Source organism: Haliotis rufescens, unplaced genomic scaffold (genome assembly GCF_023055435.1).
Source record: "Haliotis rufescens isolate VD_foot unplaced genomic scaffold, xgHalRufe1.0.p SCAF_2, whole genome shotgun sequence".
In the NCBI taxonomy this organism is placed as follows: domain Eukaryota; kingdom Metazoa; phylum Mollusca; class Gastropoda; order Lepetellida; family Haliotidae; genus Haliotis; species Haliotis rufescens.
In genome coordinates, this window is record NW_025963890.1 from 30,719,430 (window position 1) to 30,791,518 (window position 72,089).

The 72,089-nt window shown below is 39.5% G+C and overlaps 1 protein-coding gene across 1 annotated transcript; it reads right to left on the reverse strand.

Annotated features, from left to right (window-relative positions):
- Positions 1–1,348: 1,348 nt before the first annotated feature.
- LOC124118584 (RING finger protein 11-like) lies at positions 1,349–56,501 on the reverse strand. The gene is made up of 3 exons (XM_046480770.2): positions 56,259–56,501; positions 21,196–21,347; positions 1,349–6,347 (listed from the first exon to the last, which is right to left on the reverse strand). Exons 1-3 carry the CDS (start codon positions 56,364–56,366, stop codon positions 6,176–6,178), a joined length of 432 nt encoding a protein of 143 aa, XP_046336726.1. The 5' UTR covers positions 56,367–56,501; the 3' UTR covers positions 1,349–6,175.
- Positions 56,502–72,089: the final 15,588 nt, after the last annotated feature.

The window sequence follows — 72,089 nt, forward strand, 5'->3', positions numbered from 1 at the left end:
CATACATGCTTCCTCAGTAACATGAGTTCAAAGGCAACCATGACAAACTATTATCACAATTAGATTTTATCACAATATCATAATAAAGAAGCTGAGAGTTCTTAAACATGTTCAAAGTATTTAAACTGAAATCTGTCGGCAATAAAGATCCATCAATACATGTCTGAATAACATGGACAATATAAATGCAGTAAATGCTTAATCATAATGGGGTTATACAATAACATAGTCAGATTCTTTTCTCTGCAAAACTTTGCTATACATGTACATGGTAGAATCAAATCTTTTAAATTCTAAATATACAGTGATCCCTTGTTACAACGCCACCTTCGGGGTCCAAATAATTGATGAGCGTTATAGATGATCAGCGGTTAAACGAAGGTCTAGTCGTAGGTGGTAGATGACCAACCAAAACAGTATACATACTCTGCCTACCTAACACGATCTACGTTGCACGTTTCAGAGTTTCAAAAAAGATTAGAATAGACGTTATTTATGATTCATAGTGTAAAAAAAACATTTATCGAGTATTAATATGCGCTTCCAAAAAAACCAAAACACATTGTATCCCTTCAGGTGAATAAGCAGGTAGATCTATAACAAACTTGGTCAATAAAAGTATGAAATTTGATATAAAACATCATTTTAATATTTACCATTTAAAATGTATTTCCTGCTCTCAAAGGCATTGTTTTATATGCAGAGATTAAGATTACTGTGAGTATCTTCTCGTAAACTAAGCCGGAAATAGCAATCAGCTGTGCACACGTTCCCTCCCAATCTACAGGTGATTCAGTTAAAATGTACCCAGTGATACCACTTTAAAGAAATTTGATGCAATGGTCGGAAGAAATTGTATCTGAAATTATTATTTTCTCAGGAATAATACATTCCAATATTGTGTTATTTTAATTGCAGCTAATTATTGAATGAAATCTTGAATATAATTAAAAAAATAAATTGCAAACATTAGTCCAGATAAACAATGAACATTTTTTTTATTACCAGATATTATAATAATAGGATTGATTGGTATTTCCGGTGTTACGTGATCGTGGTGATCAGCTGATAATGTTTTCTGGGATGGGGGAAAGCATTGTGTCTTTGGAAAACTTGAGTTTATTAAAAATGTTAGTAAATTTTGGGAGCCATGCTTTACCGCGCGCTATAACCGAGTTAGCGCTATTTTGAAGGGCGCAATAACGAGGGAACACTGTATATACATATCTCTTTTCAACAGGTATGACAAAGTGATATCTCAGCTCAAATACACACAAACTCTGTGGGCTTTGACCATATGTTATGACAAAATTTATTTACTCTGCCTGGGTTGTTTTGTTGTGACGGATCTTGAATTCAAGCAGCTGCTATTAGGCCCACTGCAACAATCCTCATATTAGCTGGATTGTAGCCCCACAACTGATTTGTGATCATATAACACAAATTAATGTGTAAATGTGTGTCCCATGAGACTAGTATTTCGAGAACCTAATATTTCCACAGCAGGTGTGGGCAGTGCACACCTCTTACACCACCAGGGGCTCTGACAATGCAAGTTTCTCCACAAAAAAAACATTCTCCAATGTCATACAACATGTACCAGAGAAGCAAAAGAACTACATTTTCCCACCCAAAACACATTTTTTCCCGGACATCCAATATGTCCATAGAAAAATTCTTTTAATTTTTAAAAAAAAAATCCCACTGTGCTAGCATGGGAAGGTATAAGCACTTCCGATTTAATGACATCACTTCCCTTTGGAGAATAGACATGCCATATATGCAGTGTGACTTCAAAACAAAGTTTTATGCCTGTAGCTACATTAACAAAAAATATACTTGCACTAGCAGTTTAATAACAAGTTCCAGATTGGGAAAAAAACACATTTATAATGGAAGATAATTTCAAGACAGAACGTACCCTGCCTCCAGTTACTTCTGGTTAAGTGACCTTCAATTTCAACCACATGCTTGATTGTTTCTATTTGAAAACATGTGCTTTTGCTCTCATCCAAACACAGTTGGTTGCTTCAGGGCCCAAATGCTTTACAATTCAATACCAAATTTCATGCTTTTGCTGAAAATATCCATCATATAAATCAAATATGACATCCCTTGGTGTAATTCAAAGAACCGGTAACAATAAAAGAATTCCATATGCTACTGATCGAAATCACAGTCCTACCACTGATATCATTAGATGGTCGTCACTTGTCATACATCAGTATTTAAATGGTATAACCACTATCATAGCTATATGCCTTCTAAAAAGAATCTGCTTATACATTTTTGTATTGTTTATCATAAAAAGTGTGAAATTTTTATGTTGACATGTTAAAATCTATTATGGTTACTGAGATGACTGTGTAATAGCATTCTTGGTGTAACAGATCTGAGGGAATAACTTCTTGCAGCATCACTTAAATGACTGCTTAAAATGGCCAGTATAGTTCAAGTCAGCCAGAAATGAGACGTTAAGTATTTTTTAGGAAGTTAACAGCAGAATTCTAAAGACTGAGACCTACCATTTTGTCTTCACAAGATTTACATAATTTTGACTATCAAACATCAAATGCAAAGGTAAGTTAATATGTTTAAAAAGCTTGTATTTGATATTATTTCATGACCAATCAAAGCTTTGCTTACCAGTTCATGAAGTGACAGTTGGAATATGTTTTCTAATCAAGCAACCTCGAAAAGGGATATTCCAAATGACAGTGACTGTCTGTACAATTGATTCAGTCAAATCATTGTTTATCTCTCAGTTCTGTTGGATAAACATTTGAAACGAAAGACTTTCCATAGCATGTGGGAAGTACTGCCATACAATCTCGACGACCTTTTCCAGAATTTCAGTTTGTTCAGTTTTCAAATTTTGAATAGAGAATATTTCAAAAATGTTTTTCAAAGTGTAGTCTGGAAAAAAAGTTGCCAGTTTGAAACTAATGCGGTAAAGATTAAGAAAGCTGCTTTCTGTTTGGCTAATGTCCACTTCTTGCTAGTCATTTCATTGGTCGGTCAAGGTTTGCAAAAGGTCGTTCTAACAAGACTCCTAATGAGAGATGTTCTCTGCTTCATAGCATTTATTCATCTGAAAAGAGGTTTGTATATACTTTGAAACTTTGTTCCTGATAAAAGAGAAGTTGACACATCCATAAATTCTCTTCCTTCCATATGGGATGACCTCAGATCTTTGTTTAGAGGTAGTGAAAATTAAGATCTGATTTTACTTTATGTTATTCACTCCTTAGCATCATTCTTCTGTCACATGTCCTAAATTTGCAGGTGATAAGAAAAAAAAGGTAGGTGTTCAGACATAATCACATTCATTGGGCTATGTATACATATTCCACTTCATACGAGTACACTGTCCTTGGCAAAAGTTGGCAATGTTGCACAGTGAAGATAAGTTAAAATGGCATTACTGCAAAGTCCTATGATTCCAAACAGTGTGAAGATTATTGCACTTCTATAGCAAAGTGTGTACATGTGTTTGTACTAGTCCAGAGTACAGTTTTACAGTGTTTCCCCATTGATATGCCATGGTCACAGTTTAACATGGATATCCCACTCAGACATAGTATACTGACTTCCAAAATGACCAGGCCTTGTCTTATCTCATTTATCTTTTTGGTATGACGTGGGCAGGGTTTGAACCACTGACTTTCAGCTCTCCCTGGAAGACTAGACGACGGAGGCACTCCAAACAGTGTGGAGTAGTTCTATCCATATTCCAATAAACTACTGATGGTAAGCTGAACAATGCTATAAGAAACTTATAATCATTGTCATCTATATGCTTTCAGCTTCATCACTTTTTTATCCTTAAAAGTTTGATTTATCTTTCTGGACCTTGTGGTTTCTCTTTCAAGTATCTTACAAAACAATTGAACAAAGGATCGTTTCTTACTAACTGGCATATGCAAATCCAGTTGTCTTGCTTCTTATATTAATCAGCTTCCTTGACCTAAAGATTTCTTTGTAAAAGATTCTATTTCTAAAGATTTTGTAAGAAATCTTGTATTTTTTTCAGTTTTGTAAAAAATAAGAAGGTAATTATTAACAAATCCTGAATGGTACTGCATGAATCCCTAAAGCTGCTGGCTCATTTGTTCAGGCTGTTTCGAGAAGAAGAAAAAAGTAAACAGATTGAAATGACAGATGACAGAAAATTCATCATGCCATAAACTCATTTGGACCCTCAGTTCTGTTGAGAAAACAATCCCAGCATCTTTCATTTCGAGTTAAAAGTAGCTGCCCACCCATATCCAGCCTCTTAACAAGTCTAGTGACACATTTCCAGCAGAGCTGTTAGGACATTAATTTAAGTGTTAAAAGAAAATATTACACATATTGTATATTAGTATACTAACTTCTGACCTTAAGTTAGTTATTCAATTCACTGGTTTCACTAACATGTTTACTATAAGTTGGATTAAACAACAAAAGCTGATAAATTCATAGATAATAACCTTCTTAGTTTCATTATTAGTAAAGGTTTCGAATCATGAAGTCAAAATTTGCATTAATGAGACTATATATTTGGTTTATGGATTACCAAACATTGACAGTAGTTTTAACTTCTGCTAAATAACTCATTATATCATGCAATGTTTAGGTGCCTTAGCAGGATAAAGCCAACAGATAAAACAGGATCCGTTGGGTCATTTACAAATAAATGTGCAAAAACAAACAGTCGGTGTTTACAAACAAATATTACTCCTCCCTTTTCTATTAGCGATCGAGTCAGAATTGACCTTTGGGAATACAGACAAATTACTGGGATAATTGTAATCAGTTAAGATGCTAAGGGCGTAACTGGAAAAAATAACAAACTCTGAAGCAATGTGTGAGAGGATGCTAGCAGACACAGTTTCCATAATCAGTGCTTGTAGACAGACCTCTATGGCATGGGTTCTTTTCCAGAATTTGAAACAGTTGGACTTGGACAAACAAATTTGTATCTGGCTATATTTTGTTGCTGTCTGACATTATTTCATAATGAAATGACAGGCTAGGCAGACTCGAACTCATAGAAGAGAGTAGCTTCCCTTTTTTCTATCAGGCCGACCTGGATTGCAGCGAAAGGCGATCACTGACCATAAAAACTTATAGGCAATTGTCTCTTTGCCTCTATGGTAGTTAGGGACCAACTATTTGATATTCTGGAGGAGGACTGGGATTTTGTATCGAGATGAGAATTTTTTTCAGCTACAGCTACAAAACCAGATTTTTATTACTTCAAACTATGAGCCTGATTTTTAAAAAAAAGAAAAACACCATGCAACATATAAGTTTTGTGGCAGGCAATTTCCTTTTATCAATGGTCTGAAGCATAAATTTTTTTTCAAGAATTTTTGGGGACAATTTATATTTTTCGATAAATCCAAGGCTCCCTACTCCCAGAATATCAAATGGGCGGTCAAATTACACCACTGTTTACTTTTAGACAAGTTTCAGCTCGAACTATATTGACTGTAACTGTCCGATTGGCTTAACATTGACCTTGTGGGATAATATATATTAATGCGCATTATCCAGGAGAACTTTCTATGTTGAGTTATGGTATATGTGGTAATACCATATATCAATACAATGTTTATTCCTAAAACAGGATGTGTACCATTTCTAAATATGTCTTATGCCAGGAACCTGTTTTTAAGCCCAGTGAGGGGAATCCCCCTAGATATTGGAGGGATGATTTCACCTGTCATTTTTTATCATCTGTTTTATGCTATTTCCGTTTTACAAATATAACTTTGGTCAAGCATGTGTGATTAAGTATGACCTAAAGTATTAAAATCTGAAAAGTTTCTATGATGAGTTTACTTGCACTTTAGCATGTGTGGATGTATAGCTAAAACATGTTGAATATAAATTAGATCAAGGATTACATCTGTTACCTTAACTTTAAGTGGATATGTGGATAAGAAACATGCACTGTGTACAGTATGATGACATATATATACAGACTCCCAGGCAGAAGGAGGGATCTCCAGTACAACTGTGTGCCCAACTCTTCCACTGGGTCAAGTGCTGGCACTTCAGTCTCCTTAACACCATCACACACTTCTGATTGGAGAAGCCAGAGTTAGCCACAGAAATTGTGTTGTAGGTAAGCTTGCTAATCTTAGCACCGACCATCTGGCTCAGTATTCCTACAACTACCAGTCAATCAACTTGTCTCGTATGTGGTAAGAAGCGCAGCATCTACAGGCTCCATACAGGAAGGACATGTAAATGACCGCATTAACCAGTCATCAATACAATCTTTGTGATATGTGTGCATACATGGCAAAAATCGCAACATATCTCCCAGTAGAAAATCTCCCATGCATATCACACATCTGAAAAAAGAAAAGAAAAATCAAATGAAGTAAGGAACTCGCCATTAAATGGTTTTCACAACATCCAGCATGTCCAGTGAACAATTTATGTTTTTGTGCAGTATTGTGAAAATATAAAGTCCTGAATGACATCCTCAGAGGAATTGACAACAATGGAGCAACATATCTTGTTTTGCTGGAGCTCTCGGCTGCTTTTGACACGATCGACCACTCTGCTCTACAATCTACACTCACAAATAGATTCCATGTCAAAGATGTGGCTTTGAAGTGGTTCAAGTCATATTTCAGACAGGAAGCAGTCGGTGGTCATTCAGGGTCAAATATTACAGTCAAGGAAAGGTGATGTTGTGGGTTCCCTAAGAATCAGTACTTGGCCTGCTGATATATTAAGGTCTTCCAACTTGAGTATGCACTTGTACGCACATAATACCCAGATTTAATTTCATTTAAGCCACTGGACTATACTTCAGCAGAAACCATGTTTTCATCAGTCCAAGAGTGTGTTAACAGTATTAAAAACTGGATGTCTTCAAATTGTGTAAAGCTCAATGATGATAAAATCAAACTTATTGTCTTTTGTCCTCTTGCCCTTTAGAAAACACTTTCACCTCACAAAATCTGTATTGGACAAAGTGAAATCACTGCTAATGCACCAGTTTGCAACCTCAGTGCAGTGTTTTATTCAATTCCTCCCTTAGTATGGAACCACACATCAACAGCTTCTGCCAGAGAGCGTATTTCCATCTTCATAACATCAGCATGATCTGCAGATACATGGGTTGAAAACAACATCTGCACTAGTTCAGGGTTACGTAACATCTCGCCTAAAATTACTGCAATCGCCTACTCACTGGCCTCCCAAATCATCTTTTGTACAAATGAGAAAAAGTCCAGAATGCAGCTAGATTGATCACCAAAACCAAAAAGATTGAACACATCACTCCTGCCATGAAAACTCTTCATTGGCTTGCCATCAAATTCAGAATCCAGGACAAAACCCTTCTCCTTGTTTTCAAGAGTGTGAAAGGACAAGCCCCAAAACAACTGTCTCAACTTCCAAATCTTTTGCCTGTGTGTGTTTTTATACTCATAAACTAGCTTCAAACTTGGGATTAGAGCAGATTTTTATAATATATCATTTCAAGAACTTTAAAAAGTTGATGCGATTACAGAAAGGTCAGTTGTAATAATGTTACAATTCAAATAATTCATTCACAAGCATTTTCGGTTTCACAGATCACTTACACATGACATTAATATGATAAACCATAACAAGTTTTCTTGATTCCAGTTCCCGGCCCTACCTACATTTATAATCCTGACCAAAAGTCTAGGTACCATTACTTTAAACAATTCTAGGCTACCATTGATCCATATAATCTTCACATCAGTCCTAATCATATGTTTTAGATCATAAAAAAAATGCCAATAAGAAACATGCACCAAATAACATTAAATAAAACTATGAGTGAGTGAGTGGTTTTACACCACTTTTCGCAATATCACGGCTTGGGGACACCAGAAATCAAACAATAGTTATCACTGTGTTTAATTCTAAGAATAATACCACATTAGCCATAATGTCTGCTTTGGCTGCAATCACACTATAAAATCTGTAGATTTTTCAACAGACAACCTTTTCACTGCCATTCATATCTAACAGACGTGAGGGAAACCCTATCCTCTGCAAGATGCAACAGTGGGAAATTGTCACTTCTTTCAACCAAAAACCCTCATCATCTAGATGCAGATATAATGAGGAGATGAGTGGGACTAGTTCTTGATGTAATATAGGTAGTATTCTTAATTCCTATGACTTTCTCACCAATATTACATCATTAGAAGGTATACACCAGAGGGACCGGTGGGATTTGGCATCTAGTATCCCCAGATAGTTGCCAGCAGTTAAATGGGAATATATATAACAGGAATACAGAGGTAAACTGTGATATTCTCTTCTAGAGCCTCTAGTTTGGGCATATTAAGACCTCACTTCCAATTCTATGGCATCAGTTGTCTTGCCTTTGTATGGTATTTGACATACTTCTGTTGTCACCTAATAGTATCCATTACAACTTCTAGGGCTCATAAATATGTTGTCATTTCCAACTGAAGATGTCACCATTGTGTCCTGTCGGTGATCTTGACATATTTATTTGAAACATTACATATTCGGTACTGATGTCTAATATGACATGATTTCCTGGTGGCTTGTACAGTGTTACATCCAAAACTATTTCCCTTCACCTGAGTAGAGGTGGTGAAGTGGTGGGTGTAATATGAGACGTTGAATCCACCAATGTCATTGAGCTGGTGGGGGTTCAGTTAGGTCATGCAAATTCTAGTCCTCTGGGTTTCTTTATCCAGGCTTGTAAGGGACATAACTGCAGCCTCCCTCTGTAAGTTAGAGATGTTAATGTACCTAGATGTAACATCCACCAACCATGCGACCTAGGTGTGCACTTCAGATTATATCTCTTGCTCTTGAGTAGCTTTCAAGAGTTCCTTTGATAAGCTGTAACCTTGACCCTACATAGACAATGTATTGGATTTGTTCAAACTCTGACTTGTCTTGTTGAAGTGAACCAGCAAACACAGCTATGAGAGTAGCTAAATGTGAAAGACTGCATTTTGTTTGTTTTGCAACTTGTCCTGATCAGCTGATAGGGAGTCATTGATGTATCAGTGCAGTCTTAATAGCCTTAGATGAGCAAACCCGATGACAGGTTTGATAATCTAGGTAAACAGTAAACCTGCGAATCGTAAATAAGGTTGACAACTGGGATGAATGGGGATGAAATGATGTGACCTATCATCCAGTCTTCATGTCCGGGGGAGCTCTTTAGCTTTTGGATTGATTCAATTTGAGATTTGGGAGATCATTATCAGGGAGATAATCCCTGTTGAGTACTTTCATGTCGATTATCAAGTGCATGTCCGATGCATTTTTCTTCACAAACAGAAAGACTGGCAAGGGAGGAGAATCCCTTGGTGGCGTCTAACCCTTGAATACCCTGATTGCACCTTGACTACAAGTACCGTATTCGACGTAATAAGCGCCCCGCTCTAATTAGCGCCCATGGCGATATTTGCTAATATATTGGCAAGTGAACAATCCCAAATTAGCATCCCTTCCGATTGATCAATGTACACAAGACTTATTTATTCGTGTATAATACGCACTCGTGTGTTATATGCCCCCTTAATTAATCTCGAAAAATATATCTGTCGTATATAAACAGTTCAGACCGTCAGCATAAACCACGAAATTTATCTTTCAACTCTGTTTTTTTCCACCAAAATAATATTTTAATAAGAGCCCCCTATTTCTAATTTTGAGAGCGCCCTGGGCGCTTATTACGTCGAATACGGTATATGTATGGCCAAGTTTGAGGCAGCCAGATGGAATTAGCACCCTATGGGATGGACCACAAGTCTAGGATGTTGTAGAATCAATCAGATGAACCCCAATTGGTCCCGTGCTTGGCATTGTGTTGAATACCAGTAGTCTGCAATCAATGTCCGTCAGACAGGCCAAGTTGACAGGATTAGGAGAAATATATTGAACTGGAGAGCCACACAACAGGGATCGCTTCTTGGAGTGTCTCTGCCTTTGCCTTTGTCACACTCTGTAAAGGTCTGTTAACTCTTGGTGGAGTTGGCCTTGAGACATGCTTGTCTGTCTTGTTGGGATGGGTCATGAAAGAATCCCGCCCTGATGTCCCATGTCCTCTCTTGGGAGGAGTTCACTGAACATGATTATCGGCTGGATGTTTCTACATTCTGGAAGTCAGGCTGATGGTAGAATTCTGGACTTGTGATGGGTCGACTGGACAATCTCTTCCTTGATGGAATGACGTCTGTGGTTGAAGAACTGTGGTAAAGGTGATGGGCTGTGACAGCATGCTTCTCTGCAGCAGCTCTCGGATGTTCTGACATATCTGCTGTAAGAGGTGGTAGCACTATGTAGATAAAACTGTGCCAACGTCCATACTTGAGCTGACTGGAGATCCTCTTGCATCTTGAGGAAATGGTCTTGATAACGAAGCTGGGAACGAAACTCAACTGTTCCAGGCTCACGTCAACTCTGTCGTCCAAGGATTTATCTGCAACCTGATTGATTGAGGGAATGACATATTTGATACTGGCAGCAAACGATTGCTGTTGATGTACTGATGTTGAACATCTGCTTGTTGACAGTGTTGAGATCCTTCAATCTAGTCATTTCAACTAGCAGCTGGGTGGACAGAAATTTTACTTGCTCCCTTGCATTACCCAAATGTCTCTCAGTGGGGGAATGCTTCCCATGAAGAGACATGTTTCCCTTTATCCTATTCTTAGTAGTGAGTCTGGTAGAGTTTTTGCTGGAAATCTAGTGCTCTTTCTTGATGGTTTAGGTTTACGATATTTTCTTGAGTATAGTGCGCACTTTTTAAAAAAAAAAAACAGCTGTGTAGAAGGGGGTGCGCGTTATACACGCAATAATGAGTTTTGATGTCCCCCCCCCCCAACGGAAAGACATTACCGTGAGCACGTAACACCGGAAATAACATGTCAACAAATCCATACTGAAGTATGCAAATTAATGATGTAATTACAGAGTCTAGCTATCCATTTAATATTGTTTTAATTAATTTCAGCGAAATCGTGTGTGAAGCGATCGGAAGATCGCACAACTCACCGTTATTAACAGCAACCACAGTCAGATTACCGCTATTGATGCCTTGAAACAAACTGTAGCTGACAGAGAATGGATTCATATACAGTGTTCCCTCGTTATTGCGCCAGTCAATGTAGTGCTAACTCGGTTAGAGCGTGGTAAAGCATAGCTCCCAAAATTTACTAACATTTTCAATAAACTCAAGTTTTCCAATGACGCGATGTTTTCCCCCATCTCAGAAAACATTATCAGCTGACCACTGCGATCACGTTACACAGGAAATACCAGTCAACAAATCTGAACTTAAGTACGCAATTTCATCCTATTATCATAATATCTGGTAATAAAAAAAATGTTCATTGTTTATCTGGACTTATGTTAGCAATATATTACTTTAATTATATTCAAAATTTCATTCAATAATTATAATAGTGTTTACAAATATAGCTGCAAAACAGCAATTACGGGCTCCAAGTAACACTGTGCACAAACGTCCCTGTTCGAAACCTCAAATCCGTCAAATGTAGGCAGCACTTGCAGGGTATTGCCGCTACAAAATTGTCATGTGCAGGGGTGTTCTAAACCCATTTCCGACCGTGAACATGTTCGAATCCTCAAAGGGTTTGCTTGTACCAACTCAATAAAAAAATAGTCACCGGACATCACCGCTACGAAATTGGCGTGTTCCAGGGGTGTTCCAAATATAATTAAAAAATTAACACAAAGCGGTGGTACTTTTAGCAAGAACAAAAGATGAGGTACATATGTGCAACTAACTTCATGTCAACTTTCAATAGTTTCTGTGGAGAACCTTAAAATGATGTTTAAAGTAAAATTTCAGTGAAAAAAATTATCAAAATCAAAATCCAATAGGGCCGTCACTGTGAAAGATATCAAAAAACGGCTGACAGAGTTTGATGTGTTATGTATGGAGACAATTCTCAGAAAGTTTGAAATCATTTCAGGCAGTGGGTTCAGAGGAGATAGGATTTGAAGACATATTCCCCCCAAACCCTGTGTCCAAACCAAACCTTGAATCCAATATGACACATGACCAATGACCAAAGTCAAAGAACAAAAAATGTCAAGGAACTGAAGCAGCAGATATATGCAAGGTTTGAAAGTAATCGGACAAGCGGTTGCGGAGCAATAGGATGAAATACATCTTAAAAAATTACTTGTTTTTCAGTTATCTGCCCTTGGCTATTGGGGCTATGGCCTTGGAATTTTGCGGAATCTAGTATTCAACAGTCTTCATACACATAAAAAATTTGAACATAATCTAGCCAGTGCTTATTCTGCTAGCTCTGGTACAACAATCGGCGAAAAAATAATAATATTAAATCGACACTGGGGGTCTTCAGCCTTCCGGCTTGGTGACTCTGTAACAGGCTATAATTTCTTTATCAATTGAGCTTCAGTCAAACGGATTAGCATTCTGTGTTCGCCAGGACCCCGGGTTTCTGTCTCAATGCTCAGATAAGGTGCCGAACCTGTTTCCGACCTCGTCCATGTTCGAATCCCCAAATGGTTTGCTTGTACAGACGCTGTCAAAAGCAAGGAAATGCTTGCGAGACTTCGCCTCTACGACATTGACATGCCCAAGAATGTCCCGGGATGTTCTACACCCATTTCAGACGCCGTCCATGTTCAAATCCGAATATGGTTTGCTTGTACCAACACCACCAAATGCAAGGAACCGCTTGCGAGACATCACCACATGTGTCCCAGTTAGTTCTTAACCCATTTCCAACCTCAAATCCTCGTGTTCGAATCCTTACATGGTTTGCTTGTGCCAACGCCGTCTAATGTATTCAGGGCTTATGGGACATCGCCGCTACGAAATTGATGGTTCCATGGCATACCAGGATCTTCTTAACCCATTTCTGACTTCGACCATGTTCGAATCCTCAAATGGTTTGCTTGAACCATCACCATCAAAATATAGTCATTAGTGTCCCAGGATGTTGTAAACCAATTTCAGACTTCGACCATGTTCGAATCCTCAAATGGTTTGCTTGTACCAACGTCGTAAATCATAGTCACTGCAGGCAGGCTGGACATCACCGCAAGAAATTTGCCTGTTCTGGGGGTGTCGGGGGGCACGGGTGGTATGGTAGCATTTGGCAATTGGGAAATAAAGTAGCAAGTCAGGGAGCCTGATCACTTGATCTAGATAGTCGCCTCTCAAAACAAGTATGGGTTTCTAAAGACCAATTCTAACCCTCATCTTCAAGGGTAGTCGACAGTCAAAGGGAGATAATCCTACCTACCTAGATTTACAAGTGCTTCATTCAGTATTTGCACTCAAATCTGTTTTTAAATATTGCAACCAAGCATTTTTACTTTTAGCATACAGACAAGAACAAAAAATGAGGTTCATATGACTAAGTTACTTAATGTAAAGTCTCAGTTGTTTCTGTGAAGAACCTAACAAGATATGATCTTTAAAGTAAAATGTCTGCGAAAAAAATGATCAAAATCAAAATCCAATATGACCTCAACTAAAAATGATAGCCCAAGACAGCTATCAGTTCCAGAAAGTTTGGAAGCATTTGATTAAGTTTATTCAGAGTTCTATGCTTTTGAAGATATATGTACCCCCAAAACATCGTGAAAACCTTGAATTCAATATGGCTGCCAAACCACGCGACGAATGGCCAAAGTAAAAAAATGTTAAGCACCTAAAGCAGCAGACACATGCCAATTTTGAAAGTAATCGGACAAGCGGTTGGGGAGCAATAGGCCAATTTAAATCTTCAAAAAATACTTGTTTTTTGGTTATCTGCCCTTGGTCGTTTGGTCTACAGCCTTGGGATTTTTGTTGTATCTGCTTCAGGACATTGGGAATCTTGTGCCAATTTTGAAGAGATTCTGAGCTGTAGTTCTTGAGTTATGATTGGAACAAAAAACGCTGGAATAATAATAATAATAAGAATAATAATAATAATAAGAATAATAAAGAATAATAATAATAATAATAAATCGAACGATTACAATAGGTCTCTTGCCTTTCAGGCATAGAGCCCTAATAAATTGAACGATTACAATAGGTCTCTTGCCTTTCAGGCTGCGGGCACAAGGTCGGGCTCTATGATTTGTAAAAGCACTGAGTCATTTAGTTACAGCCTACTTGAATCCACTTTATAAATACAGTGCACATGAGCATTGCATACTGTTATCAATCATTTGATATTTCACTGACTTCTTCTTTGAAAGGCATTTAGAAGTTGGAGTACTAAGTAAGGATAAGAATTTATGGATGAACAACTTCTTTATTACAACTAAGAGCGACGTTTCGGTGTAGGTTCTAACACTGTTATCAAGCAAGTGATATACAGAGTTGTTGTTGCATTAAGTGTTTAAGAGGTCGCCTTCTGTCTAGGCAATTTCAGCTGACCTGTCCCTCTTTGGGACTCCTGTGTGTGAGAAGGGTACACATATCTATTGTGAGTTTGGTGTTCACATAATTTCTGTTTTTGTATTGATATGATTTCTATTTTCTTATATTGATATGATTTCATTTTTTCCTTGGCTGTTCTGTTTATATAAGTTCGAGTAGCTGTCCATCTCTCAGAAATAGAGTTAATTTGGCCTTCGCTATTGCATCTCTTGGCTTTAGGAGATCTGTGACAGACTGCAATTCTTGTTTTAACCTAGCCCGGGCTGGGGCATGGTCTTGACATTCTAGTAACACGTGATCAATGGTTTCAGCCTGATTGCAAGATGAACAAACCTTGTCATAGTGCTTTTTGTGACCGAGTCTGAGGCGTGAGATAGCAATTTCAATTTTCCTTTCATTTGAGTATGAGTTTGGCTTTTGTTGGACCTTGGGTTGAATTTTGTATAGCCATCTGCCGATCTTACTTGCGTCCCATTGGGCTTGCCATCTTTCTGCTATGGAGGCCTTGATTTTGCTTTTTATCTCTAGTTTACTAAAGGGAATAGCCTGTATATCCGCTTTGTCTAGAGCTAGCTTTGCCAGTGAGTCTGCTTTTTCATTTCCATGAATATCTATGTGAGAGGGGATCCAACACAGCTACACTTGTTGCCCTTGGTCCGATAGTTTTGTATATTCGTATAGAATATTGTTGACTGTGTTTGGCCTGGAGTTTGAGTTTCTGCCACTGATGGCCTGAAGTGCACTTAGCGAGTCTGATAGGATGACTGTCTTTGCTTCCGGAAGTTCCGGTATGAGTTTGAGTGCATGATGAATTGCCTCCAATTCAGCCGTGAATACTGACTGACCATCAGGCAAGCGAACTGAATGTGCTTGGGGTTTGGAGCTGTGGATATGGATCCCGTAACCAGCACTGTTGTTGATAGGATTCTTGGATCCATCAGTGTATTAAGGGCCCAGCTGTCCCAGATAGTTTGAATTTTAGCGATAGCTACTGATCGTAGTAGGGTTGGGTTTTCCTTTTTAGTGACTTCTGATGTTAAAGCAGTGTCAACTTTGGGAGTTTTTAAAGTCCAGGGAGGGTGTAACCCTTTGTAGTGACTTTCTGGAGGCTGAATGTCATCACAATTGTGACTTCGAATGAGTTCACGTACTAATATCCCAGATGGCTTTATTGAGGGGATATACAGAGTGTGGTTGACAAGTATATATACAAGAAGGAGGTAATGTTTATACAGTAGAGAAGATATTGTTATACTGGAGTAGAGAAGCCTGTTTTGTATACACTTGAGTAGTGATGACAATCATCGGTGAAGTCAGTGACATAAACAAAGGATGAAGCCAGTAATATAACGGGGTTATGGCTGATTGGGATTGTCTTTGATGAGTTGATGGTACGCCGGGGGGGGGGGGGGGGGGGGTATGTAATAGCCTTGGTCACGGTTGATTGACGGCTGGAGTCTTTTGATGTTGATGGCTTCTCGTAGATTCCTGATTATGAAGCCTTTGAGGTTTCACTGGTCTGTTTTGACGAAATTGGTGGGTCCCGGAGCATCCATGTATGTTGTCAACCCATGTCAATCCTCGTCCATATTCAAATTCTTAAATCCTTCAGTGTTTGAACTTAATTTTTTTCAGATTTTAAAATCAAATATTGTAACAAAGCAATGTTACTCTTAGCATGCAACCAAGAACAAAACATGAGGTACATATGATAAAAAAAACTTGATGTAAACTTGAAGTAAGACGAGTTCTATGGATGAACAACTTCTTTATTACAATTAGTCGACGTTTCGGTGTAGATCCTAACACCTTTATCAAGCAAGTGATGGATAGTGCTTAACAACATAGGTATATATACTTATTGACAATAAGTCATTTAGTTCCAGTCTACTTGAATCCACTTTATAAATGCAGTGCACATGAGTATGCTATAGTGTAATTTATTACTTGATATGTCATTAGTCCGTTTTGACAAAATTGGCGGGAGACAGAGCATTCTTGGGTGTTCTGAAACCATTCCAGTCCTTGTTCATATTCGAATCCTCAAATGGTTTCTTTGTACCAATGCCATCAAAAGTAAGACGCCGCTACGTAATTGGCATGTGCAGGGGTATCCCAGGGCATAGAGCCCTAATAATAAATCGAATGATTACAATAGGAAAATATGATTACAATAATAATCTAGACAATCCCACTCTACATACACACATAAAATTTGGTCGAAATCGGACCAGTAGTTTCCGAGATACAAGTGTTCAGAGGTCTGCTGTATGGCAGTTTGTGGCAGGGGTCAAATAGTCTGGGAGAAAAAAGAGTGTAGCTCCCTTGTCCATTGAGCTACAATCAAAACGGATTAGTGTTCTGAGTTCGCCAGGACTCCGGGTTATTGTTGCATTGCTAAGACAAAGTGCTGAACCTGTTTCCGACCTCGTCCATGTTCGAATCCCCAAATAGACTGGTTGTACCGACGCCGTCAAAAGTAAGGAAACACTTGCAAGACATCGCCCCTACGACATTGACGTGTCCCAGAACGTCCCAGGGATGTTCTACACCAATTTCACACGCCGTCCATGTTCGAATCTGCATATGGTTTGCTTGTACCAATGCTGTCAAAAGTAAGGAAACTCTTGCGAGACATTGCCCCTACAACATTGACGTGCCCCAGAACATCCCGGGATGTTCTACACCCATTTCAGACGTCTAGGTTCTAATCTGCATATGGTTTGCTTGTACCAACGCCGTCAAAAGCAAGGCACCGCTTGCGAGACATCACCACATGTGTCCCAGTGAGTTTTTAACCTACGTTTGACTTCGACAATGTTCGAATCCTCAAATGGTTTGCTTGTACCAACGCCGTCAAATGTAAGGTACTGCTTGTGAGACATCACCAACGAAATTCACATGTGCCTGGGTGTCCATGGTGTTATAACCAACTTCCGACTTCGACTATGTTCAAATCCTCATATGGTCAGACAGTCACCGCTTGAAGAACATTGTCACTACGAAATTGGCATGTGCCGGAGTGTCAGAGGGCTACTTAACTCATTTCCGACATCGACCATGTTCGAATCCTTACATGGTTTGCTTGTGCCAACGCGTCTAATGTAAGCAGCGCTTGCGGGACATTGCTGCTATGAAATTGATGGTTCTGGGGTATACCCTTTATCTTCTAAACCCATTTCTGACTTTGACCATGTTCGAATCCTAAAATGGTTTGCTTATACCAACGCCGTCAAATGTAGGCACCGACTGCGGACATTGCTGCTATGACATTCGCATGTGCCGGGTGTCAAAGGCTGTTCTCAACCTATCTACGACCTCGAATCCTCATGTTCGAATCTCAAAGGGTTAGCTTGTACCAACTCCGTCAAAAGATAGTCACCGTTTGCAGGACATCACCGCTCCGAAATTGAGAGTGCCAGAGTGAACCAGAGTGTTCTAAACCCAGTTCCGACCTAGACCATGTTCGAATCCTCAAATGGTTTGTTTGTACGTCGTACAAACAAAGTAACATAGTAACCACAGGCAGGCTGGACATCGCCACAAGAAATTGGCCTGTTCTGGGGTGTTGGGGGGTACGGGTGGCCCAGCCGTCAAAAGTAAGGTATGCTAGCATTTGGCAATTGGGAAATAAAGTAGTCAGGGAGCCTGACCACCTGATCCCTATAATCGCCTCTCAAGACAAGCATGGGCTGCTGAAAAACAATTCTAACCCTCATCTTCAAGGGTAGTCGACAGTCAAATAGAGATAATCCTACCTAGATTTACGAGTGCTTCATTCAGTATTTGCACTCAAATCTGTTTTTAAATATTAGCATTGTTACTTTTAGCATACAGCCAAGAACAAAATGAGGTTCATACGACTAAGTAACTTAATGTAAAGTCTCAGTTGTTTCTGTGAAGAACCTAAGAAGATATGATCTTTAAAGTAAAATGTCTGCGAAAAAAATGATCAAAATCAAAATCCAATATGACCTCAACTATATCAGATTTCTTTAAAGTGGTATCACTGGGTACGATTTAACTGAATCACCGGTAGATTGGGAGAAAACATGTGCATAGCTGATTGGTATTTCCGGCTTAGTTTACGAGAAAATACACATGTAGTCTTTGCATCTTTAATCTTTGCATATAAAACAATGCCTTTGAGAGCAGGAAATACATTTTAAATGGTAAATCATAATGTTTAGTTTCATGTCAAATTTCATACTATTATTGACCAAGTTTGTTATAGATCTACCTGCTTATTCACCTGAATGGAAACGATGTGTTGGGTTTTTTGAAAGCGCAGATTAATACTCAATCAATTCTTTTTTTACACTATGAATCATAAACAACTTCTTAAACATGCAATGTAGATTGTGTTAGGGTAGGCAGAGCATGTATACTGTTTTGTTGGTCATCTACCACCTACAACTTGACCTTCGTTAAACCGCTGATCATCTATAACGCTCATCAATTATTTTGACCCCAAAGGTAGCATTGTATCATAAATGCCATACTTTGACTCGTTAAAATTTATACTTGTTATAGTTTGGCGATTCTATGTCAACACGTAGTGCTCGTGCTCAAATGCGCGGGAGCCTCGATTGGTGACTGGTCAAACTGGTTCCATGTGAAAAATAATACCTGGCAATAGCGATCAGCTGCTTCGTTTAAGATTATAATTATTTTAAAAATATTTAGTAAAAGCTGCAACTAAAATAGCAACATATTGGAATATATTATTCCTGATAAAAAAATAGTTTCAGACACAATTTTTGATGATCCTTGCATTAAAATCTTGTAAAGTTATATCGTCAGGTGTGTCTTGACCGAATCACCAGTAGATTCCAAGAAAACGTGTGTCCAGCTGATTGCTATTTCTGGCTTAGTTTACGAGAAAATACACAAGGTAATCTAAGTCCCTGGATGTAAAACAAGGCCTAGAAGAACAAAAAATACAATTTAAACGGTAAATCAACATGTCTGGTGATTTTTTATCTCAAATTTGTACTGACCAAGTTTCTCATGACCCATTCGTTTACGGGAATTCACTGAAGAGTTACAGTGTAATTTTTTCTGAGCATAATATTCAAATCCGCTAGAGGGGGGTACACATTATACTGGGGTGCGCACTCTTCTCAAGAAAATACGGGAGTACCCCAAGCCGCGGAAAGTTTGTTAAGCTTCCTTAGATAGATGTTTGCAGAAGCTCTATCTAGAGCTTGGAGAACACATTCTCTATATGCATGCGAGGCATCTAGGGTGGGGATTTCTGATCAGTTGACCAATGCTGCACCCTGAACACATGCCAGATGGCGACGGAGTGGGAGAATATACTAACTACTTACAAAAACGATTTGGCTCCACTAATCTGTTAATTCTGCTCTTAGCTTGTCTGTACTTGTCTTTAAGATCATCGCAATGAAGTTACAGTGTCAATAACAAAACCAAATTGTGTTGTTTTTTTAAATGATATGATTGTTTGCATCTGGACACACAGGAAAGAAGTGTTGTTTTCCTGTCTTGAGCATGTGCAGTTGCATCTAGAAGAGGATAGGGTTTCCCTCACGACAATTAGATATGTATGGCAGTGAAGAGGATGTCTGCTGAAGATTTTAAAGTGTGATAACAGCCAAAACAGAAATTAATGGCTAATGATGTAATAGAGAAAAGGTATTCAAAGGAATTATGGGCTTCACACATTGTAACCATGTTGGGAATTGAACCTGGGTCTACGTCGTGAAAAGCAAACAATTTAACCAAAAGGCTACCCCACCACTAAAAGTAACACTATGATACCATCGGAGGCATAATAGTAAGATAAAAGATGAAAAAACATTTGTTAATTATAATTATTAACCTGTACAAAACGATAGACAATGAGGTTCTATTGCCAACAATTACATTGTCAATTAGGTCTCTTTAATTAACACTGCTCCATTTGGTTTAAGAATGAACACCATTATTCAACATGACAATGTTAATACAACAATAGCTGTAAAAGCAAAGTGGTCACGTACGGGATAGGGCAATTCATGTCACAAAACTTCATTCTTAATTTGCTCAGACTTTTAACATAATGAGTGCTGACTTATTACTATTACAGTCTATTACAGTTTGAAACAAGTAATGGTAACATCTGAGCAAATTGACTCTAAAAGTAACCAGGTAACATCATAATTCTGTTCCTACCTACACCAGTTTAACCTAAACACATATTTTGATTGGCCTTAGTATTGTAACAAGTATGTTTGTTATACACCAGCCATATGTGAAGGATAGAACTGAGAGTGAGTGAGTGGGTGAACATGGTTTTACGCCGCTTTTAGCAATATTCCAGCAATATCACGGCAGGGGACACCAGAAATGGGCTTCACACATTGTACCAATGTAGGTAATTCAACCTGGGTCTTCAGCATGACGAGCGAACGCTTTACCCACTAGGCTACCCGACCACCCCGATAGAACTGAGAAGGCCAATTGAACATGTTTATACTAAAGGTGTCGATTATTCAAAAGAATCACGATATATATTGATTAAAATTAAAATTCATTATTCTGCATGACATTGTGCAGAGAATTTTTCTCTCACCTATCTAGACCTGCAAGTAATCAATTTAATGCTTAATATTAACTAGGCTCATCCATTAAAAGTTTCAACTGAATTTCCTGCCTTCTCATTGTCCATCCTAATTAACCATGGTAATATGGATAAACCAACTGTATTGTCAATTTAGTATAAAAAAATTACTGATACATCAATATCATGATATATGATGACATCCCTATACCATACTTACTCTTTTGCTTTCTTATTGCTTCCATCATATATCCCAGTTGGAAGGTGGTTTATTAAGCCAAGCCTCTGAGCTATTTTTATTTGTTCCTCTTCTGTTAACTGATTAGCTGGACGACTGATGTTGGGAGACGGATGATAGATTGGAACACTCTCCTGCAAAGCGAAAAAATATGAGTTATCATTGTTAATAATGTTAAGAATACCACATGTATTACATCATTGCCATAAATCCTATACTATGAAAAACGTTCCACATTTTGAACAGATGTGCTTTTTTCCCTGTCAACTATCCATAATCAGCTTTACAAGTAATGCTATCTTGCTGCCCAGGCATCTTGCACAAGCGCAAGACAGGACAACTCACTCCTTTCCAACATCAACTATCTAGATCTATAAAATTGGGGAGGTGGGTGGGATTACTAGTGATGAGGTAGTACTTTTAGAATTATTTACAATGATAACTATTGTTTGATAATTCCTGCGAATACAAAACTTCTACTGCATCATTGCCAGAACATACAGCGTGACTGGTATACTGGTACATTCTGGACAGTTAATAGTCGTTCGTGGGTACCTAAAGGTTCCAGAATCCCTTGAGTTTGATCAATAACAGGTAACATTGAACAATCAAAAAGGTCTATACTCAGAGGACTGTGAAGGACCAAGCAAATATGTACAAATTTATTACAAATTACAGAACAAAGTATCAAAATTTATCATACAATTCTATTTCTTTTAGAAAGCCAATAATTAAATGAGAATTAATATTACTAAAAAGATCCTTGAGAGATGATGAATATTTATCCCTTGTGATGGCAAAATCAATTCAGTCAAGCAGGACATGTTTGACCGTGATTCTTTCATCACAGGGGATGCAGAATGGAGGATCCTCACCTTTTAATAAATATTAATTGGTATATCTGCTGTGGCCAATACTACATCTTGCATAATGTACTCTTCAAATCTGGACAGACAGCCCTAGTAGGTGTAACCAGTATTTGGTTTACTTTAATGTAATTTATTGATACCTACATGGATGTCCTACTTCTATTGCATCAGATCTCAGATGTAACATCTAACAACAGTCTTATAATCACTGTATGGGATAAGAAGTGGTGTCAAAGATTTGATGAGAGCTGCTGTTGCAGCAGCATCAGCCATTGTTGCCAGTGATACCAACACGTCTGGGTAACCAACAAAAGACGATGTCGTATTGGCCATTAGCTAGATCATATCAAGATATAATTCAAAACAATTTTGATTAAAAATGGATGTTTGCAAGACTGATTTTAAATTGCCTGAAGTCAGAAAATAAAAGGCTTAAAAAAATATATTCTTGGTTCTCAGGCACCGCCGCATCATCACAATGTCCGATGCACGTTTCGTTTATATTTCCATATTCCAAAAGAAATCCTTAAATATTCAGCGTCTCGAACACACAACCCAAACAGTGAAATGCTACAATACTTAAAAGTTTGTGTGCTTGTTTTGCTGTTTCCAAATTTAGTCAATGAAAACATGAAATTTACAATAAAACATCACTAGACAAGATGATTCACAAATTCAATGGTATTTGTGTACTGTATGCAGGACAATGTTTCATAACGCATGTGTATTTTTCTCGTAAAATAACAGGAAATCGATGCTAATTTATATACCCTGCCTATAAAGCAAGCGGAATGAAGCACGTCATCAGCCCATACAAAATCTCTACATTTGTAATGACAGCGATGGAGTGACCTCCATATCAAGAGGTTCAAATCGGTTTTGAACCTCCAGAGGTCCTGAGGGACTGTCAATGTTGAAGGCACCTTAATATGTTTAAGGGCCCTGGGTTCTTTTTTCCCTTGTTATTTCCCTTCTTTTCTGGTTACTGATGCATTTCTTTCTACCTCATTAACTGGCTCAGATTGAGTTTCAGGATCAGTGATAGTGACTGAGGGAACTTCAGTTTCTGGGAGTGGTTGATTGACTTTTGAACAGTGCCCTAGCTTCTGAGAATGAGATATCATTAGTATATTTGATTTTCAGGATTTTAGTCTGTGTCACAAAAGAGGGGCATGATTTCGAGGAGGACACGTGGTCATCACTGCAGTTTGCACATTTGATGTTATCTGTGCAGTCAGTGCCATCATGCTGCTTACTGCAGTGGGAATAAATTGCTGAGTTACGACAGGACTTAGCCCCATGCCTGAACTGCTGACATTTAAAACAACAGAGTGGATTTGATATGTACACATCCACTCCGATGTTGAAATATCCAGCTTTGATTGATAAAGGGACTTTTGTTAAAGCAATGTAAAAAGTTAAGTTTGGGTTTTAATAAGATTGTCACCATCTCTTCTCATAAATCTCTTTACAGATGTTACATCTTGAGGCTTCAGCTCTGCTGCAATTTCCTCTTCTGACATATATTTGAAAGGCACTTGGCACGGTTGCGTACAATGCACCGAGACAACAATCTCAGTATTTGCGAAATGATGTGCTTGGAGAAGATTTAGAGATTGTTGTCTCTTTGCACACTCCACAAGCTGTGAACCAGACTGGAGACGAGTAACATTCTTGACAGTATGAGTGTTGGCTGAAGAGCGCGTTTTTGCGTCTTGGACGCACAAAAATGAGTTTGAACGCACCTGCGTAACATGTGTGGGTCTCGTGGACGCAGTGACTGGGGTGTTATTATTTTCATATCGAATTGACACTGTTATCGTAAATCAAAGACGTACGTCTTTGCGTAAAGGTATTTGTTGCCAAACAAGACAGGGAAGCATGTTGATTAACACTTCCGTTTGCTAAACCAAACCAGTTTCATTATTCTCTCCCTGTTTATGAAAAATTGACCTATATCTATTTTCGGTTTTGCATGTATTAATGTTTGGTATGGTCCGTAGCTTTGCTTCAGCCAATCAGGTGCCGCATATTAAGCAGGTCGGATATAGTCATAATTCATTTAGCTTGATTGGTCGAAAATATCCCGACCTTGTGTCAAACTAAAAATAGCCCGGCACATGAAGGGTATACTTCAGAACGTGGTAACAGTGACCCGCGAAATCGAGCGACCGTGAAGGATGGTACGCTATGTTATCGCAGTAGTTAATTCATAATGGATTGAAATGTGGCACGCTTATAAACTTATTAAATATGTGATTCAAATATTTTTTGTTGTTCATTGGATTGATCGATGCTGATTTTCTTTACCGAGTTCGGTAAACAAAGTTCCTGTGTGGGTTATATGGTTTACATCACGTCCTGTTTTGTATTTTACATACGACCGAGGTTTGATCAAGGGACTTCGTTTGAACAAATGGATTCTTTTTCGTATCAATTTCGAATGGAGGTAGGGGTAATTCCACTTCAAAAACATCCCATAAACTATCATAAAGAAGTTAACGTGTGTACAAGTAGCCGTGACATACCGCAACGAGTCCTGTATTCGATCATGCAATGAAATATATCGTGCTTAGATTTGCATAAGTAAACAGTCGACAGTTTGTGTGGATTTCGAGATTTATCGATGCCGCCATACTGTATATGATAAAGAATAAATGCGAACACTTGAATGTAAGCATTGTTTTTATTTAGCGGACTCTGAATATTTAGTTATTCTACAACAGACTTATCAAGCTGATTATAATTCAATCTCTTGTGGGTTATATTAAGAATTGCAAAACACATTTTGACAGAACCGTTATTAGTGTAAATGACATGTTTTAACATTTATAGCACCTGAAACATGTTCATTGTTGACTAGATTTATGAAGGAAATGCTGGATCCTGAACATACTCTTACTTAAAAAAACTGTTTGATATCCCAATTATGTTATGACTCATTGATCATTGTCAGTTACGACATGAACTCACTACTCAGTACAGTAGCATCAGAACAGCCATTGAACTTGACTGAATCCATAAACTTCAAATCATTGGAAGATCTAGATATAAACATTAACAAATGTCTGCCCCTATGACCCCTTACCAATGGCTGATCACCCGTGTACTGCCTTTTCATTTACAAAGTTAGATATTAACATGGATAGTTTTGTGTTAAAATATTCATTAGTATCAAAAAATTTCCATTTTAAGAAATTGTTTGTCCCTTAATGTAAACCTCTTGGTCATGAGAGCAGGATGTGTCCTGATGTGAACCTTTCTCTCACTTTGCCTGTTTGTTGATATTTTGCAGTTGCGAAAAGATGTCTGATTTTTCACAACCACTGTATTCTGTTGTTTATGTTATATTATGATGCTACAAATTGGACCCCTCCATTTTTGTTTGGGACCTCTAATTTTATGATGAAGGGGTCCAAGTGACCCCAAGAAAATTTAAGCCAGAGCAGACACTGCAGTACCACATATTCCCTGATTAGATTTCGAAACGATGAAGGGTTGATTTATAGGGGTTCTCCATCAACACCTTCAAAAACAAGAAATTCAGGCCAAGAGTCAACACTGAGTATAGATTCCTCATCAGAAGACACAACAGTGTCTGTATCAATATGCATTCTCTTTGATTTTGTACGAGAACCAGTGAACTGTGAGGTAGCCATAATGAAAGGTACTACAAAACCAGGTACACAGGGGTGTTATACTCCAGAAATAAAGACATGAATAGCTGTCGTTAATAAAAGGAGGAATGTCAGGATGGTTCGGTCCATGGCATTTTCCTATAAAAACAATGATTTCAGTGGTCCGTATCACCAGATTGGCCAATGGACCACCGCCTTCTGGCATAGGACTCTAGGCAAAATTTTATATTCTGATCAAAACCTGTGTGATATGATATGTCTAAATTATCAAGTATTTCATGCACAGGGCATGGCGTGAGCAGCCGATTGATAGAATTGGGCCAATTCTACCACCCGTCTAGGTAAAGTAACGGTCAAATTGGTGTGTTAGGCAAAGGAACACCTATTCCTGGTCCAGTGCCCTGAACCACCAGAATCCCATCCTCCACCGACACAGGGGGGCAACCCACGGCAAACAGGTTGCCCAATTCGGTCGCCTTTTACAACCAGCGATTGGGTGCTGAGGACACATTCTTATCTACCCCACGGGGGTCTAATCTGATGAAACATCTGTAATTTGAGTGAAGAGTCAATAGAAACATGTAACAGTGACAGTAGTTTTCATGGTGATTCCATATGGAATTTCAGTGGAGGTCACTGATATTATATTGAAAATTTCAATATCAATTATCCCCTTTTTAACTGGATTGACGATGTTGAGTTTTCCCTTTACAGGCGTGGTGACTGGCTAGTCTCTGAAACTGACATAGCCTGAACTTGGGTGGCAAATATTGCCTCTGTAACAAAGTGAATTGGCTAGACATCCGCATCTGGTGAATAACTTCCCACATTTAAAAATGCCATCTAGGAAACTGTAGCAGGCATAACCGGCATCTCTCCCAGAATCCCTGCATAATATTACTCTTGGGGTATAAAGAATGGACATACTCCTGTACTTCATAACATCTGTGACAGCGATCTCCTATTAGGGCTGATTATGAAAATCTTCATCCACACTGGTATGGTTTGGTACAGGGCCAATGTGATTTCAGTATGTTTGTTGTTTCAATAACTTTCAATAACTTCTCAAATTCTTGATGCCATCATTAACCTGGTTTATGACTTGTAACCGATAACTCAGCCATGCTAAAGTGAAGTTCTTACATGTTGACATGGAAAATCAGTCCATGGCCACCTGTTTATTCAAACACATATAGCATAGATTCTACCTTTGCCTTCGGCTTGACATGGTGAAAAAAAGTGTCCTGGTATGTTGTCAGCAGCTTAGGAGATGAACCAGAATTTAAGTGCTCTTCATGCTCTCAAATGTCCAAGTCTCAGTTAGGTCACCATGCAATGGCCATGTAATGGATTCATCAGACCGATGGCTCATGTCTTCTAGTAATTGTAGGTGAAGAGTCGGAATCTGTGTCTGATTCCTTAGCAGTGATCAGTGATCTGATTAACAGTGATCTGATTATGCACTGTACTGATCTAAGGGAGATACTTTTCGGCCAAGATAGCACACGTCGGAAAGAGTTTGCATGCCTTGATGTTGGCTCTGTTGACTGTCTGAGCACCCACTCTGAGGATCTGACACAATGCTTGTATCCGTAAGCGTCTCTTATTTCTCACTTCTAAAGAGGAGATCATGTAGAAGCTTCAGTAATTGTCTTGTTAGCCATGAAGAGTTCGGAGATCCCCCTTTTCTGCCTGCCGCATAGGACCTGTGTCAGTCATGTAGAAGGCTAAGAGTTGATAATCTGGTGATTATATTCGTGGGGACCGATGGGTTATAGGCCTATCACAGGCACTGTACAGATCTTGTGGACATGAAAACCTCTGCGTCTCTCTGGTCTTAGACATTTTAGCCATCTTCAGATGCTCCTGGGTCTGCCATGAAGGTTGTTGCTGCTGCATGATGGAAGCCATCTCCAGTGACATGGCAGGTCTGCCTTTTAAAATACTGCTCATAGATGCTCATCAACTTCGACAGGGGTGCATCAGTCTGGGGAAGACTCTGAGACTATAGTGGAAGTCTAAAAGACTGAAGGTTGAAAGCAGTGCAGCGACAGTGGAAAGTAACTGCTTCAACTGTCTTCTTTGCTGCCTCCTTTTTCTTAGCTTTTCCCCTACAATACCACCATCTTGACAAAAAGCACATGGCAGAGGGAGGAGCCCTGAGTCCGCCTGTAATCCTTGGATCACATTAGTTCCCGGCATGTTGAATGAGGGTTCCCTGCGAGCAAGAATTGCCACACTTCTTGCAGAAGGACTGACATAGACACCATCATAGTGCCACAACTTGTAACCTCCGTAACTACTCATCTTCAAAGAATTTTGATGCAGTGGTCAGAAGAAATTGTATCTGAAATTATTATTTTATCAGGAATAATATATTCCAATATCGTGTTAATTTAGTTGGAGCTTCCACTATATATATATATATATATACTTAAAATTATAAGAATCATAAGCGTAGCACTTTGGTACAGGTGGTATGCAGGATATTATGTTTACATATGGAACAATTTGACCAGTCACCGTAGGGACTTTCCGCGATACATGTATTTCAATTGCGAAAATGCTATGTTGACATTTAATAGTCAAACTGCCTCAAATATGACTTTTAGCGAGTCATGGTACGGCATTTATGGTATGTGTATCCATTCTCTTGCAACTAAAGTTTGTTTCAAGGCATCAATAGTGGTAATCTGACCATGGTTGCTGTAAATAATGGTGAGTTGTGCGATCTACTGATCACTTCGCATACGATTTCGCCAAAATTATTGTAAACATTATTATAATTATTGGGTGAAATTTTGAATATTATTAATAAAATATATTGCGAACATTAGTCCAGATAAACGATGAACAAGTTGTTCATAACCAGATATTATAATAATAGGATTAAGTTGCGTACTTCAGTTTGGATTTGTTGACTTGTATTTCCAGTGTTATGTGATCGCTGTGATCAGCTGATAATGTTTTCTGAGATGGGGGAAAACATTGTGTCATTGGAAAGCTTGAGTTTGTTAGTAAACTTTGGGAGCCATGCTTTACCGCGCTATAACCAAGTTATCTTGAAGAGCGCAATAGCGACGGAAGACTGTATAATGAGCATGTTCGTACACAATGTTATAAGGCACAAAAGAAAAACAAGTGTTAGATAATCATAGAAATAATGAATTTTTGATTGAGTGAGTTGGTTTGGTAACATCACTTTGAACAGTATTTCAGACATACAATGGCTTGTCAGCTTAATGTGGGAAGAAAGCCTAAAGTGATAGTTTATAGACACTATACCCCTCAGGTGACGTCCAAAAGCTTGCGTATGGTGCTGACAAAAAGCATAACCAGGGCAAATCTGTAATCGAACCCACATGGCTTTCTGGATTCCTAAGGGATGCAACTCTGAAAAGCGAGTGAATGTGGACACTTATATCATCAACTGTGCAAGCTATTGCTCAACGAACAAGCTGAACATTGCATGAAATTGACCACTGATGCATTGCAGAAAATCTGTACCTAAAAAATAAAGCCACAAAGCCCTGTGGCTCAGCCATCATGATGAATATTAACAACATCATAAATTGTCTAAAGATCATCTTACTTGTGGAAAAATAAGTTCTGGACACTGCAATTATTGTACAAAAATCTATAGTGAGTTAAAGAAAAATTGGTGCCAAAAATTCTGGAAAATGAAAAGTATTTTTTGCCACATTGATTATGACAACGTGCAAGTAGAAATGCCCACAACAAACTTGGATACATAGTGTATACCCTCTCATTGGATCCTAACTTTGCTCCTTTTCTCATTGTCAGCACACCATGGGCCAAGAAAACCCGCACAACACTGCTTTGAGGCTTCGTCAATGATGACGAGGGAGTTGCTGAAGGTAACTGCCAGGCTGTTGGAACTATTGCCGTGTCATTTCGCTGTACCATAGTTAAAATTTCTACTTCCATTGAGAATATTTGGCAGACTATACATCTCCCCTATGGATTCCAGTCATCAGGTGGGCATTTACTTGACTTCAGTGATATACACCTTCAACCCGATGGCCAGAGGATTTATACTGGCACTTGTCATCTTCTAGATGAGGTACACACTTCCACAGAGGTCAAGGTCACTAGAACTACTATTACAATATTTGGAGGCCATCATAACTTTACTACCTGTCAGTTGCTCAACCCAAAAAGAGTGAGTGAGTTAAAATTTAACATCGCATCAGCATTATTTCAGCCATACAGCCACGAGACCAAGTTTATATATTCACAAAGTGAATCATTTATGCAAAGTTATATTTTAAAACAAACTTCATCAAACACATTTGGACATGACAATATCAATCATACAGTTTAAAACACAGGGCTACAGGCCACCAATAACCAAAGCTAGGCCACCTCGCTGGGGATCGCAGGGACTTATGATACCTCAGCTTCCTGCACAATCCCAGCAGGATTTACGTCATCACTTTAGCTATTGGTGGTTGTGCACAATATTAACCAATATTAATATATATTCAACAATGAGTTGGCTTAAAAACACTGGTGTATGTTAGTAACATCAATTATGAAAGAATTACATGTCACACAGGGAGACATCTCCTGGACAGAGCCTTCAGTAATGTCAGTTGATAATAGCATCACAACAAATTTGAAAACAAGCAATTTATTATTCACCTACATATTTTAATATTTATTACAAAGACCAATTTCTTTCAAGTAACTGAGAATTTGATGCCCACTTATACAGGACAAAAAGATCTTTCAGATTTACTGTTCGATAATGTGAATCCCTTGCGATTGCAAAGTCCACACAGTCAAGCAATATGTGCTTGACGGTGAAACTTTCATCACAAGGGATACACTTAAGAGGTTCGCCCTCATCTGTCTTCAGCAGATATCCGTGAGTAAACTGACTGTGGCCAATACGACATCGTCGTAAAACTACCTCATCATGTCTTTACTGACAATCCAAGTTGGTATGACCAATTGTTGGTTTAAATTCATGAAGTTTATTCATTCCTACCTGGGTGTTTGTTGCATTATATTCCGAGTACAACTTTTGATAGTCAGTTTGAAATCGCTGTACGAGATAAGTAGTGGAGATAACAGTTTGTCAAGAGCTGCTTTAGCAGCAGCTTCAGCTTTTGAGTTACCTGTTATGTCTACATGACTTAGTAACCAGCAAAAGACGACGTCACATTGGCCAGTAGAAAGATCATTATACAGTTCTAAAATGTCTAGGATAATAGGGTGATATGACTAGATACTTTTAAGTGCCGGAAGACAAGACAATAATAGGGTGATATGACTAGATACTTTTAAGTGCCGGAAGGCAAGACAATTTGATTTTGATGTTTAATATAGGTCAAAGCTGTTGATATAGCTTTGGCCTCAGCAGTGAAGATTGAACTGTCTTGAGGAGACAGTTCTGGATCCAATGACGGTGGCACTTCAAACTTTGCCACAATCCTTGGACCTTTCTATAAAATTGGATCTGTGGGAATCATATTTTGATCGTAATAGGCTATATGTTTATTGAAATACCACATGATTAGTTTCAGACTTTTTCAGCTGGGTTAGAGTGAGGTCTACTTCTGGCTTCACCATCTGCCTGGGAGGAGAAGACAGAGGTCGGAAGGGTGATATAATATTTACATCTATTATAGCTGCAGTGATGTGTGGTTTAATTCTGATTCCAAGTGGTGGAACCAAGTTGGACTGATTTCAAAACAGGTCTTCATGTTGAGGGTTGAAAACGCATTTGCATGCTGGAATTTGATGTTAGTAATTTAGTAATGTATTGCAGTGAAAGTTTAATGCCGTGCTTATCAAGAGAAGGTTCATCACCTTCCACATATAAAATGTCAACGAGAGAGGTCCTTAAAGCTCCAAGATAGAGCCTTAGGCCTTGATGGTTTATTGTGTCTAATGTTTCTAAATCTCTTTTGCAAACTCCACCATAGCCAATGGAACCATAGTGTAGTTTGGAGCGTATTAACTATCAGTACAACTGAAGGAGGGTTGTTTGATCCCCTACCCACTTGGAATTTGAAACAATTTTTAACAAGTCGATAGCCTTCAGCAATGTTCAGGCACTTTGCCTTTAGATATTTGATGTGTGGTAAGAATGTGAGATGATGGTTAAAATATGAAGCACAGGAATTTGGCCTCCTCTACTACCTTGATATGAGTACTATGTAAAAATAAATCAATCAATCTGGATCCTTGTCAGGTTTATATTTAACACAAAGGTGAATACAGTTTGTTTTGGATTTAGAAAATTTGAAGCCACTTTCTTTGGTCCATTTTTGATATGTGTTAAGACCGAATTGTAGCTGCCTTTTTGTTGTATTCATATTCCTCCCACGACAAGAAATCTTGAAATCATCCACAAAAATTGAACCATCAACGCTTTTGTTTAATACTTTAGTGAGACTATTAATTTTTATGCTGAAAAGTGTGACTGATAGTTTGCTGCCTTGACGGATTCCCTGATCTTGATCGAAATGATCAGACAGGGTAGAGCCCACCCGTTCTTGAAATTGTCTGTTGTTTAAAAATTCAGATATGAACTGAAGTAATCTGCCCCTCAATCCAAATTGAGAAAATCTTTTAATATACAATGTTTCCACGTTGTATCATATGCTTTCTCTAGGTCGAAAAAGATTGACTCAGCATGTTGTTTGTTGACAATGGAATTTTTAATAAATGATTCTGAACACACAGAATGGTCAATGGCACTTCTGGGTTTTTTTGGAAACGCACTGGATGTCACTCAGGAGGTTATTGGTCTCCAAGTACCAGATTAATCGATTGTTGACCATGCGCTCCATGGTTTTACTAACACAGCTAGTTGATGATATTGGATGGTAATTGGATGGATCTGTATGATCCCGTCCAGTCTTTGGTATTGGAATGATAATTGTAAATTTTCTAATAAATTGTATATTTATATACTTATCCTATCTCGGTCACGACTTAAACCTCAACCCGGATAGGAGGAGGTGTTTTGTTTCAAACACCCTGTCCCCGGCGTAGGTTCTACAAGACAGACTTCACACATACGGTCCCAAGGACGTAAGGCGGACCAGCTTGGCATCTCTTTTTCGCTTAGTCAACCTATCAAACTCACATAGAGATTGAATAAGGTAAGAACAAGAAGAGAAATAGATTGACGATACCCGTTTATCACACAGGTCTTCAATCAACTACTGAGACATCACATGCGCAAAGACAGAGGTGAGCAGGTAGAAGATTGGGATACCATTTAAACAAATGGCCGCACCGGATGGTGACTTCTGTTGGTGTTGACCCGTTTATCACACAGGTCGTCAATCAACTACTGAGACATCACATGCTCAAAGACAGAGGTGAGCAGGTAGAAGATTGGGACACCATTTAACACATGGCCGCACCGGATGGTGACTTCTATTGACGTAGACCGAAGTGCCAACAGACAAGCATATATACCCTCCCAATGGGAGTTTGTCTGGGAAACCCGATTAACATAAGCAATAAAAGAAATTATTGCAGTATATACAGGAAACCAGACTTGGGACTTGTAGTCCGCTGGGCTTCCTCTTCTGCGCTGTGTGGCTGCTGTGACCTTGGATGTCAGCGACTGAGATTCCAACAGGAGTAGGAGGCAAAGACCATATCAAAACGCCATAATATCCCTCCATGATGGCTGAAAGTGTGCAATACTATGCAACGCCAAGGTGGAAGTCACTGCCCTCGTCTCATGAGGATTGGAAGCAGCTGGGGTGGTAGTCCCTCAAAGGTGTAGACCCTGAGGATGATAGAAAGCAGCCAGTGGAGATGGTGGTTCATCAGAAGTTGCAGCCGTCGACAAGTGGATGAAAACATGCTTGCGACAGCAACGGATGGTCTGAGATGCCTTCAAGTAGATCTTGTAGGCTCAGGCTGGACAAAGTGAGACGTCTTCCATGACATCAGCTCTCAATCAAAGAGAGTGGTGGAGGATGAAAAGACGATCAGGTTCTCTTTGAATGCTATCTTACTGAAGACACTGGAACCAGATTCAACCGACATCAAAGCACCAGTCCCTCCAACATGAGCTACAGAAGTCAATGCAAGCAGGAAGATTGTCATGAACGTAAAGTTCGAGGTTTTATCCACAAGTGGTTTATAGTCAGCCAGGAGAAGTGACGGAGGAATACACGGAGATCCCATGCTGGAGGGCCAAGTCTGGAAGATTGGTCCATAAGGTGGTATGAGCGAATCGATGTCTGAAGGTCAGCGTCATAAGAAACCTTGGAACCAGAAGTCATGGTAATGCCTGAATTACTCGCAGTCTGAAAGATCTGTATAGATCTATCGGTTCGGGAACTGTAGCATGTTTTATCCCATTAGTGAGTAGTTGGTACAGAACTGATCGCTGTCCAGTAAGTGACCAGTGTCGAATCACAAGATGCCTTGTACTTCTTAAGTGACATAGGTAGTCTGCTACTTGTGGTATAGTAGCTTGGCTGCAGAAAACCCTGGATCTTGCAAACTGGTGAAAACTTTTCCATTTATCGTCACCTAGATTCCTGTTGATTGACAAAGTGCTTAGGAGGCTGCCTTAGCTGCTCTAATAGAAATCATCTTATGAGACTGCTCTTGATATACTCCATACGTGAAGTTCGTATAATTCTGGTCTTAAATGGACCTGATTGGAGGGAGGATGTAGCAGTAGATGTGACCAGTTTGGAAGTTTTAGTAGTGGAATATCTGCCAGTCCGACGATCTCTAGAACCCAAGTTCTTGTCGGTCAGAAGGCGCTACAAACACCAGTTGTAGGTAGCTCATGTGTAGAATATTGTAGTATCCTTGGTATCAAGGCTGGTGGGGGAAACGCCTACGCGTTTAGGTCCTCCCTTGATATTGTCAGAGCATCGATTGACCAGGCTAGTGGGCCCGGTGCTGGTGACACAATGTTATCTGATGCAAATAGGGTTATTAGTAGACAACCTTTTCTTTTATTGCCAGTTGGAATACTTCTGTCGTAGCTTCCCTTCTGGCTGGTCTGGACAAGGTGTCTTCTAATCCACTTACCGCTCCTGGTATATGTCTTGCCTTTATCTGTAAGTTGAGCTTGTCTACCGAAGGTGAAAAGTCAACAGCAGGAGGGTCTCTGATTTAATCCTGCCTTGAAGGTGCATGCCACAGTTGAAATGAGTGTCCCGATCATCAGACATTGGTTTTTTGTCTGTGGGGTCCAAAGAAATATTGCCCGGATTACAGCCTCGTATTCCAGATAATTGATGTGGTAGAGCTGTCTGCTTCTGACCATAGGCCTGATGTTACTTCCAAGTTGAAGTGAGCAGCTCACCCCGACCTTGAAGTGAGGCATCCATGAACAGGTGGTTGTTGTATTCCGGCTTGTGTAAACAAGTTCCTGCGTACACAATCAATTCCACTGTCCTTCACAAGAGGTGTTTCCTCAACGTGTTCTGATACTAGGATGTTAGTCTGGCTCATTAGACTTGATCCCAAGGAATGGAGATCCTGGAATGGTTGAAGTCGGACCTCTAAAAATTTATTAACCAACGTAGTTGTGTTAATAATTTCCGGGTAAATGTTGTGGTCTGAGTAATTGTTGATATCCGGGCTTGAAACTCTTCATCCAGGTAAAATGTATTACAGATTCCTGTGTGACAAACAGCAATTGGTTTAGTCAATCGTGTACATAGTCATGGGTCGAAGCAATTCCAAAGGATAGTGTACCGCCAGTGACAAGAAGGGTGGTTCTCCTTCCAGTTGTGTTAGTCCAAACTGTCATCTGTTGACTGGTGGTGGTTAGAATGGGGTAGCAGAGAGGTCGTCCGAAGTGTAATAGCTATAACCATACATAGAATATTGAACTTCCGAGTTGATGATGTGGAGATGAGTTTGCCTGCAGATCGACATTCAAGCACACATAACACAAAATTTGGGATCTAAATCGATGGTAAAATCTTGACTGTCGTGCATGTGATCTAGTATCGAGTAGAAAAAAAAGAGGCTGAAGATGCAGATCACTTCTTCTCGCCAGGTGAGCAGTTGCTCTTAGCCAATCAACACTCACCTCTTAGGTGTTTGGGAGGGCCTATGTATCTATGACTGACATTCATTGGTCTCTTTGTGTTGTGCTTACAAAGGGACTGTCATGGCAACTGAAGATGTAGTTTACCGGTTGGCTGACCCTACGAAGCAGGGTAATCAGGACCACGTTGAAGAGCAATATTAGCAAAAACCGTGCCTTGAATGGACGTGTAGAACATTAGGATCATATACCGAAATAAATGTCGATATTCACCAGCTCTCGTCTTGAATAAGTGAGGGATGACTTGTCCAGCCAGGTTGATCGGCGACGCATAGAACTAGTGAAGAGATGATGGGTTCCATCGCCTAAGCACAGGAAAAAGCGCTGTGCATCGATGCGACGAGAAAAGGCGTTGTAAAATGTGACAGATCGTACGTATAGTCATTGACTACTACTGTAAATGCTTCGCACGGCTCACATGAGATCCATCTGTACCAAAGTCAGTATGGTAGTCTTGTTTACAAACAGCAATCTCGGCGTGATGTGTGATTCACCCTTGCGCAGAAACAGGAAATACAGCAGTCTTTCCGATCACGTGGTCAAAAGCTCCCAACACACGAGCGGTGTCCTGAGTAACGAAAAACACCGGTGTATAGGCAGTTGCTTGTAGAATATGGGACAAACCGGTGTAGTACCTAGGTGAGCCTCGTATGATGCTTGAAACCATCTTCAGACATCGATCATCTGTCGTTTGTATTGATGAAAGACCGGCGAACTCCCCCGTCGTCGAATCATCTGTTAGAATGGTGTAGGTTGACCGTGGATAAGGCGTGCCAACTAATATGGAATATCAGGCTGACTCCAAGGTCGTCGATGAGAAAGGTCGGCTGCGATGATATCGAGCCTCAGGATGATGTCGTCTGTCTGACGATTCAAATCTAATAATGGAATATCAGGTTTAAAGCGATGGCGTCGATGATAAAGGTCAGAGTAAGGGACCTAATCACCAGCACACAAAGTCAGCGATCTAACCCACTCAGCCACCGAGGCTTCCTGCAGGTAAAGTCGTACCAGCAGACGAGTTCTTGATCGGACGATGTAACGATGTGTCGACGTATCGATTTATCCATGTGTTGGCGTATCGATGTCTCGATTTATCCATTTGTCTACGTATCGATGTGTCGATGTATCCATTTATCAACTTGTCGATGTATCCATGTGTCGACGTATCGATGTACGTATCGATGTGTTGATGCATAGATGTGTATCGTAGAGTGGAGATCCCTCGGTATCGATCTGTAGGAGAGGCGAAACTGTCGATCCTCCGAGGATCTGATGGACCGTCCATTCAACATCCGCGTCTTGTCGATAATGGTGAAGTCTGGTGAACTGTCGATCCCACGGTCGTCTATGATCCCTTGATCACTCGGTCGTTACGATCCAGCGAAGGATGACGGTCATGTGAGTGAAGATCCGTCTTAAGTTGGCTATCACGTCCTCGCCGACAATTGTTGTGTTTTCGGTCAGAAGGGTCGCCACCATTAGCCGGAGAGGTGTAGCTGTATCCTCAGAGCGCCTTAGAAGCGATGACCCGAGTAACAAGTGTGTCTGGGGAAGAGGCAACCCTCAGTTGACGGCTTGACTTCCCAGGCTGAGTAAAGGGCCGTAGTCCACCACGATGAACTGGCCATTTAATGCGGGACGACTGTAGAAGCCAGGAAGCGGGCACGTGCACAGGGGCGTGGTCCGCACAGAGGCGGAAAACTCAGCAGTCAAACGAGACGGAAAGCAATCCTCCTCTACGGATAGCGATGTAACCATCGCCAAATTGACTATAATATTTTGTTAAGCAAGAAAACGAAGGTACAGCCACAGGGGATAACACAGTCGTTTGGGTTGAAAGCGGAGGAAAAGCAACATGCACGAAAACAGTCGCCTTTATTGAACACTAAGCTAAGAAAGTTGAGATCCAAAGGCAAGGTGGTACACCGTGGACATCGTTATTAATACCACTCTCTCTTCGTGGTAATGGTAAACTTTAAATTTTCAGTTGTCCATGAGCAACTGATAAGTCAAATTATATTGAGTAAAGTTTCCAAATGTGAATCAGGCAATTGTTTCAGGAGTTGATAATGTATGTTGTCAGCTCCTGCTGCAGTGTCATGAGCACGAGGGTAGTATGCAATTCATGGAGTGAATATGTTTTGTTGTAGTCAGCATGGTCAGAATGATCAGAATTAAAATTGACTTTTTTTCTTTTCCTGTTGTTTTTGAAACCTCTGAAATTGAGGATTATAATTTGATGAGGAGGAATGATTTGCCAAAAATTCACCAAGCTTGTAGGCAATTTCAGATTTAGTGGTTAATAGTGTGTTACCATCCTTGAGATGGGGAACTCCAGATTTTGCCCTTCAGGATTGATTTTTATTTTGCTTAAAGGTACGTCTCGCTTAGGCGCCCATGATTTTAACGTTATTCAAGTTGTTGACAGTTGGATGTCGGGGGAAATGTTTCCCTGCTTTCTTCCTATTTTTTGCTATCTTGTTTACAACTATTATCAAATGATGGTTTACGCATATGAGGGTTTGCAGAGGACTTAGGAATGCTTTCGTCTCCAATGGCCTTTGTAAAGTTCCACATGGTTGAAGGTTGTTCGTTGTAGACAGATTAAAAGTTGTAAGTATCATTGAAAAATGGTCACTTCCACAAAGGTCATCATGGACCGACCATTCAAATATGAGTAAAATATTTGAATTTGTCAGCGAAATATCTAGGGCAGAGATTGTGCCAGTGGCAGGATGTAGATAGGTGTTTTGACCATCATTGAAGATGTATAAATCATTGTTTGAGATAAAATCTTCAAGGATGTTTCCCTTACTATTTGTATTAGTACTTCCCTATAGGGGATTATGACCGTTTAAATTGCCCATGATGATACAGGGCTTTGGGAGCTGATCGTACAAAGTCTGAAGATGGGATTGGAGGATAGTTGAGGAAGTTGGAAGATACAGGGAATGTAATGTAAACACCATGTTCAAAGTAACATGGACAGCAACAGCTTGTAAAGTACTGTTGAGTGGAACAGGGCTATGGATTATGCAAATACTTGTTAAAAGTCAGATAGAAGTTCCTCCTGTAGCTATATCATCAGTAGGGGGAAAAGAGTGGTAAGACCTCTGCAATTCCATTTTATCATGTTTTGTGGATTCATGGTGGTGGTGCTTCCACAGGTGAAATGTGACGTTAACGTGAGGAAGACAAAGTGGTTCGCCTATTATTGTCATGTGGAGATGGAGTTACTTATCTCAATGTCCACAGGACCAATGGAGTTATGGACCTCTATGGGGATGTCTTAAGGAGTGGTGGCCTTTGGTTTTGGTGTATGCAGCTGCTCTTTATGCTTTTGTTTCCCTTTTTGGAAGGTGAACAATTTCTGGTTCCGAGTTTTTGGTTTTGGGAGTGTCACAGATGAAGGTGTCACTGCTGGCTTTTGGATTGGATCAGTTGGAAGTGGCTGAACAGACTTGACTCATGTCAGATCAGTCTGGCAGTCGATTGAGGCAGTGGTGACAGGAGGACAAGAGACAGCAGTAGAGCAGACCTTCAACTCTCTTCTTGGCTTCATGGTACGAGACATTGAGTTTGGCCCAGACTCGCACAATGTGTGACTTGCGTTTCCACACAGGACAGGATTTTGAAGAAGCCATATGGTTCCCACCACAGTTTGAACACTTCACATCCTTCCTGCAGTAAGTGCTCTTGTGTTTGTCACTGCAGCAGTTTAAAACAGCAGAGGCATGACAGGAGTTGGATCCATGTCCAAAAGCTTGGCAGGTGTAGCACCAGGGTGGATTGGGAGTATACAACTCCACTCAAATGCTACAACAACCATCTTTGATGTTCGGACAAAAGGGAAGAGGTAGGTGTTGGTCTGTTCGACCACACCATCCTTCTTTACTGTGAATCATTTGACAGCTGTGACGGACTGTTGATCAAGTTCCTTGGTAATTTCTTCATGCTAGTCATGCGGACAGGCAGCAAGGTTTGTCAAGGACAATGCCCTTACATGACTTCAGTGTCTTGTGCACTGAGACAGCAACCTTGAAATTGAAAAACTCTATAAATTTGAGCAGACTGACAGATTTTTTTGTTGTCAATATGAGTTCATCTCCATGGAAGTGTTTGCTTGTCCAGAAGATGTTGGTATAACTGTTGATAACCTTAATCCTTTGTTTCTTGTGAAGATAAAAAAATGGTGGATTTCGTTTGGTTTAATACAGACTTTACTGATGTGGGCCATAGCAGTAAGCCCCAACCTTCACTCATACAAGATGTGGATTCTACCCTGAGACTTATAGCATCCTGGAAGTACATCATCACCACAGATCTGTCACTTGAATTCCTACCAAATCCCCTTATGGAAGGACTCTATGAAATATTGAGATGTGGTAACCCCCCTTAAAGGGAGCCTGTGTCTATACCAGAAGTGCCATGGGAATGCTAGGTTCTAAACTTGCACTTGATGAGCTAATGAATCATGTTTAGGGTGATCGCTAGCAGGAAGGGATCGTGGCCAAACTTGCAGATGACCTCTATTGTGGAGGGGGGGTGCACAGATGGCTCAGTCGTCTAAGGCGCCACAATTCGCTGTGCAGAGTTGTGACTCTTGGGAACTTGAACAATGTTAAAACTGGACTAATGTTAAAAGCAGTGTTAAACCTAACTCACTCACTCTATAGCGGGGCCGATTCTCTTCCAGAGCTTTTGACCAACTGGCAACGTGTCCTAGATGCACTGTATACCAACAACCTTAAAGTTCATGGCAAAAAGACATTCATTGGTCTGTCCTCGGTCAGTTACTTTACTTGGATGGATATGGGAACAAGGTACAATCAGAGCACACCGCATAAGATATCTGCGTAATCCACATGTCCACCTCCTGAGCTAAAGAGTGGGTTGAGGTTTATCATTGGTGCTTCCAAGTTACTGGCCCGTGTTTTACATGACTGTTCTTCCAATTTTGGCTCACTCTACAGTATTCAGGCCGGCCAACAGTCAAAAGTCAAGATAAAGTGGACGGATTGTCTCTTAAAAAGACTTCAAATCTGCCCAGCTTGCTCTTAAATCCACCTGCACGATCACCCTACCACTTCCCAGTGAGCAACTATGGATCGTCAGCTACGGCTCCGTCAAAAAACACGGAATAGGTGCCACAAGTTACCAGTGATGACATGCCTTAGCTAGCTGGCTTCTTCTACCTTGTTACCTTGTGAAATTGAGGTACTTTCTTTCACTGTGGACACTTAACACTTCTTACCCTCACAGACAACAAGCCTTGTGTCTAAGCCTTTGAGAAATAATGGCGTGGCGAGTTCTCTGCCAGCCCAAGAGTTTCCACATTCTTGCCAGCTTTACCAAGCTTCAATATCGAAACCTTGTACCAAATGCTCCCAACTGCACAAGTGTGCGCTTCCGTTCAAAGGACTGAAGTATCTACTGTCCTTTGCCTCTCTACCCAGGATTTTATTTGAGGCAATGCGGGGTTACTTTACATAAGTCGAGCTGCCTGGCTTGCCATCCAGTCCGACAGCTGTGGCCTATGATGTACATGCCCATCTTATCCAGGGTACCCTCCCATCTAAGAAACAGACTAATATCAAGGATATCTAACGCTACCTCAGCTTGGCATCCAATGCCAAAGATGGCCTGCTTGGTGTGCCACAAAATGAACCACAACCTCCAGCAAGGGAATGCATCATATCTTAAGAGGTTCTCGACGGCATATTGACAACACACCATATATGACTGTAGATACCCCGAATTTTGAGGACAAGTAAAAAAATTCTCTGGTAACATTAATCAAACTTTTTTTCAGGTGGTAAAATAACTACATTGCATCATTTCAGGTGAATGAACAACACTATAACAAACTTTGTAAATGAAAATGTGAAATTTGCGATTTTACATCACTAGACATGATGATTTACCATTTTGATTGTATTTCTAGTCATGCTAGGCATTGTTTTATATGCAGGAATAAAGATTACCATGTGTATTGTCTCTTAAACTGAGACGGAAATAGCAATCAGCTGTACTGATGTGTGCTCCCAAACTACCGGTAATTACATTAAAAGATACCCAATAGTATAAAGGAAAACATTTTTGATGCAATGATCAGAAAAAATAGTATTTTAAATTTCTATTTTTCTATGAATAATATATTTTGATATCTTGTTATTTTAATTGCAGGTTTTACTATATATCTTCAAAATAATGATAACCATAACCAGGGTTATGCAGTAGCACTTTTGTGTATTTTCACATACATTTTTGCATGGAACAATTTGACAAATTACTGTTGAGGTTTCGCGCGATTTTACTATTTCCATCGCCAAAACAATATGTTAACATTTAATCAACAAACTACAACAAATATTACTTTAACAAGTCAGAGTATGGCAGTTATGATATATGTTTCCATTTTCTGTCGAGGTGTCAATAGCGGTAATGTGATCATGGTTGCTGTAAATAGCGTTGAGTTGGTAAAGCGGACCTTATGGAACGGTGCAAAGGGAAATTGTAAGTACCAGATGGACACAGAAACTAATGTATGTATTATTGAATGAAAGTTTGATAAAAATTAATAAAATAGATTAGAAAGATTACAAACATGAGTCCAGATATACAATTTAACACTTTTCGTGATACGACAGGATTTACTTACGTAATTCAATACAGATTTGTTGATATTCTATTTCCGATGACAGACAGTGAGTGAGTATGGTTTTACGCCGCTTTAAGCAATCATCCAGCAATATCACGGCGTGGGACACCGACGACAGATGATGACAAGTTTCAGGTTGGGGGTCCAGCTTATCTACTACCACCCATAACATTTTGATACAGATTTCAAGGACCAAGTTAATACCTTGGCTTATCTAGGACTCAGTATGAGATCGGGTTATCTATGGTCATATACGGTACAACTAGATCATCCATCCTGTCATCAACTAAAGCTTGTTGTCCACCGTTACTTTTATGCCCTTGACATGGACGAAGCCACTGATCATGCCACAAAGACTTGTCACCATTACTCATCCCTGCCCAAGATGCCCCATGTCCTGGATAAGCTATCAGCTGGTGATCCCCTTAAAGCTGTTGGGCTCTTCTTTGCAACAAGAATCCAGTTGCCGAACATGCCATTTAAGAGCTTGGACATGAACTCTTATGTCAGGACCCTGTTGGTGGGTCCACAAATTCACTGATACTTGCTGTAGCTGTTGTCCGACTCAATTCTTGAATTTAGTCAAGGGGGGTCTCTTATCCCAGGAAATGTTGACCCAGAGAGATCAATTCACCCAATCACAGATTTCTATCCAAGATATGGATGTAATACAACAACAACATGATCATCGTAAAAAAAACCACACTTACAGTATGAGATCCAAGGCTCCATTGCAGAAGAAACTTCCAGCTTAGAGTATTACTAGGGAGATATGGTGTATCTCCATACTGATAGCCATGAGTCACACAGGCTTAACAGATACTTTGTTGTCTCAACATTTGCCATTACTAGGGTTCACAGTTTTGGAGCACTAAATATAGTAACTTCCTGATGACTGATCACTGTCCAAACACAATGCAATGACTATCTACTGAATCTCAACAGAAACAAAGTAATACAGTTACAATCATTGACAATTATTGTTAAACAATGAAATACACTGCCATATAACATATTCTTGGAGACATTCCTGCGACCCTCTTCAAAGGTCTGTAGGAAAAGGCGTTTACGATGGTGCTGGAACTGACTAGTTACGGCAATATAACTGCCTAAAACATGAACAGGGCAGAGTGAGATGTCCTCTGTGTCACCACACCCAACAATAATAGTCAGAGTGAGTGAGTGAGTGAGTGAGTATGGTTTTACGCCGCTTTTAGCAATATTCCAGCGATATCACGGCGGGGGTCACCAGAAATGGGCTTCACACATTGTACCCATGTCGGGAATCGAACCCGGGTCTTCGGCGTGACGACCGAACGCTTTAACCACTAGGCTACCCGACCGCCCCTAATAATAGTCAGAGGGGCAATAGTAAAGGTGCACTCTGACTGACCAGGTAATTGATTCTTGGCAATAAATCCAACATTAAGCCATGATATACCTCTGCTTGTGGACCAAATCTCAACTTGATCTGGGTGACATCCATGACAAGTGCTGCAGTGGCCAACGACAGGAGAAAGGCAGTTTTCTGAGTAAGAGGTACCAATTCCGCAACAGTGATAGATTCATAGGGAGATAAGAGGAGGCAGTGTCCAACCCAGAATTGAAAATCAAGGGGGGACTTGTCCCCCCATCATGTAGAAAATAGGGGGGATTTTGAATAAGTAGGGGGATAACTGCTTTCTTCAAAAATGTCTTATTTTGTATTATGTACTGGAACATCATCATATAAAAGTGTAACAGATCACAATAAAGAACTGAAATGAATAACAATGCTTTGTGATTTTTTCTATCAAATTTTAATCAATAAATCCAATAATGATTGAATGATTAAGAAGCAGTACAGTTTGAAAAGTAATTCAGCGTTAGAATTTGGCACTAGTCCTGTAGTCCTTGCCAAACTGCCCAATAGTTAAAGGGGCACTGATCTAACGCAATTCCCCAGGACTGGTTGTTGCCTTTGTTATTGTTTTTTCCCAGTGAGTACCCGGATGTATAGCAGAAATCTAGACTAGTTCGCGACCTCTGCTGCGCCATTCGTAAGCGCATTAGTCACTTTTATGGGTAGTAATAAGGGCGTATGGTCACATTGATCAACAAAATGAAATACAGTTTTCGAGATAATAAGGAAATGTAGGTATATTTGTGAGTAGCATCGGTAATGGTGACAAAGTTTTGATAAGTCACTTGCTTGGTAATTTTGCGATTTTCGTTTACACTATTTTGACTTGCAACACAAAGTATATATTTCACCTGAGCTTTTTTTATAGTGTGTATATTTTTTTACTGTCAAATGTGTAACAAATTTATTAAACGTCTAAATATTCAGTTATTTTACAAAGTGACTGAAAAACATTTCCATCTGTATTATTATGACAACGAATTCCAGACATTTTGATGTTTAATGTCATCACCAAGAGACTGAAAATGTAACGTTGAAAAGTACATTTCTAAGTTGTTTGGCTTTTAATCCTACATAATAATCTGTTGTGATGTTTGTAGGCCCTTTTGATCGTCTTGATCAATCTGGACAGATTTTTTAGTCAAAATGACTGAAATATTTACACATTTTATAAATTGCCTGAGAGAATCACATTTTACAAATTGACGGTAATATATACAAGCTTACAAAGGAAAAGACCTGTGACAACAACGTCTATCGCGCATTGAAGAATTTCCCTACCAAGACGTAGAGAAACAAGAAAGAATCGGTTCAAATGAAGGAAAACAAAATGCAGATATCATAATTACAACCTACCAAATTTATGTGTATAAGTTTTAGGCAGCTTCCTTGTTCGAGGAATGTATCCGTGAATATCCACACAAAGGAACAATATCCCACTCGTCTGCAGCTGTACAAAGAAACTTATTCGATGTCACGTGTCTCAGTAACAATCAAATATTTTAAAAGATATATATCGTTTTGGGATATTATAACCCGTGTTCATTTCTCAACTGATCGCTTGGATTGTTTCAGGTGTTTTACATAGGTGTCAAGTCTCAATGGTCGGCTGAGAAAGCCCACGTGACAACTATTTTCATAGCGTCCACGGTTCCTAAAAATTCCATTGAGTGATAGATAACAATGATCAATCAATCAACGTATTATCAGTTAACCCTTTGAACAAAGTATGTTGTTTTTACATCGGCACTTCGCGCCATGATATGAGTGTTTTCCCTTTGTTTTAGTAAACCTAGACATGTAAACACTCACTCTTGACATATCCACTGTGCAAGATAACAGTGATTAATCAATCAACGTATTTTCTGTTAATCCTTTGATGACTAGGAACGATCAGTTGATTTACATAAAAAAGTAAATCAACTGATCATTCATCTCTTGCTGGGCTGCCACATGCATATTACACAACACACATTTCACCTCACTTCAAACCTGGATTTAGATTGAATAATTAGCCCAGACAAAATAAATGCCAAATGGGAACCTTTGTCAGGTAATATAAGTGGTGCTACCACTAAGTGTACCTGTAATAAATTCATTAACTGAGCATCAAGTGAATGACGACAAATACACAAGTGTAGGGTTATACGAGAAAACGTGGATGACAACAAGGGAGTAGTAATCGTATTATCGACGCAAGCCGAAATCCGAAAATGCTTTTACATTTTACTGTTTTTAGTATTAAACTATAACCATCTGGGGTATTTCCAAATGACGACATCCGATGAGCTACCTTGTTCTTTTTGTCTGTTTGTTTAGGCTGAAGAAATGAATTAACATGCGCCCTTTGTCGAAATCTTTATAGATCACAGTTAACCAATCAGTGTTCAAAAATGCGTAAAACAAATATTGCCTCCAGCCTCCAAGTTTATTTAGCTGTCCTTGCAGACGGTACCCAGTCTCTGGTCACGCTCAGTTGCGTTGCGTATCATCCGGGTACTCACGCGGGAAAAACAATAACAAAGGCAACAACCAGTCCATTAGATCAGTGCCCCTTTAAGGTATCATAAGAACTAGTAGAAATTTGCCATTTTTAAGGGTTTTGCTATATGTTATCATTATAAGGACTAGTGGACTAAATATGTTAGTTTCTACCCCTGTTATTACAGTGACTGTGGTTTCATCATTGCCATTTTTAAACATCTATTTGATTAAAAAAGTCTGTAATTTTTGCGCGACATTTTCAATATTCAAAAGATTGTCTGCAATGACAGTCGGCGATTCATATTGTGTGATTTCAGAAACGAAACTAAAACGAACTAAAATGCTCAAAAATATTTTCAGAACTATTCAAGATCGAATATTTATTGTCTTTTAACATCTTGTCAAAGGTTTTTGATTACTAAACAACAAAATACAACATAATTTTGATCAAAGTTTTGATACGCTTTCTACTAAAGTAAATAAAATTTCGTTTCCTATGCAAATCCTGTCGATAATTATTCAGCAACCCAAGGGACGTAACTCGTGTTGAAACTTCCGGTTATTATCGATCGGTCTTCGACAGTTGTTTACAATGTTTGCTGTGAACTGTCTTTCTTCGTAAATTGATTAAAGATTTAGTGAGTATTGAATCTAAAGGTAGGGATAAACAGCTGATAAAGTAAGTGACTGTACAAGAAATTACTGTGCGCGATAGATCACTTGCGAGTCTTTTATGAGGGGCGATTTGATTTTTTTAGCGTGAATCGCGTAATCGTGCGGTCTGGGTTGGACACTGAGGAGGTCGTAAAGAACCAGTCCCAGATCCCATGCCGGAGGGCGAAACTACTATCACTGATCCGCCTGATCGGAGAAAAAGCGATACGGGTAGATCGGGAGGCACCGGGGATTGAATTAATGGCTGAGGCATCATTGGCAATGTAGCCGCCTGACAAATGCCTTGTTTTTTGTAAGTAGACATAGAAGTCTGCTGTGAACAGAGTAAAAGTAGGATCCATATCATGTTGACGGTTATAGATCTCACAAGATAACTGGTCATACAGGGATGCTGTGTGTTTGATGGATAGCGATAGCCACTGCCGTTGACGCCTGGCCATCAACAGAGATGCCAACCCTAATTGAAGCTTTGGAGTAATCAGTAATTTTGTAAAAAAAAAGTATAATTTCCTGTGAAAAAGAGAAATGTTAAGAGTGCCATGCCATGGTCACTTCGACATTTTTATTAGGCCTATAGGTACGTGAAGCATGGTTATACATGCATTGACGCTAGTAATGTAGCTGCGCATGAAAGCCTCACTATTTTATAAACAGGATGATAAAGCTCAAAATAAGCAGAATATAAAATGCGTTTATATGGTAAAATATGACTAAACTCGAAATTGAATATCAATCTAAACATCGAAAAATGCACATGAACATTGAAAATAGAAGTTGAATAACGGCATGCGACAACCTCATCAGTGACATACATCGGGGCCACATTTCAAACAAACACGTATTTTGAATAACTTTAATAATTAAAGTTCAAAATCACTTACGAAAGCATTTAATTCAAGCTGTTGTGTGGGGACAAACCCCCTGATATCTTATTGAGGAGATAGAAAATGGCATACATGTTGAAACATGAGGTCAAAACTCCACACATTTATAAAATTCATGACATGACAATATTAACTGTATTGCAGAAAGACAATGTGGTGTTTCGAGTTCCTAAGAAATATCAGTGTAAATGCAATTAGCTCCATGTAGAATGTTTCATGTGATCGGTGTTTTAACAATTTGCTCTCTGTGATATTTTAGTCATGTAAAGAAAAGAAGAAAGAAATTTAAAAAATCAAATTTGGGGAAGATAATAGCAAAACTTTAGTCTCAAAAGCGTAATGATTACAGCATAGCCAAATGGTTGGCATCTCTGCATCAATGTGTTCTGCATACGTGTAGATCCCACGACTCTTAGCACAGGTGTGGTTGATGAGTCTGGCTCTCCTGCGAGTCAGAGTAAAGTGGGGGAACCACATTCGACTGGATGCTACCAAGATTTGTTTGTTTGTTTGTTGATTAACGCCACACTCAGCAATATTCCAGCTATATGGCGACAGTCTGTAAATAATCGAGTCTGGACCAGACAATCCAGTGATTGACACCATAAGCATCAATAAACGCAATTTGGATCGATGACATGCATCAACCTGACCACCCAAATTGTTAGTCGCCTCTTACGGCCAACATGGGTTGCTGAAGACCTATTCTACCCCAATCTTCACGGGTCAATGCTACCAAGAGAATCTTCAGCTGTCAGGCTAACAATCCGAAGGCCGCGGGTTCACGTCCAAAAGATTCTCACAAAAATCCACAGTGAACAATACCGAACATCCAGATTGTCAAGGTGCTACCAAGAGAATCTGGATGTTCGGTATAGTACACTGTGCATTTTTATGAGAATCTTTTGGACGCGAACCAGCGGCCTTAGGATTGTTAGCCCGACAGCTAACCGACTGAGCTATGCTCACACTGTCAAAGTTAGTGCAAATTTACCTACTCATGCCCGTGACTGAACAGAAAGGGTCAAATAGGTGACAGAAACGTACGAAGGCCACGGATTGGCATGATGTCTCGAGACCTTAGTCTATGAACACTCACAGGGTGATACAGTGAGTGAAATTTAAAGTGGCTTTGGTGTAAATTCCATGAGTTTCCTTAAGCAAAAACATTTGACATGAAACTACTTCATCCTGCTAACTCGACATTTTTGTGAGAAAATTACATGCAACCGAAAATGTGACAACAATACAATAAACAAGAGGACCCCGAAAAGTGCATTTATTTGTACGCTTCGCGTCTTCGGCGCCAATGTTTAATTAAAATAAAAATACATATTGAAAATATAAATTCTTTCATAAACTGGCGCCTGCGATATAATATGCCGCCACAGGTTATGTTTAGTAAACACAAAATATCAAAAACTATCAACATCGCTGGGCTAATTCAATGACATTGCGCATAAAGATGATAGATCACTGAGAGGAGCTTATGCACGGTCTATCACCACTGACATCACATGGCATTGTTTCGCTGGTGTACATTTTCACAAATTACTTCATAGGGTATTTTGATATGTTTGAAAAATTGGTGGTACTGTATTCTAAAGGTAGGCTGAGTTTTGGAAACTATTTAGATGAGTTAGACTCATAATTAGAGTCAGGTCTCCGAATATTGTACAGGCTTCTTAGTTCCTTACACTTTGATGTTTCCTTGATTGCTTTCAATGCTTTCATGCGGCGTCAAACTACTTTCGTTGGTTGAAATGTGGTAATCCCCAACTCTATTTTCAGCTATCACGTGTATTTGTCATGTGTTTTCTTTTACGAGATATGATTGGTTATTGCGAAGTGCACTTGCGCAGAAGCGGTTCTCTCCATTTCTTGCTGGGTTGACGTCAAAGTCACGATTCGAGAACCTCTACACGTGACAGCTCATTGGGGAAAATTTAAAAAGCAGGAACGGTACAGAAACACGAAATAATGCATATCAGCTGCAATAAACATTTTATATTGAAATTTATTAATAGGTTTCATACAAGTTATTTTCAAAATTAACGAAATGTGGGACGTACGATATTTGATGCCCAAATTATTATAATATACTAGCCACATAAAGAAACTGTGCACGGAGAAAATATATTCTGGATTGAAATACAACACAGCAAGAACAAAATGATGAAGACGCTGTAGCAGCTGAATGATCGGACCATAAGAAAATGTCAACAGGACCTGAACAACATCTGTTACGATGACGTCAGAAGATCAAAATGGAGTAGGGGGTCAAACGACAAAGTCACTAAGTCAATAACAGGTATGACCACCCTGTGCGTGAATCACAGCAGTGCATCGGCGACGCATGGAGTCCACCAAATGGGCATGGAAGGCCTGGGGAATGGCCTGCCATATCCTCCTCAAATCCTGTGCCAAGTCACGGACGTTATCTGGAGGATGTGGAAGACGACGCAGACGGCGCTCCATTTCATCCCACACATGCTCTATTGGGGAGAGATCTGGAGAATTTGCAGGCCATGGCAGTAACATGACATTGTTATGGTGAAGGAAATCCATTGCGACCCTAGCCGTGTGAGGACGAGCGTTGTCCTGTTGAAATGTCAATCCCGGGCCATGACGTTGCAGAAATGGAATGACCACACGCCTCAGAATCTGATCTCTGTAGCCAACACCAGTGAGATTGCCCTGAACAACCACCAAAGGGGTTCGGTGCCGCGCTGTTATCCCACCCCAAATCATCACAGAGCCACCTCCAAAACGATTCCTCTCCACAATACAGTTGCGTGCATAACGTTCTCCCAAACGCCGGTAGACACGTTGGCGCCCGTCACTGGGGGAAATGTTGAACCTCGTTTCATCTGTAAAGACAACATTTCTCCACCATATTCTAGGTTGGCGAACATGATTTCGACACCATCTTAGACGGTTGACTCGATGACGGTGTGTCAGGATGGGACGTATGGCAGGGCATCGTGGTCGAGTCCCGTACTGGCGTAAACGATTCCTGACAGTGTTGGGATGGATACGGCGCAGTCCAGGAATTGTCTGGGACGTCGTTACTGCCGTTTGGAACCTGTGTCGGAGATGTGTAACTCGAATCCATCTGTCCTGTCTTGGCGTCGTTACTCGGGGATGTCCTGAACGTGGGTGGTCGGCAACGTCATTTGTGTTGTGATAACGCCTCACCAATGCCGATATCATGTTACGATGGCATTGGAAATGTGTTGCCACCTGTTGTTGCCTCATTCCCACTCGGATCATTCCAATGGCTTAATGACGCTGTGCAGCTGTCATTCTTGGCATGATTTGCTTGTGATATGCTTGTGTCTGCGCCTGAGAAGTTTTGAATTTTTGAATGACCACAGATCATGCTTTCCAAAGTGACAGCGAATTTTGAGTTGCACATGCTGTGTACAGCTGCACAGGATGCACGTGCAGTAACACATTCCACGTCCATAGGCCCCCATCAATGACGTCATATCGCTTGGCACGTGCATGAGCGTTTGAATGTCTCCAATAATTGCTGTGTTCAAACCTATATTTCATATATGGACGGTGTGCCCTTATATCTATATTTTCTCCGTGCACAGTTTCTTTATGTGGCTAGTATATTTTGCTATGCTTCTAATTTCGTAAAGTGAAATTTTCCATTTTCCATTTGATGTACCCTCTAATGAAACACTTGAATAAGCAATGATAAACAAATTAAAATGACAAAAAAAATATATATTGTGACCTTAGTGTATGGTCATTGTTGAAGTCCATTATGAAGTAGTCGCTCACTGTCATAAGTTTATTTATATGAAATATTAAGTAACAGACATCAGTACACCTTATCCCTGTTTTCATTTAGATCTATCCGAAAACGTTTTTTTATATCTTATCACGTGTCCAGTGCCACATTACTACGCAGCCTTAAAGTAAAACGACAATACAAAGACTATACACCTAGTAACTGTACATGTTTTAAGATATATTACAAAAAGATACAACAAACATTGTAAGGCTGTCAGAGTGTCTGTATTAATTTTGCCCCGATGTAATAACAAAAGTACGACTATCATTGCACATTCTTAAAATGCCCAGGTCAGCTTGATCTTTCTTCAACTACGTGTATTTAAAAGTTGTTTCCGAAGCAAAGCAACTCGAAATAGGTCCAAAATTAATTTGAAGACTGGTACCAAGGTAGAATATGTTGAAAATTAGTGAAAAACATTTCTGCTTCCTTGGTGGTTGAGGTTGGAGATGACAAACACATAAAATAATATTGATGGCCTAACAACTAACGAACATGTAGATAATTTCTTGTCAACACCAAAACTCTATCTAATAAGTGTTGACTGTGTGAGTATTGATAACTGATGAGCAAACTCGGTAAAACAATCGGTATCAGCGAGGTACAACTGTAGTATTCATACTGTAGCTAATAAAAAATGAGGAATACGTTTTAACCCAAAACAAAGATATGTCTGTCTTAATTACAATTATTCATCTGTTTATACGTTTTCTGTCAATTTTACAGAAAATGACACTTTCAAAATCTGTTCAGCGCCGCGAAATATTTGGAAGCGGACATAAAATAGCGATTGCAGTCGCATGTTCAACTTTAAACACCCTAACCCTGGATGATGTTTATTTTGAAAATGAAGCTGAAATAATAATTGGTTTGCTACAGAAATCCTTAGATCATCCCAAATGCGGGTCTGCAGTGGTAAACGTTGTTTGTCGTGTTCTGGCATATCGGAAAGATATATACGACCCCGTGTCTGCCACATTTTTGGCAAGACGTGTTCTCGAATATTTCGAAAAAGATGGACTTCATGAAGACAATATGCTCCAACTTGTTCGTTCTGTGTTCTGGCATATCGAAAAAAAATATACGACCCCGTGTCTGCCACATTTTTGGCAAGACTTGTTCTCGAATATTTCGAAAAAAAATGGACTTCATCAAGACAATATGCTCCAACTTGTTCGTTCTGTTTTGATTCAAATTGGGCAGTATTAAAATTTATAAAGTTAGTTTTGTGTTTAATTTTTTAGATAAAAGACGCCAGTACTCTAAGCAGGCCCTGGAGTGTGCCGTTGCGGCTGTTAAGGAGCAGGGTCTGTCTTTTAGGTCAGCATCAAAACATTACAAAGTACCTGCGATGACCATTAGTGATCATGTCCATGGGAAATCGGAGGGAGGTAGTCTTGGGCGCCAATCAGTGCTGACTGCAGCAATTGAAGATGAAATTGCTGACCAAATTAAGGCTGCTGCACTGACAGGTTTTGGAATAACCCGACGTCAACTTATCTTAAAAGTTGCCCGTATAAGCAAGAGGCTGAAACTAAAGACCCCATTCAAGAATGGTGTGCCTGGCCAGGGCTGGATTGCTTGATTTCTAAAGCGTCAACCCAACATTCATTTAAGATCTCCCGTTCCCTTGTCCACAGTCAGAGCAAGAATGCTCAACCCCTCTGTGACAACCAAATATTTTGATGAACTTCAAAAAATTGTCACGGATTTTGGGCTCCAAGATAAGCCCCGTAATATATGGAACATTGACGAAACTGACCCACAAACCAACCAAAGTGATGGCGGAAGTTGGGGTTAAAAATGTCCCAGGGTGCGTGGGAAACACCCGAGATAATGTAACTGTGCTGGCATGCATAAATGCAGCCGGTGACAACATTCCCCCTATGGCCATAGTGAAGGCGAAGACGTCAAAATGCCTGCAGGCATATAATACTCCGGCTGGAGTGCCCGGCACGGCCTATACATACCAGAGTCGTGCATGGATGGAGGACACTCTGGGTGAAGGTTGTTTGAGGACCACTTCCTCAAACACTGTGGACCAGAGAGGCCTCAACTTATCGTGCTGGACAGCCAAAGTTCACACGAAAACGCTTGGGCTTCTTGAGAAGGCAAAGGCAAATGATTTAACCATCTTAGCCTTTCCTCCTCACACAACCCAGTGGCTGTGTCCTCTGGACAAGTCAGTCTCTGGTCCACTAAGCAGGGAGTGGAACAGGGTGTGTAGTGAGTTTATGGTGCAAAGCCCGAACAACTAAGTAACTAAATGGCAATGGCCCTGTTTGTTCAAGGAAGCCTACGGTAAGGCATAATGGGTAGTGGGTTTTGCAAATGTGGAATACCCCGTAAATAGAAAAGCAATTCCAGATCAGGCATTTGCCTCCAGCAAACCCTTTGACGTTAGATTTGATTCATCCAGAGAAGTGGGGGTTGCTGATATTCCTGTTGTTGCTGTAGCTGACACCCTGGTGAATACAGATAGTTCAGCTATCACACATGATGCCGGAGTGTCTGCTACACCAATGGTTGGGACATCAGTGGTTCCTTCTACATCTGAAGCAGTGTTACCAGAGGGTGCATCTCTCCTGTCTCCCACTGACTTCATTTTATCTGTGTTGACAGGTGATACCCCCTATTCTTTGGACGAATCTGGCAACTTAGTTGTGGAACTAGCCACGGTCTCTGAAGCTGTTGCAATGGATGCTATTAAGTCTGAGTTTTCCCTTCCTGCTCCTGTAGTTAAAGAACAAAGTTCAAAATCAAATCCCCGGAAGCTGACCTCCCACCACGTACTAACAAGTGATGAAATCATTAAGATGAAGGCAGATAAAAGAGACGAGAAAGAAAAGCAAGAAAGAGAAAAACAAGCGTGTATGGAAGCGAGGTGAGCTCGGCAATTGCAAAAGGGTGGGAAGTCAGCTTCTAACGCTAAAGTTATCTTATAAAGAGATAGACGAGATCTGTATATTTCTTAGTTCTAACATATGGTATATGGAAACACAAGAGGGTAATAATTTCCTTCTCCTAACCCGAAGTTTAGGACGCATTTTTATTCAAATATAAAGTAACTTTCGAAATTGCAATACAAGGTTTGAGCGAACCGTCCCATTCGTCACACTGAGCCAACTTATTTGCATGCAGTCAAGTTTGAAACACCAATTAACACAGCGGGAAACCCCTATTCAAACATATTATATTATGAATGTTCGTCAATAATTTATTGATTAAGCAGACATTGTATCGATGTGTGGGGCAAATGTAGTTCCTGACAGGTGGCCTCACTTACATGTTTATCAGATCATAATACCAAGTTTTATATGATTGGCTCTTTGCATTGATACACTATTCAGTATAATACTAAATTGTTTTCCTGACTGGTTCCGCCATTTTTAACAGACATTGTAACTGAACAATGTTTGTGCTCTGTTCATGTTTAGAAGAATAATTACAAATTTATAGACTTCTGCATTATTTATTACAAACTATGATTTTTACTTATTTGTAAAATTAGCTTTAAAAATGACAACATTCGTAATTCATTAATAAATTCTACTAATGATCAATAATAATGGGATCTAGATCTACATATTTATATAGTTTTGAACCTGTGCATTTCCTTTCGTGCGATAATTTGAATTTTGATTCAACCAATAAATACAAATTTTCATAAGAAATAACAGCTACGCCAGTACCTTCAAGTGCTGTACGGAATTAAAATACATGTACGATATTAGAAGAAATTGCATACGATATTACAGTCACACTGTACGAATTTAAGTGATCGTTATTAGCCTCCTTTGACTGAACGTGTGGTCAAAACGGAAATCGAAATGTACAACCGGTTTAATGGGGTGGCAAGATGATTGGATAATCTTTCGTCTGCTATGCCCCATGACACAGTATCTGCATACAAAGCTTGGTGGTTGAGACAGGCGACCAAAAGTGTACGATATTCGGAGAACTGACTCTAGTAACTATTTGTTACATGCTGCTAGGGGAATGATACTTCTATTGTCATATGACCATGAATCATACTCCGATCTGCAGTTATCCCCACTGTTTAAGCTAACACATGGAAAATATCATCATTGAATCCAAGAGAGATACATTTATCAACCATCAGATGTAAACACTACAAATCTATTTTTAGTTTCAAGTTGTATACTGAAAGTTTCTACTGAAGTGCTCAGTAGACAAGCCAGAAATGACAAACCAATAATAATTTAAAAAAAGTATGTTGATAAATCCTTTAATTCACTTCCACATTTATGAAGAGCCGAGAAGCAATCAGCTGGTAGTCGTCCAGTATGTGCAGATGACTACACTCTACAATACTAGGCTAAATAACCCACTTTCAACACAAAGAAGGAACTAGCAACTAAATGAAACAGTGACATCACATGAGTCCAAATAATAATTGATGACGCCACTTCAAATACGTTTACAAAACAATAAGAAATAAGATCGAAACAGTATCTAACGGTGAATTCAGTTCAATGTTGATAAAACAAATAACTATCTGTGATGACTAGGGCCTACTAACCTGGTAAGGTGGTGGGGGACCAAGGCCTGGGTCAGAGCCATCTTGACTATCACTTCCTCGTAATAAAGATATGTCGTCTGTATTCGGTGATTTCAGACAGTTCCCCATACTCAACAGACATGTACCCCCTACACAAAGTAAGCCAGGGTGTGTGTGGACTGTCCTCAATTTAAAACAGACTTCTATCTCACTCAGCCATAGTAAGTGTGACAGATCAAAACATTCGCCCCATCACGCCTCGACTTCCTGTGCATGCATGTGACGTCAAGAGATATAGTCCATATCATCAATAGTGTTTCTGTTCATTTACAACATAGCACACATGTTAAAAAATATTAATTAAGTATATAGATTGTTTATATAGCACTACGCTCAAAACAGTACGGTAAAACACAGAGTGAAAACTGTCGTTTTGCGTAGGAATATCTTGGACAAACGTAAACAAAACATGCATGCATTTCGATGGATGGTTTGACTATAACATTTTCAATCATATAATTTTTCTAGATCTAAGCTTTATCTTTATTGGCCCCTGTTTGATTCTTTGTTGTTTTTGTTGTTGATTCTTTTTGGGCGGTTGTTTTGTTTTTTCTGTTTGTTTTTTGGTGCGTGTGTGTGTTGGTGGCGGTGGGGGTGGTGGGGGGGGGGGGGGGGGGGGGAGGTGGTAGGGTGGAGGAGTGGGGCACACATTTTCTGATTGAAGCAAAAACCATGACATATTACTTAGACTCTCGTCTTAACGTGCTTTGACACTGCCCGCTTGGACGCATTAGGCTCATATACGTAGTGGGTCGATTGGCTGACTGACGCAACTGAGAGTGACAAGAGATTGGAGACTGTAGCCTAGTCCGTGTTGTCGTTTGGGGGTGACGTTGGCGGAGAAAGTGATTTTGTCCTCATGAACAACTGTGTACTTTGTGACCGTGTTGTGAATGCAATTTCCCGATTTTGTGTGTTAATAAGTCTTATCGTTTTTATCATTTTACTAACGCTTTACCTTTATGGTGCTTTGCTGCGGGCTGGCTTTGTATGTATATCGCTGAGCGGCACACTGATAACGTCGCAGTTTCAAATATGCATACATTGTAACAACGTTCATATTTCTTCACACAGAGTAGTATAACTAAAACAGTGAGTGAGTTAAAATTAAACGTCGCATTGGCACTATATTTCAGCCACATCATATGGGGAAGGCTCATGCCACTGATCGGCACATGTGCCAGTAAAAAGTGCCAGTGAGCTGCCCCACATCACTGTGTTATTGTTTATATCCCCTTTCAGCAACAGCTGTGTTGTGGCGAGACTGTCCCTTATCTGATAGAACCGAGGGGTCAGGAGACATAGACTTACACAGGCTTTTCCCAAAGCATTGATAACATTTTTGTGTCTTATTATAGTACTTATTCACATACATTATACTTATTCACATGTTACATTATTGGTCTAGTGCATACTAGGTAGTATATAACACCCTGTTCATATAATATTCTTGTTTCGAAAGTAAATACCGTGAGAGGTGTTTGACCAAGAACGTTTATACTGTGGGGGTTTATTGTTAACTTGAACTCTTTTACAAATATTCTTCAAACGGTTAAGAGCTCCTGAATTATGTTTCCTTTAATTTCCCCACCACCAACCCCTCTAGCCACCTATATTTAGGTACATTTTAGTTCACTGTTCTGTTTCAGCATGCATGTTCCAGTGTTTTTCTATTGAATTCAATTATGCGTTTTCATTCTATTTCTCCACTCTGGGTCATCCTAAATAAGAATCCCCCCGCCGGCTGCTCAACGCCAGTCTCCCGTCAACACGTCAAGGCCAAATGATGACAGCACTTTTGTAATCTGATACCACATCTCCAAATAAACTGCAGCGCGGCCCCGGAATAAATCCCTTCAGTGAAGGTCCACATGAACAAATCTCCCACCTCCTAACTGATAAAGACGAGGACGGCTGGATAATTAATCTGCAAGCTGTCTGTAACAGACGACACTTTCTTTACTTCCGGCTGGGAATGCATTTACATTATACAATATCATCTTCAAATAGTTCCACCTATTATAAGATAAGATAAGATAATATTTATTGCAGAAACGTTCCATTACGGGACAGATGCAATTTTAAAAGACAAGACATTATGATTTATATATACATATATACAGACATACATAATTTACATTCCTGTAGACACATACAAAAACAAAATAATCAATGTTACATATTTTTATACATAAAATGTCAACGGTTGATTATGAAGGGGTATTTATTGTTTGAAATTATAGATGTGGAAACAAATGCAGTTGATATTGACTGCTTCATTATTTGACAGGATGTATTGAAATAATTTATCTTCATGACTGTGGACATTTACATTTACATTTTGTCTGGATAATTTTTCAAAGAGTATATTTCTTTCTCGAGTGTGTTTAATACAGTGAAGTAAGTAATGTTTTTCGTTATCATCAAGCGTGCCAAATGAAACAGGTAAAGTAGCCATATAGATAGTTAAGATACATATCAGTGTGTTCTTGTGTTATAATGCATTTATTTCTCATCAAATAATCTTATAAACCAACTGAGCATAACATCGCTTGAAGCTACTATATATAATATGATTCATAGGATCAGTAGTTTGACCTTTGTGTAGTTCTTTTGTATGCCCGTCTTTTACAAATGTTATGTAATGTTACCAATGATCAAAGTTTCATTGGAAACAAAATAAGAAACATGGTTGCAAAATTACCCATAAAATCTAAGTTAAATACAACACATTGGTTAAAGAAATATATTTCCAAGGGTAAACACGATTATCTTAGTAGTAAAGTGAACAAAATTACAGTCACATCATATGCTTCTTCTGCATAACTCCCAACCTGTAAAATTGATCTTATGCATGTTGTTATTAGTTTCGCTCTACAACCTGACTCGGGAACTATATGTCTTCCCTTTAACACGGGGTATTCTCTATCCAAAAGTCTCTATGGAAATAGCCTGAAAACTTAGTGGCACATCTGGGAGCCTCGCATTTTTCGCATGGAAATAGTTTAAAATACATGTTTGAAATACTATTACCTCATTCCTTAACCATTTAGGCCTAACCTTACTTAAAAGGAGTCGCTCTATATCCCCTCTTGGAAACTATATAGCTTCCCCCAAACACGGGAGGATATCTATAAAAACGTCCCTATGGAAATAGGCTAAAACTTAGTGGCACATCTGGGAGCATCGCATTTTTCGCATCGAAATTACTTAAAATACGGGTTTGAAATAGTATTATCTCTTTACTTAACCGCTTAGGCATAAAATAAAATAAAAAGGATCGCTCTATATCCTGTCTCGGAAACTATATAGCTTCCCTTTAACACGGGGGGTCGTCTATACAAACGTCCCTATGGAAATAGCCTGAAAACTTAGTGGCACATCTGGGAGCCTCGCATGTTTCGCATGGAAATAGTCTAAAATACGTGTTTGAAATATTATTATCTCTTTCCTGAACCATTTAAGCATAAAAAAACCTTTAAAACAGTCGCTCTATGCCCCCTTTTAGAAACAATATAGCTTCACTCAAACACGGGGGGTTGTCCATGCAAACGTCCGAATGGAAATAGCTTGAAAACTTCGTGGCACATCTGGGAGCCTCGCATTTTTCGCATGGAAATAGTTTAAAATACGTGTTTGAAATATTATAATCTCTTTCCTCAACCATTGAGGCATAACATTACTTGAAAGGAGTCGCTCTATACCCCCTCTTGGAAACTATATAGCTTCCCTCAAACACGTCAGGCTATCTATACAAACGTCCCTATGAAAATAGGCTAAAACTTAGTGGCACATCTGGGAGCCTCGCATTTTTCACATTGATTTTACTTAAAATGCGGATTTGAAATATTATTATCTCTTTCCTTAACCATTTAGGCATAAAACACTTTTAAAACAGTCGCTCTATACCCCGTTTTGGAAACTATATACCTTCCCTTTAACACGGGAGGACATCTATACAAACGTCCCTATGGAAATAGGATAAAACTGAGTGACACATCTGGGAGCCTCGCATTTTTCGCATCGAAATAACTTCAAATACGGGTTTAAAATATTTTTATCTCTTTACTTAACCGTTAAGGCATAAAATAAAGTAAAAAGAGTCGCTCTATATGCTGTCTCGGAAACTATATAGCTTCCCTTTACCACAGGGGGTTGTCTATGCAAACGTCCCTATGGAAATAGGCTAAAACTTAGTGGCACATCTGGGAGCCTCGCATTTTTCGCATGGAAATAGTTTAAAATACGGGTTTGAAATATTATTATCTCTTTCCTGAACCATTTAGGCATAAAACAACTTTAAAACAGTCGCTCTATACCCCGTTTTGGAAACTATATACCTTCCCTTTAACACGGGAGGACATCTATACAAACGTCCCTATGGAAATAGGATAAAACTGAGTGACACATCTGGGAGCCTCGCATTTTTCGCATCGAAATTACTTCAAATACGGGTTTAAAATATTTGTATCTCTTTACTTAACCGTTAAGGCATAACATAAAGTAAAAAGAGTCGCTCTATATGCTGTCTCGGAAACTATATAGCTTCCCTTTACCACAGGGGGTTGTCTATGCAAACGTCCGAATGGAAATAGCCTGAAATCTTAGTGGCACATCTGGGAGCCTCGCATTTTTCGCATTGATTTTACTTAAAATGCGTATTTGAAATAGTATTATCTCTTTCCTTAACCATTTAGACATAAAATAAAGTGAAAAGGATCGCTCTATATCCTGTCTCGGAAACTTTATAGCTTCCCTTTAACACGGGTGGTTGTCTGTGCAAACGTCCGAATGGAAATAGTCGGAAAATTTAGTGGCACATCTGGGAGCCTCGCATGTTTCGCATGGAAATAGTTTAAAATACGTGTTTGAAATATTATAATCTCTTTCCTCAACCATTAGGTAAAAAAAAAAGTAAAAAGAGTAGCGCTATATCCTGTCTTGGAAACTACATAGCTTCCCTTTATCACAGGGGGTTGTCCATGCTAACGTTCCGATGGAAATAGCCTGAAAACTTAGTGGCACATCTGGGAGCCTCGCATTTTTCGCATGGAAATAGTTTAAAATACGGGTTTGAAATATTATTATCTCATTCCTAAACCATTTAGGCATAAAATAACTTTAAAACAGTCGCTCTATACCCCCTAAAGGAAACTATATAGCTTCCCTTTAACACGAGGGGTTGTCTATGCAAACGTCCGAATGGAAATAGCCTGAAAACTTAGTGGCACATCTGGGAGCTTCGCATTTTTCGCATGGAAATAGTTTAAAATACGTGTTTCAAATATTATAATCTCTTTCCTCAACCATTTAGGTATAGAATAAAGTAAAATGAGTAGCGCTATATCCTGTCTTGAAAACTATATAGCTTCCTTTTATCACAGGGGGTTGTCCATGCAAACGTTCCTATGGAAATAGCCTGAAAACTTAGTGGCACATCTGGGAGCCTCGCATTTTTCGCATGGAAATAGTTTAAAATACATGTTTGAAATATTATTACCTCATTCCTTAACCATTTATGCATAACATTACTTAAAAGGAGTCCTTCTATACCCCCTCTTGGAAATTATATAGCTTCCCTCAAACACGGGAGGATATCTATACAAACGTCCCTATGGAAATAGGCTAATACTTAGTGGCACATCTGGGAGCCTCGCATTTTTCACATTGATTTTACTTAAAATGCGGGTTTGAAATATTATTATCTCTTTACTTAACCGTTTAGACATAAAATAAAATAAAAAGTATCGCTCTATATCCTGTCTCGGAAACTTTATAGCTTCCCTTTAACACGGGGGGTTGTCTATGAAAACGTCCGAATGGAAATTGCCTGAAAACTTAGTGGCACATCTGGGAGCCTCGCATGTTTCGCATGGAAATAGTTTAAAATACGTGTTTGAAATATTATTATCTCTTTACTTAACCGTTTAGGCATAAAATAAAGTAAAAAGAGTAGCGCTATATCCTGTCTTGGAAACTATATAGCTTCCCTTTAACACGGGGGGTCGTCTATACAAACGTCCCTATGGAAATAGCCTGAAAACCTGATGCGAAAAATGCGAGGCTCCCAGATGTGCCACTAAGTTTTAAGGCTATTTCAATAGGGACGTTTGTATAGATAACCCCCCGTGTTAAAGGGAAGCTGTATAGTTCTCCAAAGGGGGTATTGAGCGACTCCTCTTACGTTATTTTATGCCTTACTAGTTAAGGAAGGTGAACATAGTATTTCAAACCCATATTTTAAAGTATTTTGATGCGAAAAAGGCGAGGCTCCCAGATGTGCCACTAAGTTTTCATGCTATTTCCACTGGGATGTTTGTATAGATAACCCCCCGTGTTAAAGGGAAGCTGTATAGTTCTCCAAAGGGGGTATTGAGCGACTCCTTTTACGTTATGTTGTACCTAAATAGTTAAGGAAGGTGAACATAGTATTTCAAACCCGTATTTTAAAGTATTTTGATGCGAAAAATGCGAGGCTCCCAGATGTGCTACTAAGTTTTAAAGCTATTTCAATAGGGACGTTTGTATAGATAACCCCCCGTGTTAAAGGGAAGCTGTATAGTTCTCCAAAGGGGGTATTGAGCGACTCCTTTTACGTTATGTTGTACCTAAATAGTTAAGGAAGGTGAACATAGTATTTCAAACCCGTATTTTAAAGTATTTTGATGCGAAAAATGCGAGGCTCCCAGATGTGCCACTAAGTTTTCAGGCTATTTCCACTGGGATGTTTGTATAGATAACCCCCCGTGTTAAAGGGAAGCTGTACAGTTCTCCAAAGGGGGTATTGAGCGACTCCTTTTACGTTATGTTGTACCTATATAGTTAAGGAAGGTGAACATAGTATTTCAAACCCGTATTTTAAAGTATTTTGATGCGAAAAATGCGATGCTCCCAGATGTGCCACTAAGTTTTAAGGCTATTTCAATTGGGATGTTTGTATAGATAACCCCCCGTGTTAAAGGGAAGCTGTATAGTTCTCCAAAGGGGGTATTGAGCGACTCCTTTTACGTTATGTTGTACCTAAATAGTTAAGGAAGGTGAACATAGTATTTCAAACCCGTATTTTAAAGTATTTTGATGCGAAAAATGCGAGGCTCCCAGATGTGCCACTAAGTTTTCAGGCTATTTCCACTGGGATGTTTGTATAGATAACCCCCCGTGTTAAAGGGAAGCTGTACAGTTCTCCAAAGGGGGTATTGAGCGACTCCTTTTACGTTATGTTGTACCTATATAGTTAAGGAAGGTGAACATAGTATTTCAAACCCGTATTTTAAAGTATTTTGATGCGAAAAATGCGATGCTCCCAGATGTGCCACTAAGTTTTAAGGCTATTTCAATAGGGATGTTTGTATAGATAACCCCCCGTGTTAAAGGGAAGCTGTATAGTTCTCCAAAGGGGGTATTGAGCGACTCCTTTTACGTTATGTTGTACCTAAATAGTTAAGGAAGGTGAACATAGTATTTCAAACCCGTATTCTAAAGTATTTTGATGCGAAAAATGCGAGGCTCCCAGATGTGCCACTAAGTTTTAAGGCTATTTCAATAGGGACGTTTGTATAGATAACCCCCCGTGTTAAAGGGAAGCTGTATAGTTCTCCAAAGGGGGTATTGAGCGACTCCTTTTACGTTATTTTATGCCTAAATAGTTAAGGAAGGTAAAAATAGTTTTTCAAATCAGTTTATAAGTGCACTTAATACAAGTGTATGGTGTTATACGCTTCAACGGTTTTATCACGGCGTCGGATGGCTGCAGGAATGGGCTTCATTACCCTGTTGAAAGGAATCGAGCTCGGCAGTTTCGGCGTGACTTGCCAAAACTTGATTGAGACACTGAGCTACCTTATCGCTAATATGGACATATTTTCTTCACACATATTACATTTACAAATATTACCGCGCACACTGGAATCTGTCGAGACAGGCTTTTAACTGATCAGCATTTGTAATACAAGGCGATATCAATTGTGCCGTATGTACTATGATTCATAATAATACTTCTTTGAACTTTGTTTCCATTTACATGTGTTATCATCTGTTATCATATTCCTAATACGGACCTCTGTCTAAATCAGACTAACTTTTGACCCCACAACAAGTAAAACGTTCATTTCACAATAACTCAATGAAGTCCAAACCAGATATTCCACTGCACTGCACAATACACATTGAACGTCAAAAGCCCCTTGCATGAATGCGCAATGCGGATGCGATAGGGTAATTCTCTCAAATGTTGGAGGCAAAAGGAATTTCAAAGCTTTGTACTTATAGATTGCGGTGTTCTCAGCATTCCAGAGAATTCTGCGATCGTCCTCACGGTAGACTACACCAAATGCATGGTGATAAATGATGATTGGAGATCTCCATTTGTTTGTTGTTTAACGCCACACTCACCAGTATTCTAGCTATATGACGGTGTCTGTAAATAATCGAACCTGCACCAGATAATCCAGTGATTAACATCATGAGCATCGATCTACACAATTGGGATACAATGCCATACATCAACTAAGTCAGCGAGCCTGACCACCCGATCCCGTTAGTCGCCTTGCTGACGACCAATTCTAACACGGCGCTTCACGGGTTAATATTGTTAGTATCGGGTGACCACGCCTGTATGAACACCACCAAGCCAATAGTCCTTCATTTCCCAATGAACGTCCGTATGCCGCGTGATTGCGTTATCAATTCGAATTACGAATTCCCCGATGTCTAACAATAACATCAGAAGAGGGTCGGAATTTGCTCACGTGAGAAGGCACTGTCTTCATCTGACAGCCTACCTACCCATAAACCTACAAATGTAGGTTTAAAAAAAGCATAACTAAGAAATCATTTTTACGAAATAGGATTGTTAAAAATACTTAAACAAAAATGCCATTAAAATGTCCACTTAAAGAACGATTTTGTAAATTCTGTAATTGTGATACTGTTGAAGATGAAGTTCATTTTCAATCTTACTCTGATCTTAGATTTTGGGAAAGATGTAGCTTCCCTAGATCTTATTTTATATACGTAGTAGTTGAAAAGCTTGTACATTAATTTAATGTCAAGTTCTACTTTTCTTAATCCCCCTCGCCGCACTTCGATCTGAAAATGCATAATTGGCGTCTCAAGGTATTTACAGGTTGTTACAATTAGCACTCCCCGTCATTTGAATCGGCCAGATGTTGTATTTTTAGTAATGTATTGGGTATTGTTCGTCCTACATGATGTGACACACTAATGCAATATTTTCGCATTCGTTAACGGTACCAAAAGAACTAGAGATGTAATGATGATTTCAACCGATATTGTGCAGTCTGGATCAATTAGAATTGAACTAAAGGGTTTGGCAATGACACTATGGTCATATAATTTCGTCTACGGTAAACAAACCATTTAATCGACTTAGAATTGATTAAGTATGCAACTAACTCTTCTGACAAACACTAAATGTATTTTGATATTAAAAAGTACAGAACATTGAAAAAATCTCAAGAAGTCGGCGTGAGAGTTCTGGAGACAGATGGTGAGCTGGAGGCGTCCCGTATTTCCACAGCCCTGTAATACGGGATCTGGCGAGGGAGACTTGCCGCCAGTCTATGTAACCCAACTCTCCCCTGGGTTCACGCTTACTGGCACTTCTTTGTGGCTCCCGGCACACGGCACATAGGAGCCTTCCCCCACTCAGCCACATAGCAACGAGACCAAGATTATGTATAGTAGTAAAGGTAATGGGGGTTCTGCCGCAACTCCACTGGAGCCAGATTTACCCCCTTATACTGCTACTACAGAGGTAATTTTTTATGCAAAAACGACGATGCAATTCAATGATCATCATGAGACTAAACTAAATTGTAATGAAAATATTCTCTGTTACTTTTACTCATACACATACCATTATTTTGACCAAAGTGACATTCAACATTTTTTACTAAGTTCTTTCATTTTACTAGGGGACCAGACTGTATACTCTTCTTCGCCATTATACCTTGTGGTAATTCTCGCCATTTGATGATTGTGTCCCGGGGCATAAATGCTTCGATGGCTTTTTCCTTTTGGCTTGTAATTATCCATTATTATAGACTTATGTAGGCATTCGTCTGAATGAATGTGCGATCCAAGGATGTATCGAGGAAACAATTTATTTGTAATCTCCAACCACTTCTTTGGTTTTGGCACGGAATAATTGACGTTGTCTCCCCTGTTCTTTTAACTTTTTTTCTCGTCTTCACTAATGCCACTGGAATTTGAACAAATCTCCTGCTTCATTGCGTTTTATTTGGCGAATTCTGACAACACTAAACGAAACTCCTCCTCGGATATCTTACAATCAGCCAGTGCTGTTTAAATATGATCCTCAGTGCTATTTAACTCTGCTTCGGCGAGTATACAAATACTGTCATGTTATAATGCTTTCTTTTGCAACTTATGAGAAATAAATTTTATCACTATTCCTGCCAGTCCAGACTCCGGCTGCTTTTTCCATGCCAAGTATGATAGGCGTGGTAATTATAGTTGATTATAAACCAACACCGGCTTCACCAAGTCCCATGCTAGCCATTACAAGTGCAGTGTCAACTGCGTCGAGAGCATTCACGACTCTGCGATACGTATTATATAATCCAAGTCTAGAATGAGTCTCCTCTGTGTGATGTTTTATGTCACTTATTTGGTATAATCAAAATCCATCAACAGTATCCATCTTTTCAGATGCTTCATTGAGCGCCAGTTATAAACCCATAATATATATTATCATATTATATAAGAGTATTTAATTGGTTGGGTGATTATGACTTGAGAGTATACATCAGCCTTATTAGATGTATATTATATGGCCAATCTCATTAAAATCAGATCTTAGTTCTCGCTATCGCTAAACAAAGTTCTGAGGACATCCCATTACGGGTCACATGAGAACAACCTTTCCCGATCTTTGACCAACCACTGAAATGACAAACATCAGCCAATTAGAAAGCAGTTTTCTCGAGCTTTACGGTACTTGTTTCAGTCCGGCTACTTCCATTTCTTAATACGCTTGAAATTTATGTTAGCACAGTTCTCGATTAAAATTTTGAAAACTGAACAAACGAACATTCCGTAATGTCTAATATATGGTTGAAATTGTATGACAGTACTGCCCATGTACTGTGCAACGCCTCCTCCATTCAAATGTTTGACCCACGGAAACGAGAGATAAACGATAATTTTGACGGAATCAGTTGTATGGGCCATAACTGTCGTTCGGAATAGCCCGTGTTAACGTTTTTGAGGTTGCATGGTGAGAAAACACATTCCGACTGTCACTTTCATGATCTGGTAAGCGACGCTCTGATTGGACATGACTGGTAATGGGATGTCCTCAGATGTTTGTTTAGCGATAGCGAGAACTAAGATCTGATTTTAATGACATTGATTATATGGCATAAATATCTTTGTAAGCGAAGTAATGCTTGGGCTTCTTCCAAGTTTTGCACTTGCGTAACGAGTGGAGAGACAATCATATGAACTTTAAGGGTGGTGTTGCTTTCACCGTCCAAAAGGTTGAGCAACCACAAGATGTCAAAAATACTTGGATTGAATTTCTTTATGATAAAATACATAGTACACACCCGATTAAATGTGGGCTCCCTATGCGATAGGCGTTATAACAGTGGTATAGTTGTTTTTTAAGACCGGAGAAGAGAAAACACTGCCAGTCGAGGTTCAATTAGAGTTAAGCACTCATGTAATGTTATAAAAGCATGACTACTCCAGTTATAGATGGTAAAATGTTGGTAAACGCAGCGTATCATTCAGCTGTGAGTAGTGGCTTGGCCATTGTCTATGCATGTATAGGTAAAATAATTACTGAAGCCACACCACCCAAGCTAGATTTTAATGGTTATGATATCTATATGATGGTCCTAGATGTATGCCTAGCTATGACTACTAAAGATATGCTAATCAAAGAAGGGCTTATCCCAGAAGACATAATGAAGTAATTAAACATTTGAATATTTATAAACATAAAAATGGCATCAATTGCGATGATGGTCGGTGGAGCTATTGTCAATGCTCTAGCTTTGTCGGGGAGCCCAGTCACAATGGTCCAGAAGAAGGACCCAGAGATGAGGTTTTATTAGTGATAAACTTTGTAAACAAAACCATTCAATTGAAACATTTAAGGATGTCGAATCTGCCTTGCACAAATACCTCTTTGTTTATGGAAAGACACTTGAGCGAACTGGTACAACGCCAACAATCACTCATTTTTATACACCGTCAAAGGAGCAAAAATACAGAGAGATAGCATTTATAGCGTTGGGATTGTCCACCATGGCTATTTTTAGAGACTCAGCTGATTTGCATTTAGACAAATATCATAGGTGTATAACAACCATGAAGCCCATTATCTGTGGCAGGCGTTGTGTGAAAGATTTTTATGGAATTCATGCTTATTTCATTAGACAGGAAAACATTAACTATACATGTTCTGTATGCGGGGTAGGGGTCAAAGGTCGTTACTGCTCATGCAAGAAACAGGGCGCTGATAAGATCAGGAATCAGATTATTTACGCTTGGAAGAGGGATTACATCAACGAGAGGAATAGGTTGGGGAGAATGATACATGAAAAATAACCATTTAGACATTTGACTCATTTTGCATATACCATTACATCACTGGGGTTTTTCAGAGAGTTGGCAAAACAACGTGGTCTACGTGGTTATATTCTCGAATGAGAAAAGCTGAATTGTTTCCCTTACTCGGTTTGGAATGCAACAAACCCCAGACTGTTAGAGAACTCAAAGCTCAAGCGAAAAAAAATTGGGCTGAGAGGTTATTCTCGAATGAAAAAAGCTGAATTGATTGCTTTACTGAATGTTGTTGAACCAGTTATTGAGTTAAGATTTGTACCCACAGTCGGGGTTGGTAAATATCTAAGAGGTTGGAAGATGGATATTAATTCCAACATGGATGTTAATTACGTTTAAGCCATTGTATTGAGCAAAATTAATGAGGAGTTAGATGATTTAAATAGTATAAAATACCAGCTAATGGTTAAAATGTCATTGAGTAAAAATAACACAGACCATTATGCTGAATTTACCGAACTTTATTTCCAGGGCAACCAAGAAGTTATAACCGATTCTGAATCTATAGACGCATCATTAGACGAATCAATTCAATGGATACAAGAAACTTGAGAATGCTGGACTAAAGAGGTTCGGGTTGGGGTGTGGATAGAATTGATACTTTATATACTGAACAACAAAAGTTCCTGTGACACTGAATAAGATTTAATGCAAAGTTAGGTTTTTTACAAAATCTGAAACAATTTCGTTTGCAACAGATAAAAGACTCCTGTAAGTGTTTAAATGGTTTAATTTGCCATACTGACTTCGGAAAATGCGTGATTTCATTAAAAACATGAACATGCCAAAATGTCAATTTACAAATCAATAGTGTGTGTGTCCACCCTCTGTTGCGATGCAAGCAACACATCTTCGTCTCATGGAATGGACCAGGCGTCACACAAAGTCCTGTGGGATATCTGTCCATATCTGCTGGAGCATGTTTCGAAGTTCCTAGAGTGTCTCTTGAACATGTGGTTGACGTCGAAGGCGTCGATCCATCTCATCTCACATGTGCTCGATTGGTGAGAGATCAGGGGAGCGACCCGGCCAGGGGATGACATTCACATTGTTTTGTTGAAGAGAATCCTGAACAAGTCGAGCAATAAGAGGCCAGGCGTGGTCATGTTGAAAGGTAATGCCTGGGCCATTACGGCGCAAAAACAGTAAAACAGCAGGGCCGATGATCTCGTCGCGGTAGCGTTGTCCATTGAGATTCCCTTCTACCACTATCAAACGGGTCCTCTTTCTTGCTGTAATCCCAACCCATACCATAACGCTGCCGCCCCCGAACAAATCTTCTTCCATGACACAATGATTGACGCAATGTTCATTTCGACGTCGGTACACGGAATCCGTCCATTGCTGTGGCTGAGGTGAAAACGAGACTCGTCAGTGAATACAACTTGTCCCCACTGCATGGCCGTCCAGCATAGACGCTGTCTGCACCACCGTAGACGTGCTTGACGGTGGTTTCCTGTCAAAATGGGACGTCTGGTGGGTCTTCTGGCGACAATCCCTGCACATCTGAGGCGACGACGTACGGTTTGTGAATATATTCGTCGAAGGCCAGGGTTGCTTCTTGCAGTCACTGTTGCTGGCTGGAATCGATTTCGTAGGTGTGTTGTTCGAATCCAGTTGTCTTGTCGATTATTGGTTATGCGTGGCCTTCCAATCCGAGGATGGTCTCTGACTGCATTCGTCTGTTGCCATTGTTGCCATAAACACCAAATGGTGTTTGTGTGGATGTTAAATTGTCTTGCAACATCACGTTGACTCGATCCGGCTTCAAGTATATCAATGGCTCGTAGATGCTCATTTTCGGACAGGCGTGGCATTTCGTAATGTTGAATAATTGCATAATTTTGTTGTTTTTCTGAGTGGTTGTTGTCAGCACGATGCAAAACAATGCATATGGAATCCCGTCAACCCACGTTTTTATACCCATTCTTGGGTAGTGAAATGCATGGGGCTTGCATAAAACTTTTGGTTTGGTTTGGTTTGGTTTGTTGTTTAACACCGCACTCAGCAATATTCCAGCTATATCACGGCGGTCTGTTTTTTTGTGACTTGATTCCATATATGTATTACAATATTGAAAACAAAACTTTACTTGTTTGAAAAATACACTAACATATTGGTGTCACAGGAACTTTTGTTGTTGAGTATATTTAGATATAGCAAATTATATGCCCTTGAAAGGTGAAACTTATATAGATTTATCCTCGTATTATAAGAAGAAAAAGCCATAATTAATGTCAAAAATAAAGGCGATGACTGTTTCAGAATGATGATAGGATCTGCCTTGTTCCCCGCAGATTCTAAAATTGCAAATAGACCTTCGAGCTATCCCCAAAACGATGCACTCAACCTTAATGGTTTTGACGAACCTTTGGCGAATCTCACAAATTGATAAGGCGGAAAAGCAAAATAATTTAGCTATAAATGTTTTCGGACATTCTCCTAAAGTATTGTTGTACACAGGATATGTCCGCCCCAGAACATATTCCCAGAATCAATTCATTTCTGATAAAAAAAGAAGGGAAATATCATTATACGTGGATAAAGAGTTAAAGCAGGCTATTGTGCGATCGAACAAAACATGCGGGAAAGAAATATTTCTGCGAAAGATGTCTGCATGGGTACAGCAGACAAGATCTTTTAGAAGCGCATAAAGAAGACTGCAGAGGTGCTGGGCAGACTGCTATCAGGATCGATATGCATAAAGAGGGTAAAAGTATATTAAAATTTAAGCATTATTGTAATCAAATACCAGTATCGTACATAATTTAGGCTGACTTCGAAGCAGGTATTAAACCGAAACTACCGGACACAGTACTGAATGTAGTTTTACGTACAAAACTCAAGAACATACTCCTTGTGGGTTTGGATATATAGTTGTAAGGTATGATGGGAAAACAAATGCGCCCATGATTTACAGAGGTCCCGATGCAGCGGAAAAGTTCCTAGAATATCTACAAAATGAAGAGAAAATAATCAGGGAAAATTTATCACGTAAGAAACCCATGTGTATGACGAGGGATGATTGGAGGGCATATAAGAAGCCAACGATTTGTCATGTTTGTAATAAACCCCTGACTGGGGATTCCGTACGAGATCTTTGTCAAGTCATGGATAATTATAGGAGAGCTGCGCATAACGAGTGTAACTTGAAACTTAAAATGAATTCGCAAACAA

Excerpts from the sequence above, each read along its gene's own strand:
- LOC124118584 (XM_046480770.2), bottom strand. The coding sequence starts at position 56,366 with ATGGGGAACTGTCTGAAATCACCGAATACAGACGACATATCTTTATTA. Across the intron at positions 21,348-56,258 it reads GTCCCCCACCACCTTACCAG|GAGAGTGTTCCAATCTATCA; the intron begins GTTAGTAGGCCC and ends TTCGCTTTGCAG. Across the intron at positions 6,348-21,195 it reads AGCAATAAGAAAGCAAAAGA|ATGTGTGATATGCATGGGAG; the intron begins GTAAGTATGGTA and ends TTCTTTTTTCAG.